Source organism: Lycium barbarum, chromosome 9 (assembly GCF_019175385.1).
Source record: "Lycium barbarum isolate Lr01 chromosome 9, ASM1917538v2, whole genome shotgun sequence".
NCBI classification, from domain to species: Eukaryota; Viridiplantae; Streptophyta; class Magnoliopsida; order Solanales; family Solanaceae; genus Lycium; species Lycium barbarum.
The window spans coordinates 59,107,865-59,179,953 of record NC_083345.1 but is presented as its reverse complement, the minus strand read 5'-3'; positions in this window follow the sequence as shown (position 1 = coordinate 59,179,953).

The window sequence follows — 72,089 nt, the reverse complement described above, 5'->3', positions numbered from 1 at the left end:
AAGATAGACAAAGGTTCGATGAACAAGGATAGAAAGAAAGGTTCGATGAACGTGGACAGGGAGGGTGTAAACTGTAAGAATTCTGTGCTAAGAGCAAAGGTAGTAGGACATTCGAAAAACATGGATGCACAGCTGCAACACACACGCGTAGTTAAGGAGAATCCAGGGGAAGAAGTTTAGGTAAGTTATGAGCAAAGTCAGAAAGAAGGACGAGGAGTAAGGTATAATCGAAGACGTCATAAAAAGGACATATTGAATCTCGACGTCCCCATGAACTAGTGAGTCCAGGGCGCCGTTAGTCACAAAAGACACAGGGATGGAAAGACGAAAAAGAAGGCGTCGAAATTAGATACCCTTATAAGTGTTCAAGTTAAGTACGAGAGTGTAAGTAGCAAGAAGATAGACAGGCCAGACAATATAATGACGGAACCCCGGCCTTAAGAAGAAAGTGAAGGGCGGTAGATAATTATCGTAGACGAGGATACTCGAAGACTATGGGTATATAAGGAGCCCCTTAAAATGGGGGGAAGAACATATTATATTAGGCTTCAAGCTCGAAAAGAGGAGATTTATTAGCTCGGGGCCAGAGTTTAAAACATATTCGCACATCAGAAGGATACCTGAAGGAAGTAGAAATGAATTGACAATAAGTGTACCATGAGGCAGACCTGAGGATAAAGGACTAGCCTATAGCCACACTAGATCGTCAAGTGAAGATTGCGTACCAAAGACGTGGCTTCTGTTAAGGTGTCGTGGTGAAACAATAACAGAGAAGAGATGACCTGCGAAGGACAAGGATAAACATTGAGGAGTTCGATTATAAAGAAAATAGGGTGAAAGATAAGGAATGAGCCTGAAGAAAAGGACAACTATAAGAGGGACCCTCCCGAAGCATGATAACACCCCATTTGGCCAGTTGAACATTCGTGGATGAATGTTCTAAAGGGGGGGAGGATGATATATCCCGTATTTTGTACATTCGGATGTTTCAAGATAGTCGTGGTAAGTTAAGGGCAAGATTATTTTCCGAAATTAGTTTAATACATATGTTGTTTATTAGTATGGAAATGTTGAGAAAGGCTAAGGGTAAAAAGAGAAATTCACAAGGTGGTTCATGGAAATATTGAGGAAGGCTAGGGGCAAAACGGGAATTTCACAAACATTTCAAGAAGGTTCAAGAGAAGGGCCATGTGTGGCCGTGTGGACCCCACCCCATGGCTTGGCCAATTAAGCCAAGCCATGAGGTGAGGCATGTGTCCATTTTGTATAGGCCATGTGTATATATATATATATAGGTAGGTGATGACCAAGCAATATTATTAGTCATCTTTTCTAACTTAAGATGTTTGAGGAAACTTAGAGAAGAAAAAAAAAAGGGGGCACCATTCGGCCATGGTAGCCAAAAATTAAAGCCTTCAAATCTTGATCCAAAAAAATATTTTCTTCTAGTATCCCAACCAATTGGAAGGTCCTTACTAACATGTAGTGGTTGTTGGGGCAAGCAAAGTATTCATTGTGCAAGTTGTAGACTCAAGCCGAGTGGAGGAATCAAGGATAAAGGTAAGGTTTAATCTTCCCTTTCATGTGTTATGGATGATTTGTGAGTGTTGTAGTATGTAGAAGTGGATGAAATTCATAAAATATGTATGTGTAGGTCATGGCCGGATAAAGGTGGTGTTAGTAAGATGAGATGAATTGATTTTATTTAGTAGTTTGATTGTTGTTGTTGTGGATTCCATAATAAAGATGAAGGTTTGATGGCTTGAAATGAAGTTGTAATCGTTGCGGGATTGTTGAAGAAGTTAATGTGACATTAGTATGGTTTCTTATAGTTATGAAAATGAAGTTGTTAATGTGTAGATTGTTGGTGTAGTTCATAAATTTTGAAGAAAGGAATGTGTTGTTGTTGTCCTTATTAAGTTTGGAAGATTTCGGATTGTTGTTGATAATTTGACCGAGTTGAATTCTCGGATTGTTGATTGATAATTTGGCCGAGTTGGATTCTCGGGGATGGTTGTATTTACAGGGGAAATGCTGCCGAAATTTCGGCAGATTATAAGTGTATTTATTTGAAGGACTAAGACAAGCGTATGATGACGAGTCTAATGATTGTGTAAATCTTCTTGAATGTAGACTAGCGATAGCGAGATTCGACAATTAAGCGTAGCTAATAGGACGTGGAACAGGTATGTAAGGCTTACCCATTCTTTCTTTTGGCATGATCCTTGTGAAACAAAAAGACAATGCATATGTATGATTTCAAAGATACTCCTATTCTTAGAGCCACTAGGATGGCTAATGTTCTTGACTTCCGAACACTGTTTTGCTTTGCTTTGATACGTGTGTGTGGTTCCAAAAGTTCTATTTGGATTTGATCCATAGTGATATTTGAAAGGTACTTGATATGACCATTGCTCTGATTTTCCAAAGATAGCTTCTGAAACGTTCGTAGAGGTTTCTGTACGAAAATGTCCATAACTTTCTAATACTAACTCGGATTGACCCGAAACGTGTTTGTGATCCTTCAAGTGCCGTTTGTGTACATATCCATCGAGTCATAAAAACCGATTTATGTGCATATAGTTTCTTACTACTCTGCTCGTGCATGCCTCAATGTATCCTTCACTGTGTCTCGGGCTAGGGCATGTTCTCGGGCGTATTCCACTGCATTGTTCACCGCGTCCCTCACTAGAGGGCCGGGGCACGTTATATATATATATATATATATATATATATATATGTATAAGATGATATGATGATATGGGGGTGGTGGCCAGGATGGCATATAATGATCCTATTCACCGCGTCCCTCACTAGAGGGTCGGGGCACGTTATATGCATACATGATATATGATGTTGACATACATGATATTGATTTCAAAAGACAAGTGCATTGATGTTTTTAAAAGTCATATTTGTTTCTGGTAAATCTCCATTTTAGTTATGATCTCCTTTACTGTATTTCATGCCTTACATGCTCAGTACATATTTCGTACTAACCCCCTTTCTTCGGGGGTCGCGTTTCATGCCACGCAGGTGTTTACAGATGAGTAGAAGCCATTGTACAAGATGTTCCAGCGGAATTGGCGAGCTCCATTTCCTCCTGGAGTGTTTCCTAGTCAGAGTATTCATGCTATGGTATCTTGGTCGATGTTAGAGACTTTGCAGACAGAGTCACGTGTATAGAATGTCAATCTTGTAAGCGGCTCCACCAGCCGATGTGTCATTATGCATCATGTTACAAGTTTCCTATGATTATAGATTTTACTTGATTCGAGAATAACGAAAAGAATGTTTCTGGAAACCTTTACTATGTATTTCATTTTTATTTGATTTATGAGTCCAAAGAGATTATGTGTGTAATAAGAGTCAGCGGGTTCGCTTGGCCATGAATAAGGGTCGGGTGCCCATCACACCCTAGCGAGATTGGGGTGTGACAAAGTGGTATCAGAGCAGTTCGTCCTAGGGGTTGTCTGCAAAGTCGTGTCCAGTAGAGTCCTGTTTATGGGTGTGAAGCCGGCCACACTTATAAGCAGGAGGCTGCAGGGCATCTAGGGATCGTTGACCTTCTTTCTGTCTTAGATCGTCCGATAGAGCCAAGTCGTAGGAGATGAGATCCCTGGCACTAACCTTTGATTTCAGCAGAAGTACAATATCGACGGAAGAAGGTGAGTGATGATATGGAAGGTCACAGAGGTAAGTTTTGATATTTTGTTCTTTTACCTGAAATTGGAAGCTTTGGGTGGCTGGAATATGTCGCATACATATGTATGCCCTGTAAGGCATTGTTGGTATTGCTGCGTGCAGATTTTGAATAGTAAGGATTGTAAAGGAGATTCTGCCAGAATTGTCCAAGATCAGGTCATTTAGTTTGGTATACCTAATGGGAAGAAGCGTGGAAAGGAAATATCGTAAATAGACAATAAGTAGGATGCGTTATTTTAGAGGAGTTGAAAGGAAATATCGTAAATAGACAATTGAAAAGGCTAAAATAGTAATTTTAAAGTAGAAAGACGTGTTGCGCGAATGTCTCGGAATTTGTAAGACTTCGACTTGCTCCAGATCATGTAGTGAAAGTCATCCGGTGAGGTGAGAGAAATATTAGGATGGGTGACCCCCCTGGGAAGTGTGCAAGAAATCCTATAGATTTAGGCATAAGAGGCAAATGGGAAGCTAGAGTAGCCTAAGGGAAACCTTAAGAGGGCGTGTAGGATGAGGCAGACTAGACCGGTGAAGAGAAAGAAAGTGCATCACAGCTCTGGAATTAGGATGAGTTAAGTAGCATTTAGAAATATCTTACAAGCGGGGCGTTAGAAAAGAGACATATATGTATGCATATAATATCCCCTTTATGGCCATATCAGCGGGTATGTGTATCCCGGCAACCAGTGCTACGGTATACTGAAGGCATTGACCGAACGAGGTGATAAAGTTCAAGTGACAAAAGAACGTCATCAGGTAGGCTGATGTTATCATCACTATAGGCGAGGACTGTAAAGCTCTAAGGTAATGACATCTGGAAAGAAAGGGATGAAGTGTGGTAATATGAAGCAAGAAAGAAACGTGTGGGGTTTGAGAACAGATTTCAATAAGTGAGGCTAAAGGAATAGTGACTATGACAAGGAATGTGAAGTAAGGGAAAGAATGGTTAAGCCTTGTGACGATGTTAGGAGATTTCGGCCCTTGAAAGGTATATAAAGGGATATATGTGCAGCCATATTAATATGGTTGTCTTGGACATGGAGGAGCTTTCCAAAAGGGTAACTTAAGAATAGGACGAATTTGCGCGTTTAAAGGAATATTTCACGAACTCCAGAGCCGATACTGCAAATAACGAGTGAATGAAGAAACCCAAGGAGGGTTAAGGATGAAAGTAGGAAAGGTATACTAACGGGTTAGTCGAAGGAAGAGGAGAACATTTGGGAGTAAAACAATTGGAAATCTTTAACCATAACAGAAAGGAGAATACCTTAACAAGTTAGCGGTAAGGACCCGATTACGCATCGAGGAAGAACGAGGATGATGAGTCAACACTGTTGGTTAGGAAATTGATGGTATGGAATGAGAATTCATGTGAGGTCTGAGAGATTTGATCTTAGAGGAAATGGAATGAAATGCAAGGAACGTGCATGGGAGACTGCTCGACCGTAGCATCATAAAGATAGACAAAGGTTCGATGAACAAGGATAGAAAGAAAGGTTCGATGAACGAGGACAGGGAGGGTGTAAACTGTAAGAATTCTGTGCTAAGAGCAAAGGTAGCAGGACATTCGAAAAACATGGATGCACAGCTGCAACACAAACGCGTAGTTAAGGAGAATCCAGGGGAAGAAGTTTAGGTACGTTATGAGCAAAGTCAGAAAGAAGGACGAGGAGTAAGGTATAATCGAAGACTTCATAAAAAGGACATAGTGAATCTCGACGTCCCCATGAACTAGTGAGTCCAGGACGCCGTTAGTAACAAAAGACAGAGGGATGGAAAGACGAAAAAGGACGCGTCGGAATTGGATACCCTTATAAGTGTTCTAATTAAGTACGAGAGTGTAAGTAGCAAGAAGATAGACAGGCCAGACTATATAATGACGGAACCCCGGCCTTAAGAAGAAAGTGAAGGGCGGTAGATAATTATTGTAGACGAGAATACGCGAAGACTGTGGGTATATAAGGAGCCCCTTAAAAAGGGGGGAAGAACATATTATATTAGGCTTCAAGCTCGAAAGGAGGAGATTTATTAGCTCGGGGCCAGAGTTCAAAACATATTGGCACATCAGAAGGATACCTGAAGGAAGTAGAAACGAATTGACAATAAGTGTACCATGAGGCAGACCTGAGGATAAAGGAGTAGCCTATAGCCACATTGGATCGTCAAGTGAAGATTGCATACCAAAGACGTGGCTTCTGTTAAGGTGTCGTGGCGAAACAATAACAAAGAAGAGATGACCTGGGAAGGGCAAGGATAATGAGTTGGCGCAGTGGATTAGAAAACCCATGACATGGAATTAGGACTCATGAAAACATCGAGGAGTTCGATTATAAAGAAAATAGGATGAAAGATAAGGAATGAGCATGAAGAAAAGGAAACCTATAAGAGGGACCCTCCCGAAGCATGATAACACCCCATGAGGCCTGTTGAACATTCGAGGACGAATGTTCTAAAGGGGGGGAGGATGTTATATCCCGTATTTTGTACATTCGGATGTTTCAAGATAGTCGTGGTAAGTTAAGGGCAAGACTATTTTCCGGAATTAGTTTAATACATAAGTTGTTTATTAGTATGGAAATGTTGAGAAAGGCTAAGGGTAAAAAGGGAAATTCACAAGGTGGTTCATGGTAATATTGAGGAAGGCTAGGGGCAAAATGGGAATTTCACAAACAATTCAAGAAGGTTCAAGAGAAGGGCCATGTGTGGCCGTGTGGACCCAACCCCATGGCTTGGCTAATTAACCCAAGCCATGAGGTGAGGCATGTGTCCATTATGTATAGGCCATGTGTATATATATATATAGGTGGGTGATGACCAAGAAAGATTATTAGTCATCTTTTCTAACTTAAGATGTTTGAGGAAACTTGGAGAAGAAAAAAAAAACGGGTGCACCATTCGGCCATGGTAGCCAAAAATTAAAGCCTTCAAATCTTGATCCAAAAAATTATTTTCTTCTAGTATCCCAACCAATTGGAAGGTCCTTATTAACGTGGAGTGGTTGTATTTACAGGGGAAATGCTTCCGAAATTTTGGCAGATTATAAGTGAATTTATTTGAAGGACTAAGACAAGCGTATGATGACAAGTCTAATGATTGTGTAAATCTTCTTGAATGTAGACTAGCGATAGCGAGCTTGGAAAATTAAGCGTAGCTAATAGGACGTGGAACAGGTATGTAAGGCTTACCCTTTCTTTCTTTTGGCATGATCCTTGTCAAACAAAAAGACAATGCATATGTGTGATTTCAAAGAAACTCCTATTCTCAGAGCCACCAGGATGGCTAATGTTCTTGACTTCCGAAAACTGTTTTGCTATGCTTTGATACGTGTGTGTGGTTCCAAAAGTTCTATTTTGATTTGATCCATAGCGATATTTGAAAGGTACTTGATATGACCATTGCTCTGATTTTCCAAAGATAGCTTCTGAAACGTTCGTAGAGGTTTCTGTACTAAAATGTCCATAACTTTCTTATACTATCTCGGATTGACCCGAAATGTGTTTGTGATCCTTCAAGTGTCGTTTGTGTACATATCCATCGAGTCTTAAAAATTGATTTATGTGCATATAGTTTCTCACTACTCTACTCGTGCATGCCTCAATGTATCCTTCACTGCGTCCCGGGCCAGGGCATGTTCTCGTGTCTATTCCACTGCATTGTTCACCGCGTCCCTCACTAGAGGGCCGGGGCACGTTATATATATATATGTATTGTAATATCCCGTATTTTGTACATTCGGATATCTCAAGATAGTCGTGGTAAGTTAAGGGCAAGACTATGTCCCAAAGTATTTTAATATCCAAGTTGTTTATTAGTATGGAAATATTGAGAAAGGCTAAGGGTAAAAAGAGAAATTCACAAGGTGGTTCATGGTAATATTGTTGAAGGCTAGGAGAAAAATGGGAATTTCAGAAAAAATTCAAAAAAGTTCATGGAAGGCCCACTCTTGGCCGTGTGGCTCATGTGTGGTTCCCACCCATGGCTAGCCAATTAACTCATGCCATGAGTGGGGGGCATGCGTCCAATTAATATTAGAGGGAGCTAAGTATATATATAGATAAGTGATGGCCAAAAATAAGACATAATAATCATTATAAGTCAAGAAGCTTGGAGAAGAAGAAAAAGAAAGAAAAAGAGAAAGGGCCATTCGGCCATGGCTCCAAAAATTTATGCCATGGAAAATTGATCAAAAAAAATATATTTTCTTCTAGTAATTCAACCAAATGGAACGTCCCTAACAACATGGAGTGATTGTTGGAGTAAGCAAAGCATTTATTGTGCAAGTTGTAAATCTAGCCGAGTAAGAAGATGAGTGGGAAAAAGGTATGTGTTCAATCATCTTTTACATGTGTTATGGATGATTTGTGAATGTCGTAGTATGTAGAAATGGATGAAATTCATGGAACTATGTATGTTGAAGTGAGGCCGTGTAGGTGTGTGTATTGTGTAGAAGTGATGAACTAATTCCACTTAGTATTTTGATTGTTGTTGTTGTGGATTCCATAATACAAAAAATGAAGGTTTGATGGTTTGAATTGAAGTTGTAATTATTGTGGGATTGTTGAAGAAGTTAATGTAACATTAGTGTGGTTTTCTTATAATTATGAGAATGAAGTTGTTAATAAGTAGATTGTTGGTGTAGTTCATGAATTTGGAAGAAATGAAATGTGTTGTTATTGTTCTTGTTGAATTTGGAAGGTTTCGGGTGAAGTGGTATGTTGGTTAGGTTGTTTTGAATATTGGGTGTGAATTGTTTGAAGTGTTCTTGAGTCATGTTAGAATGATTTCGGGTTATTGTTGATAACTTGGCCGAGTTGAATTCTCGGATTGTTGTTGATAAATTGGCCGAGTTGAATTCTCGGATTGTTGATTGATAATTTGGCCTAGTTAGATTCTCGGGGATGGATGTATTTACAGGGGAAATGCTGCCGAAATTTCGGCAGATTGTAAATGAATTCATTTGAGGGACTAAGACAAGTATATGACAATGAGTCTAATGATTGTGTCAATTCTCTTGAATGTAGACTAGAAAGCTTGGACGACTAAGCGTAGCCAATAGGACGTGGAACAGGTATGTAAGGCTTACCCTTTCTTTCTTTCTTTTGGAATGTCCTAGAGCCAAATAAGGTATGATAGGCACCTTGGGGTTACTCTATTCTGTGATTCCGAGTTTGTTTATGATTCTTATTCCCTTTTTGATATGTTTTTAAAAGACTTCTGTAAGTATTAATGTCCCTAACTTTCGTAGACGGTCTCGGATTGCTTCGGAACGTTCGTAGAGGTTTCTGTACTAAAATGTCCGTAATTTTCTTATACTAACTCGGATTGCCTCGAAATATGTTTATGATCCTCCAAGTGTCGGTTAACGTACTTATTCATCGAGTCTTAAAATTTGATTTGTGTGCATATAGTTTCTCACTACTCTGCTCGTGCATGGCTCAACGTATCTTTCACTGCGTCCCGGGCCAGGATCTGTTATCGTGCGCTTTCCTCTGCATTGTTCACCGCGTCCCTCACTAGAGGGCCGCGATCTGTTATTTGTATATATGTATATGATGATATGATGATATGGGGGTGGCGGCCAGGATGGCATATGATGATTCTGTTCACCGCGTCCCTCACTAGAGGGCCGGGATCTATTATAAGCATATATGATATATGATGTCGGCATACATGAATTGTGTCTGGAAAACAAGCATTTTGATATTCTGGATGATTTACTTACTTTTTGTACTTCTTCTGACATATGACATCGGCATATACGATTTGCGTTTTGAAACATAAGCATTTTGGTATTCCGAATAATGTACTTACTTTTTGTACTGCTTGTTTCGATTATGGTTCTGTTTTCTGTATTCTATGCCTTACATACTCAGTACATATTCTGTACTGACCCCCTTTCTTCGGAGGCTGCGTTTCATGCCACGCAGGTACACCCAGATGAGTAGAAGACATTGCTACAAGATGTTCCAGCGGGATTAGCGAGCTCCATTTCCTTCAGGAGTGTTGCCGAGTCTGAGTATATATGTTATGAATTCTGATTGATGTTAGAGACTTTGCAGACAGAGTCGTGGGTATAGAATGTCAGTCTTCTAAGCGGCTCCACCAGCCGATGTGTCATTTTGCGTTATGTCATAAATTCCATATGATTACAGATTTTGTTTGACTTGAGAACGACAAAAAGAATATTTCTGAAAGCTCTTATTATGTATTTCGTTTTATCTGATTTAGGAGTCCAAGCGAGTATGTATGTAATAAGAGTTAGCGGGTTCGCTCGGCTCCGAATATGGGGTCGGGTGCCCATCACACCCTAGCGAGGTTAGGGTGTGACAAAGTGCTATCAGAGAAGTTCGTCCTAGGGGTTGTCTGCAAAGTCGTGTCCAGTAGAGTCCTGTTTATGGGTGTGAAGCCGGCCACGTTTATAAACAGGAGGCTGCTGGGCATCTAGGAATCGTTGACCTTCTTTCTGTCTTAGATCGTGCAATTGAGCCAAGTCATAGGAAATGAGATTCCTGGCACTAACCTTTGATATTAGCGGAAGTACAGTATCGACGGGAGAAGGTGAGTGAGAATATGGGAAGCCATAGAGGTAAGTTTTGATACTTTTGTTCTTCTATCTGGAATTGGAAGCTCTGGGTGGCTGGAATGTGTTGTATAATTGTATGCTCGTCGGGGCATTGTTGGTATTTGCCGCTGCAGATTTTGAATAGTAAGAATTGTAAAGTAGACCCTGCCAGAAATCTTTCAAAATCAGGTCATTTAGTTAGGTACGCATAACAAGAGGAAACGTGGGAAGGAAATATTGTAAATAGACAACAAGTGAGGTGCGTTGTTTCAGAAGGGTTATGGAATTGGCATGGCATGAAGAACGATTGCGAGAAAGACGATTAGCAGTCTGAAGGATTAAGATGGATAACATTCGAGGTTTAGTAGGAGCAAGATCTGTTGGGGAGATTCTGTTACACCTCGAAAAATTTTCCGTTGGTACGCAAATAAATGAACTAATGATGTGTGCGAGGAGTGCGAGTGTATAATGTTTCATGGGAAATGTATGTGAAGGGATGTGGGTGATTAGAACGAAAAGTCGAGAAATGAGAAAAATTGAAAGTTGGCAAAACTGTCCAGTGGTCGTATATTGCAAAATACGGACCGTAAAGTGCAATACGGTCCGTAAACTGGCAGTCGTAAACTGCCATGCAAAAGCTTCAGCTTTCTGCCAGTGGTCGTAAAGTGCAAATACGGACCGTAAACTGGTATACTGTCCGTAAACTGCCAGGTCGTAAACTGGCATGCCAAACTTCAACTTTCTGCCAGCTGAGGAAGAGGTATAATACGACCTGGTGGACGGATCGTAAAGTGATTTACGGCCCGTAAACCATGGTCGTAAATCACCATGCATGCAGGCCAAAGTCTCTGGTCCTGCTTAAGCTTAAAGACGACCACGAGGGACGGTCCGTAAAGTGGAATACGGACCGTAAACCTCCATGGACGACCACTGTTCACCAAGCACAGATTTTTCAATTCATTAAATATGAGGATCAAGACTTGTCTTATTTCATTTACAACATTACACCACTTCTATCTAGAACTTCTCTCTACATTTATTTTATGAGTTTTCAATGATTATAAGCCATCAATAACATTAAGACAAGTGAATCAAGGATAAGGGAATCATCAAGGATCATCCAAGTCAAGGAATCCAAATGGAGAAAAACTAGGGTTTTTCTCAAAGAAGAGTATTACCAACCAAAGCTTTTTCCTACAACTTCTAAGGTAAGATTCATGATTTTTACAAGATGTTTAAGGTATTGGAGAATTAAAATACATGGATTGTAGAAAATGTGGTCAACTAGGTCATGAATGATGAATAGTGACATTTTGAGAAATAGTTTGAATTGAGATATGAATGTTGTTGTGTTGTGATATGAATGTTATAAATGGTATTAAGATCATGAACTAAACACTTTAGACGAATGGACGAAGTTGGGTGTTATGACCATGAATGTGGGTGAATTAGAGGCAAATTGAGGAATCTAGATAATGTGGATAATGTGAATGACTAATGGCCATTGTTATGATATTAATGAAGGTATAAACGCTAGCATTGGAAGGGAACGTGCAAGTGTAGAACAGTTCGACGGAAAGGTATGTAAGGCTAACCCTTCTTTCATAAGGCATGGTTCTTGGCCAAATTCCTAAATTCCTCTATATGAGTATGTTGTCTTCACATGGTTGACATTCCGAGCTCATAAGCTCATGACCCTTGATATGTACTATGATTATACTACGTTCCTCGTATGACGAGTAAGTCTATAATGTAAATGTAACGATAATGATGAGGATAGTAATGATGATGAGAGTAAAATGAGACTAGAGATGCTTACGAGCTATGATATATGTATATGTGTGCCTATGAAGGGCTATGATAAGACCCCGAGCTTATGATGCCGGGTAAGACTATATGTATATAACTATGTATAAAGTATGTCTGTGATTACGTAACGCGCGCGCACTTCTGCAGAAGGTATGGATAACCCTGATGCCTTGGTAGGGCCAGGTATGTATGATCTTGAGCCTTGGTTGGCTAAGTATGTATGAAACACCGATCCTATGAGGTCGGGTATGCTATGTAAAGGCTATGTATATGAAATGACTATGTATATAATATGAATATGAATGTGAAAAGACTATGTATAGGAATACGAATAAGGACATGTATACGGATATGAGCACAAGTATGGTACGAGTATTATTATGGGATACGAACGACGATGTATGCAAGTAAGCGACATGATGATGATATTACTGTCTCCCCTCCTATGCTATTTTCATATGATATCTATTATGCTTCTATATTGATGTTGATCATGCTTTACATACTCAGTAGATTCTTCGTACTGACGTCCTTTTGTTTGTGGACTGTTATGTCCCGTATTTTCATACGTCGGGACGTTTTAAAATAAGCGCGACAAGTTAAAGGCAAGACTATCTTAAGATATGAAGTAGAGATTTTAACTTCCGGTTTCGTGTTGAGTCACAATTTATTCACAATTCACGTGTGGCATCAAACTAGTAATGGAAAATTGGGATTAAACTAACCATAATTGGATTAATAAATGGGATTGGAAAGACCAAAAATCAGTCCATTTAAATGGACATAGCTAGCCGTGCACTATAGTGCCTTGGTCAAAGAATATTGACCCAAGTTAGTGTGATACACATGTCCAAAGCATTGAGGGAGTGTATATACAAAATAATCTGATTCATATCTCACTACATTACACCATTTCAACACTACAAAGTGAGAGAACACTTAGAGAGAGAGAGGGAAACTCTCGGCCAAGAGCTAGCCGAGAGTGAGGTCCAAATATCTGCCCAGAAATTCCAGTTTTTCTCCATCAAAACTATCCCTCATCTAGTGTGTAAGAAAGTGTATTAGTTGTTGAAGAGAAACAAGAAAGTGAAGCACTCAATAGAGTTGAAAATTCGGCCAAGTGAAGCAGAAGATTGAAAGGTAAGAATGTTTGTTGTTTCTTGTGTTGCATGATGATTTGAATGTATAGTTCATGCATGTTGTTGTTGGATTGTGGTTGTAGTTGAAGTAGAGAGTGAGCCGTGTGTGAGGTGAGTTTATGACTGATTTCATTGTGCATGTATTGTTAGTGAATTGAATATGTATCAACATATGTAAATGAACAAAGATTGTGGGAGTTTGGTTGTGATGTTGCATGTTGGCTATTGGACTGTTTTTGCTCGAATTTAAAATGAATCATGTGTTGAAGATTCTGATGAATTCATGCTTAATCTTGTTGAACATGTATTGGAAATGAATTGAATGCATTGTAGTTGGATAAACGAATGAAAATCATGAAGTTGGAGTAGTTGTGATGAAACCGGGTAGGGGGCTGTTTTGGACGAATTCATGGACTGTTTTGGGCTATAATTTGATTGTTGTTGTTGTGGACATTGTAGTGTATTGTATGCATGTTTAATATGTAAATTAAGGTGTTCAAGAAACGAATTATGTTGAGGGGTAGGGGCAGTCCAAAAACCGTGGACAGTTTTAGGGATTAGAAGTGAAATTGTGTGTGTTGAATGTTGGTTTTTGTTGCAAACGTGTAGTGAATGTAAAATGCCATGATTCAAGTTAAAACTGAACTGATTGTGGGCTGTTGTAAGAGTGAAGATGATGCTAAAACAGTTCCAAGATTTCATGAAAGTAAAGTCATGAAAAGTGTTGTGTTGTTGCAAGTTAAAACTGGAAAATTGCTAAGTAAGAATGGAAATGATGTGTGTGTTGGGTTGCCGTGTGTATGAGACTATTTTGGGTGGTGTAGGGACTGCCCAAGTTCCCTAAGTCATTCTTAAACAAGTTTTGATCAATATATGAAAGAACGACTAGCCATGTTAGCTTGTAACGCTAGTTGGGTTAAATGCGAACGAAACGTCGTTTAATTGTTAGAAAGGAGTTGTGAATGTCACAATACGTGTTGAATGCCCTTGTAGACTAATTGTAGTTCTTCACATCTTGATATAGGATAAGTATTGTTGGGCAGCAAGTACAAGTTAGAATACAACTAAACGCAAAAGGTATGTAAAGCCTATTCCTTATTTCTTTTGGCATGTCCTAGACGTAAGAATGAAACGATATGAATTTTGGGGTAAATTCTATTCTCTAGTTCATGTATGGCTTATGAATCTATATTTCACTAATGTTATTGTCATGTACCTACAGTATGAGTGACTAATGAACGATGCATGAAAGTTCCTATACTTAAAGAATTGCACAACTAAAGACATACTTGACTTCCAAAAGCTATACCATATTAAAGTGACATATGTACATGAAGTCTAAAACGTTTCTTGTAATAGTTTGTTATGAGACTTGAAATGAACTGAAGGTGAACATTATTTTGACACTTAGAGCGGGTTAGTTGCTTATCCCTTGAGTCTAAAAAGATGATTCGCATATATGTGGTTGCTTATTATTCTGCTCGTGCTTACCGCTATATCCTTCACTGAGTCCCGGGCCAGGGTACGTTTTCGTGGGCACATTTATTATATTAATCACCGAGCCCCTCACTAGAGGGTCGGGACACGTTATGTATATATATATGATGATTATATGATGATGTGATGATGTGATGATATGATGATATGATGATATGGAGATGATGGTGGCCAGGAGGGCATATTCCTTATTACCGAGTCCCTCAGGAAAGGGCCGGGACACGTCTATGTTTATATTATGATGCTATGATTTTAAATTACCGAGTCCCTCATAAAAAGGGCCGGGACACGTCATGTATGTTTTATACAGAATGATTATGCAGCTTTGACTACAAAACTCTATAATAGCAATGATATGAGAATGATACAGATGAAATATGTTCAAAGGCAAGTTTTATGAAATTCTGTTGTTGCAATGCATCCTATGTACCGTGTCTCAATATAAGTCTACACTATGTTTCAAGCTTTACATATTCAGTACATATTCCGTACTTACCCCCTTCCTTCGGGGGGCTGCGTTCATGCCCGCAGGTACAGACGCTCGTTTTGGAGATCCGCCAGCTTAGATCATCCTTCAGCTATTTTGGACTGCTCCTTTGTTCCGGAGCTAGCTTGTGGTATAACCTCCTTATGTTGTGTCCGTATGTGTTTATTTCGGTACGGCGGGGCCCTGTCCCGCCACATAATACGGTCGTTACTCTTAGAAGTCTGTGGACATCGGTGTGGGTCTGTTTACAGTTGTTGATGCGTTTTATGTTTTGACTTAAGTTTGGGGCGTACCCAGTCGTAATGGCAGCCTTGTCGGCTTGCATATGTGTGTATGTTTGGTATTTTGTATATCGTGGCAGCCTTGTCGGCTTGCTTAGGAATATATATAAATGTTGTTGTTTGGTAAGTGCAACTCCTTGGGAGATGGATGACTAAGGCATACAGAACTTGACAAATCTAAATAACTCACTATCTTCTTACATACAAATGAGATCATGACATGTGACATGGACGCTGCGTCATGCCCGCAGGTGCACAGGGAGACAGACTTGATCCATTGCTGCTTATTCAGAGATTGCATAGCAGAGCTCCATTTCTTTCGGAGCCGTAGCTTTTGGGTACTTATTCTTTTGTGTATATAATTATGGGCATAGCGGGGTCCTGTCCCGCTCATACGATATGTCATACTCTTAGAGGCTCGTAGTCATGTGTATGTGGGTAGAGATGTTCGGCCATGTCGGCCCATGTTTTGTATATCTTTTGTCAGCCACGACGGCCTTGTAATTATGATGTGGCACAAATGCCTATGATATGTTAAATGATGATGGTCGTCTAATGGGATCAATATGATTAACGATAAGAAAAGCACGAATTGACTTATGGTTCACCTAGATGTTATGTTATGTACGATAAGGGGGTGCTCGGGTGGGGTAGCACCGGGTGCTCGTCGCGGCCCCCTAGCCGGGTCGTGACAGATTCAGGGAAAGTCGACAACCAGTTCTGCTGTAGATTATTATATAAGGGTGGCGAGCGGAGGTCTAAAGAGGTGGATAATCGAATATTCATAAGTAACGGCGAATTTGGAAAGGTAGCCATACACACAAGTGAATATTGGGGATTGAGAAGGCTGAAATAGTAATTGTAAAGGAGAAAGACGTGTTACGAGAATGTCTCGGAATCTGTGAGACTTCGACTTGCTCCAGATCATGTAATGAAGGTCATGCGATGAGGTGGATGCGATTATACTAGCGTTAACACACCAAATTCCATCAGAGTTTCGAGGTTAAGCGTGCTAAGGTGGGAGAAATATTAGGATGGGTGACCCCCTGGGAAGTGTGCAAGAAATCCTATAGATTTAGACATAAGAGACAAATGAGAAGCTAGAGTAGCCTGAGGAAAACTAGAGTATACGGGATGGTTGGAGACCATAAGAGGTCGCGTAGGACGAGGCAGACTAGACCGGTGAAGAGAAAGAAAGTGCATCCCAGCTCTAGAACTAGGATGGGGTTGAACAGCGTTTGGAGATATTTTGTAGGCGAGATAGTAGTAATTGTACATACATATATACGAATGCATATGATATCCCACATGTGATTGTATCGGTGGGCAGGTGAGTCCCAGCAACCGGTGCTACGGTGTGGAAGGCATCAATCGAGTAAGGGTACCGAAGTTCAAGTGACAACAAAAATAAATGGTACCAATGTTACAAGGTAAGCTGGTATTATTTTCACTACAGGTTAAGATTGGAAAGTTCTAATACAACGATATTTGGAAAAGAAAGAGAGTAAGTAAATGGAAGGCAGGGAGATAAAAATGTCGGAAAAAGGTGAAAGGTAAGAAACCTCAGTGAGTGAAGCCCCCGAGAGAAACTACCGGCAAAGCACGAGACTACTTGGGTAAAAATTCAAAGGTAGGTACGTGAAAAGGATAAAGTGCGGTAACATGGAACAAAAGAGAAATGTGTGGGGCTCGAGAACCGATTTATATAAGTGGGGCTAAGAGAATAGAGACCACGACAAAGAACGTGAAGTAAGAGAAAGAATGATTAAGACTTATGACGATGTTAGGAGATTTCGCCCCTTGAAAGGTATATAAAGGGATAAATGTGCAGCCATATTGATGTGGTTGCCTCGGTTATGGAGGGCTTTTCTGAAAAGATGACTTAGAATAGGATGGATTTGCGCGTTTAAAGGAATATTTTATGAATTTCGGAGCTGATGCCACGAATAACAAGAGAAGAAAAGTGCTCGAGGAGGAAGAAACCCAAGGAGGGTTAAGGATTAAAGTAGGGAAGGTATACTAACGGGTTAGTCGAAGGAAGAGGAGAATGTTTGGGAGTAAAGTAATTGGAAACCATTAACCATAAGGTAAGGAGGATACCTTAACGAGTTAGCGGTAGGAACCCGATTACGCATTGAGGAAAGAACAAGGATGATGGGTCGACACTGTTGATTGGGAAATTAATGGTATGGAATGAGAATTCATGTGAGGTCTGAGGGATTTGATCTTAGAGGAAATGGAATAAAATGCAAGAAACGTGCAGGGGAGACCGCTCGGTCATAGCATCGTAAATATAGTTAAAGGATCGATGAGCGAGGATAGAGAGAGTGTAAGTAGCAAGAAGACAGACAGGCCAGACTATACGATGACGGAACCCCGGCCTTAAGAAGAAAGTGAAAGGCGGTAGGTAATTATCGTAGACGAGGGTACTCGAAGACTGTTGGCGTATAAGGAGCCCCTTAAATAGGGGGGGGGGGGGAGCACATATTATATTGGACTTAAAAAGGAATCGCAACACTGTCAGGCTCCAGAGGGGGAAAATTTATTAGCTCGGGGCCAGAGTTCAAAAACATATCGGCACATCAGAAGAATACCTGAAAGAAGTAGAAACGAATTGACAATAAGTAAGGCAGACATGAGGATAAAGGAGTAGCCTATAGCCACACTGGATCGTCAAGTGAAGATTGCGTACCAAAGACGTGGCTTCTGTTAAGGTGTTGTGACGAAACGATAACAGAGAAGAGATGACCTGGGAAGGACAAGGATAATAAGTTGGCGCAGTGGATTAGAAAACCCATGACACAGAATGAGGACTCATGGAATTACCGAGGAGTTCGATTATAAAGGAAATAGGGTGAAAGAGAAGGAATGAGTATGAAGAAAAGGACAACTATAAGAGGGACCCTCCCGAAGTATTATAACACCCCATGAGGCCAGTTGAACATTCGAGGACGAATGTTCTAAAGGGGGGAGGATGTCATATCCCGTATTTTGTACATTTGGAAATCTCAAGGTAGTCGTGGTAAGTTAAGGGCAAGACTATGTCCCAAAGTTATTTTAATATCCAAGTTGTTTATTAGTATGGAAATATTGAGAAAGGCTAAGGGTAAAAAGGGAAATTCACAAGGTGGTTCATGGTAATATTGTGGAAGGCTAGGGGCAAAACGAGAATTTCACAAAAAATTCAAGAATGTTCATGGAAGGACCACTCTTGGCCGTGCGGCTCATGTGTGGTTCCCACCCATGGCTAGCCAATTAACTCATGCCATGAGTGGGGGGCATGCGTCCAATTAATATTAGAGGGAGCTAAGTATATATATAGATAAGTGATGGCCAAAAATAAGACATAATAATCATTATAAGTCAAGAAGCTTGGAGAAGAAGAAAAAGAAAGAAAAAGAGAAAGGGCCATTCGGCCATGGCTCCAAAAATTTATGCCATGGAAAATTGATCAAAAAAAATATATTTTCTTCTAGTAATTCAACCAAATGGAACGTCCCTAACAACATGGAGTGATTGTTGGAGTAAGCAAAGCATTTATTGTGCAAGTTGTAAATCTAGCCGAGTAAGAAGATGAGTGGGAAAAAGGTATGTGTTCAATCTTCTTTTACATGTGTTATGGATGATTTGTGAATGTCGTAGTATGTAGAAATGGATGAAATTCATGGAACTATGTATGTTGAAGTGAGGCCGTGTAGGTGTGTGTATTGTGTAGAAGTGATGAACTAATTCCACTTAGTATTATGATAGTTGTTGTTGTGGATTCCATAATAAAAAAAAAATGAAGGTTTGATGGTTTGAAATGAATTTGTAATTATTGTGGGATTGTTGAAGAAGTTAATGTAACATTAGTGTGGTTTCTTATAATTATGAGAATGAAGTTGTTAATATGTAGATTGTTGGTGTAGTTCATGAATTTGGAAGAAATGAAATGTGTTGTTATTGTTCTTGTTGAATTTGGAAGGTTTCGGGTGAAGTGGTATGTTGGTTGGGTTGTTTTGAATATTGTGTGTGAATTATTTGAAGTGTTCTTGAGTCATGTTAGAATGATTTCGGGTTATTGTTGATAATTTGGTCGAGTTTAATTCTCGGATTGTTGTTGATAAATTGACCGAGTTGAATTCTTGGATTGTTGATTGATAATTTGGCCGAGTTAGATTCTCGGGGAAGGATGTATTTACAGGGGAAATGCTGCCGAAATTTCGGCAGATTGTAAATGAATTCTTTTGAAGGACTAAGACAAGTATATGACAATGAGTCTAATGATTGTGTCAATTCTCTTGAATGTAGACTAGCAAGCTTGGACGAATAAGATTAGCTAATAGGACGTGGAACAGGTATGTAAGGCTTACCCTTTCTTTCTTTCTTTTGGCATGTCCTAAAGCAAAATAAGGTATGATATGCACCTTGGGGTTACTCTATTCTGTGATTCCGAGTTTGTTTATGATTTATATTCACTTTTTGATATGTTTTTAAAAGAGTTCTGTAAGTATTAATGTCCCTAACTTTCGTAGACGGTCTCAGATTGCTTCGGAACGTTCGTAGAGGTTTCTGTACTAAAATGTCCGTAACTTTCTTATACTAACTTGGATTGCCTCGAAACATGTTTATGATCCTCCAAGTGTCGGTTAGCGTACTTATTCATCGAGTCTTTAAATTTGATTTGTGTGCATATAGTTTCTCACTACTCTGGTCGTGCATGCCTCAATGTATCTTTCACTGCGTCCCGGGCCAGGGCATGTTCTCGTGTCTATTCCACTGCATTGTTCACCGCGTCCCTCACTAGAGGGCCGGGGCACGTTATATATATATATGTATTGTAATATCCCGTATTTTGTACATTCGGATATCTCAAGATAGTCGTGGTAAGTTAAGGGCAAGACTATGTCCCAAAGTATTTTAATATCCAAGTTGTTTATTAGTATGGAAATATTGAGAAAGGCTAAGGGTAAAAAGAGAAATTCACAAGGTGGTTCATGGGCAAGACTATGTCGTGGTGTAGTTCATGAATTTGGAAGAAATGAAATGTGTTGTTATTGTTCTTGTTGAATTTGGAAGGTTTCGGGTGAAGTGGTATGTTGGTTGGGTTGTTTTGAATATTGTGTGTGAATTATTTGAAGTGTTCTTGAGTCATGTTAGAATGATTTCGCGTTATTGTTGATAATTTGGTCGAGTTTAATTCTCGGATTGTTGTTGATAAATTGACCGAGTTGAATTCTTGGATTGTTGATTGATAATTTGGCCGAGTTAGATTCTCGGGGAAGGATGTATTTACAGGGGAAATGCTGCCGAAATTTCGGCAGATTGTAAATGAATTCTTTTGAAGGACTAAGACAAGTATATGACAATGAGTCTAATGATTGTGTCAATTCTCTTGAATGTAGACTAGCAAGCTTGGACGAATAAGATTAGCTAATAGGACGTGGAACAGGTATGTAAGGCTTACCCTTTCTTTCTTTCTTTTGGCATGTCCTAAAGCAAAATAAGGTATGATATGCACCTTGGGGTTACTCTATTCTGTGATTCCGAGTTTGTTTATGATTCATATTCACTTTTTGATATGTTTTTAAAAGAGTTCTGTAAGTATTAATGTCCCTAACTTTCGTAGACGGTCTCAGATTGCTTCGGAACGTTCGTAGAGGTTTCTGTACTAAAATGTCCGTAACTTTCTTATACTAACTTGGATTGCCTCGAAACATGTTTATGATCCTCCAAGTGTCGGTTAGCGTACTTATTCATCGAGTCTTTAAAATTGATTTATGTGCATATAGTTTCTCACTTCTCTACTCGTGCATGCCTCAATGTATCCTTCACTGCGTCCCGGGCCAGGGCATGTTCTCGTGTCTATTCCACTGCATTGTTCACCGCGTCCCTCACTAGAGGGCCGGGGCACGTTATATATATATATGTATTGTAATATCCCGTATTTTGTACATTCGGATATCTCAAGATAGTCGTGGTAAGTTAAGGGCAAGACTATATCCCAAAGTATTTTAATATCCAAGTTGTTTATTAGTATGGAAATATTGAGAAAGGCTAAGGGTAAAAAGAGAAATTCACAAGGTGGTTCATGGTAATATTGTTGAAGGCTAGGGGAAAAATGGGAATTTCAGAAAAAATTCAAAAAAGTTCATGGAAGGCCCACTCTTGGCCGTGTGGCTCATGTGTGGTTCCCACCCATGGCTAGCCAATTAACTCATGCCATGAGTGGGGGGCATGCGTCCAATTAATATTAGAGGGAGCTAAGTATATATATAGATAAGTGATGGCCAAAAATAAGACATAATAATCATTATAAGTCAAGAAGCTTGGAGAAGAAGAAAAAGAAAGAAAAAGAGAAAGGGCCATTCGGCCATGGCTCCAAAAATTTATGCCATGGAAAATTGATCAAAAAAAATATATTTTCTTCTAGTAATTCAACCAAATGGAACGTCCCTAACAACATGGAGTGATTGTTGGAGTAAGCAAAGCATTTATTGTGCAAGTTGTAAATCTAGCCGAGTAAGAAGATGAGTGGGAAAAAGGTATGTGTTCAATCTTCTTTTACATGTGTTATGGATGATTTATGAATGTCGTAGTATGTAGAAATGGATGAAATTCATGGAACTATGTATGTTGAAGTGAGGCCGTGTAGGTGTGTGTATTGTGTAGAAGTGATGAACTAATTCCACTTAGTATTATGATAGTTGTTGTTGTGGATTCCATAATAAAAAAAAATGAAGGTTTGATGGTTTGAAATGAATTTGTAATTATTGTGGGATTGTTGAAGAAGTTAATGTAACATTAGTGTGGTTTCTTATAATTATGAGAATGAAGTTGTTAATATGTAGATTGTTGGTGTAGTTCATGAATTTGGAAGAAATGAAATGTGTTGTTATTGTTCTTGTTGAATTTGGAAGGTTTCGGGTGAAGTGGTATGTTGGTTGGGTTGTTTTGAATATTGTGTGTGAATTATTTGAAGTGTTCTTGAGTCATGTTAGAATGATTTCGGGTTATTGTTGATAATTTGGTCGAGTTTAATTCTCGGATTGTTGTTGATAAATTGACCGAGTTGAATTCTTGGATTGTTGATTGATAATTTGGCCGAGTTAGATTCTCGGGGAAGGATGTATTTACAGGGGAAATGCTGCCGAAATTTCGGCAGATTGTAAATGAATTCTTTTGAAGGACTAAGACAAGTATATGACAATGAGTCTAATGATTGTGTCAATTCTCTTGAATGTAGACTAGCAAGCTTGGACGAATAAGATTAGCTAATAGGACGTGGAACAGGTATGTAAGGCTTACCCTTTCTTTCTTTCTTTTGGCATGTCCTAAAGCAAAATAAGGTATGATATGCACCTTGGGGTTACTCTATTCTGTGATTCCGAGTTTGTTTATGATTCATATTCACTTTTTGATATGTTTTTAAAAGAGTTCTGTAAGTATTAATGTCCCTAACTTTCGTAGACGGTCTCAGATTGCTTCGGAACGTTCGTAGAGGTTTCTGTACTAAAATGTCCGTAACTTTCTTATACTAACTTGGATTGCCTCGAAACATGTTTATGATCCTCCAAGTGTCGGTTAGCGTACTTATTCATCGAGTCTTTAAATTTGATTTGTGTGCATATAGTTTCTCACTACTCTGGTCGTGCATGCCTCAATGTATCTTTCACTGCGTCCCGGGCCAGGATCTGTTATCGTGCGCCTTCCTCTGCATTGTTCACCGCGTCCCTCACTAGAGGGCCGCGATCTGTTATATGTATATATGTTTATGATGATATGATGATATGGAGGTGGCGGCCAGGATGGCATATGATGATTCTGTTCACCGCGTCCCTCACTAGAGGGCCGGGATCTGTTATATGCATATATGATATATGATGTCGCCATACATGAATTGTGTCTGGAAAACAAGCATTTTGATATTCTGGATGATTTACTTACTTTCTGTACTTCTTCTGCATATGATATCGGCATATACGATTGTGTTTTGAAAAATAAGCATTTTGGTATTCCGAATAATGTACTTACTTTTTGTACTGCTTGTTTCGATTATGGTTCTTTTTTCTGTATTCTATGCCTTACATACTCTGTACATATTCCGTACTGACCCCCTTTCTTCGGGGGTTGCGTTTCATGCCACGCAGGTATACCCAGATGAGTAGAAGACATTGCTAGCAGATGTTCCAGCGGGATTGGCGAACTCCATTTCCTTCCGGAGTGTTGCCGAGTCTGAGTATATATGTTATGAATTCTGATTGATGTTAGAGACTTTGCAGACAGAGTAGTGGGTATAGAATGTCAGTCTTGTAAGCGGCTCCACCAGCCGATGTGTCATTTTGCGTTATGTCATAAATTCCATATGATTACAGATTTTGTTTGACTTGAGAACGACAAAAAGAATGTTTCTGAAAGCTTTTATTATGTATTTCGTTTTATCTGAGTTAGGAGTCCAAGCGAGTATGTGTGTAATAAGAGTCAGCGGGTTCGCTCGGCTCCGAATATGGGGTCGGGTGCCCATCACACCCTAGCGAGGTTACGGTGTGACATGTATATGATGATATGATGATATGGGGGTGGTGGCCAGGATGACATATGATGATCCTATTCACCGCGTCCCTCACTAGAGGGCCGGGGCATGTTACATGCATACATGATATATGATGTTGACATACATGATTTTCATTTCAAAAGACAAGTGCATTGATTTTTTTAAAAGTCATATTTGTTTCTGGTAAATCTCCATTTTAGTTATGATCCCCTTTACTGTATTTCATGCCTTTCATGCTCAGTACATATTCCGTACTGACCCTCTTCCTTCGGGGGCTGCATTTCATGCCACGCAGGTGTTTACAGATTAGTAGAAGCCATTGTAGAAGATGTTCCAGTGGAATTGGCGAGCTCCATTTCCTCCTGGAGTGTTGCCGAGTCAGAGTATTCATGCTATGCTATCTTGGTCGCTGTTAGAGACTTTGCAGACAGAGTCACGTGTATAGAATGTCAGTCTTGTAAGCGGCTCCACCAGCCGATGTGTCATTATGCATCATGTTACAAGTTTCCTATGATTATAGATTTTACTTGATTTGATAATGACGAAAAAAATGTTTCTGGAAGCCTTTACTATGTATTTCATTTTTATTTGATTTAAGAGTCCAAAGAGATTATGTGTGTAATAAGACTCAGCCGGTTCGCTCGGCCCTAAATAAGGGTTGGGTGCCCATCACACCCTAGCGAGATTGGGGTGTGACAAAAAGGCAAGTATTTTGGTATTCTGGATGTTACATTTGTTTCCTGCACTCCCTATTTCAGTTATGATCCTCTTTACTGTATTTCATGCTTTACATACTCAGTACATATCTCGTACTGACCCCCTTTCTTCGGGGGGCTGCGTTACATGCACGCAGGTACAGACGCTCGATTCGGAGATCCCCTAGCTTAGGATTTCCATTCAGCTGTCTTGGAGAGCTCCGTTGTTCCGGAGCCTAGATTTTTGTACAGACCTTTTGATGTTTATATATATATTTGTCCAGGGGTACGACGGGGCCTTGTCCCGTCATATTTCACCGTTGATACTCTTAGAGGTCTGTAGACATGTATATGGGTTGTATACAGATTTGATCAGTTCTGTCTATATAGTTTTATTGTGGATGTTCTGTCGTTGTAGCAGCCTTGTTGGCTTGCATATACTATCGTTTCGTAGTGGCAGCCTTGTCGGCTTGCCTAATATACTGATATGTAGTGGCAGCCTTATCGGCTTGCGTGATATAATGATATATACAGTGGCAGCCTTGTCGGCTTGCGTATGTTATTACGATGTGATTGATTGAGGAACTATGGTACCAGTCCGATTATGTTTGACAGGTACATATGGGTGTCCAGCTCGGGCACTAGTCATGGCCCACGGGGCTGGGTCGTGACAAAAGTGGTATCAAAGTAGTTCATCCTCGGAATGTCTACAGACCGTGTCTAGTAGAGTCTTATTTATTTGTGTGTTATGCACCACATCTATAAACAGGAAGCTACAGGACATTTAGGATGTCATCTTTTCTTCTTATCCTAGATCGTGCGATAGAGCTATATTATCAGGATAATCCCTTCCTAACAGACTATTATGTTTACAGCTGTGCCTCCAAAGAAAGCGACAGCTTCCCAGAAGGGCAAATCGGTAGCAGGGGATACTAGCCAGACTCGGAGAGTTACTAGGGCTCGTGCCCAGTTTATGCCTGAGATTGTGTTCCAGTCCGCGAGTTCTGGTACACCGCCACTTCCAAAGAAACCTAGGGCAACGACAGCTCCAGGTCAGGGGGCGACTCCACCGCCAGCTCCCGAAGTTCCAGCACCTGAGCCTCCAGCTCCTCAGCCAGGGGCGGAGGATAGAGCCATGCGAGATGCAGTTCAGTTGCTCACCAGATTAGTGGCAGGGCAGGCTTTCAGGCATGGACTAGGGGTCGACTAGACGGATAGATATGACAATTTGAGAGCCCGTGACTTCCTAAGCTGTAATCCTCTAGAGTTTTTCAGGTCGAAGCCTGAGGATGACCCGCAGGAGTTCGTTCGGTAGATGCAGTGTACGTTGCGGATAATTAAGGCTTCTGCGACTAAGTCTGTTGAGTTAGCTTTGTATCGATTGCGAGATGTGGCTGTCAATTGCTATGAGTCGTGGGAGTTGTCTAGGGGCGAGGATGCTCCTCTAGCAATATGGGATGAGTTTGTGGAGGCCTTCCTTGGCCACTTTCTGCCTCCAGAGATGCGGCGAGCTAGAGTTGATAGATTCCTACAGTTGAGGCAGAGGGGCAGGAGTGTTCGAGAGTATAGCCTGGAGTTTGACTCATTGGCTAGATATGCACCCATTATTGTAGCTGATATGGCGGATAGAGTGCATCGGTATGTGATGGGGTTGGATCGTTATTTAGTTGATAGTTGTATGGCAGTGGCTCTTCAGCCAGCTATGGATATTGCTCGGGTATAGGCATATGCATAAGGGGTAGAGGATCGACATAGAGGACGCCAGCCAGATAGAGATTATGATAGAGGCCAGCATAAGAGGGCCAGATCGGCTGGCTATCCTGGCGAGTTTCGAGGCGGGCAGCCTCAGCAGCATATTAGATATCCGTCCCAGCCAGCACAGAGTATTCAGGAAGAAGGTTTGGCAGCACCGGGTTTTTAGGAGCCGGTCAGAGCTCCAAGGCTTCGAGTTCGCAGATGAACAGAGGTTTCAATCAGTCGAGGCCACCTTTGCATCGGTGCTCTCGGTGTGGTAGGCCCCATTCTGGGGAATGCCGTCTCGTTACAGGTGCTTGATTTTCTTGCGGCCATCAAGGCCATATTATGAGAGAGTGTCCGTATGGGGCGGTTCAGGTGGTAGGGTTAAGCCCACTGGGTCGATTGCTGGTTCATCTTCTTCTGTAGCTATGCGCCCTATGGGGCAGGGTGTTCAGGTACCAGTAGGTCGTGGTAGAGGTCGTGGCGGAGCTTCTAGTTCTAGAGGTCCTTCGAAACGCATATATGCTTTGGCTAGTAGAGAGGATCAGGAGGCGTCACCAAATGTGGTTACAGGTATAGTATCGATTTTCTCTCGAGATGTGTATGCATTGATAGACCCAGGCTCCACATTATCGTATATTTCTCCCTTTGTTACTAGTAGAATTGGGATAAAACCTGAATTGATAGAACCATTTGAGGTAGCTACACCGGTAGGAGATTCTGTTATAGCAAGGCATGTATATAGAGATTGTTAGGTGATTATATATAGTCGTTGCACCAGGGCGGATCTAATAGAGCTAGATATGACTGAGTTTGATGTTATTATGGGTATAGATTGGTTAGCTCCTTGTTATGCTAACGTTGATTGTGGAGGCAAGATAGTCCGATTTGAGTTCCCAGGAGAGCCAATTATAGAGTGGATGGGAAATACAACATCGCCGAGGGGTAAGTTTATTTCATACCTCAAGGCAAAGAAGATGGTCAGAAAGGGTTATATTTATCATCTGGTTCGGGTGTATGACCTGAAGGCAGAGGCGCCGACTCTTCAGTCAGTGCCGATAGTTAGCGAGTTTCCAGATGTATTCCCAGATGAACTTCCAGGTCTTCCTCCTGAGCGGGAGATAGAGTTCACTATAGATGTATTGCCAGATACTCAGTCCATATGTATTCCTCCTTACAGAATGGCACCTGCAGAATTGAAAGAATTAAAGGACCAGCTGAGGGACTTGTTAGAAAAAGGCTTCATCAGGCCCAGTATATCGCCTTGGCGAGCACCATTACTATTTGTGAGAAAAAAAGATGGGTCGCTGCGGATGTGTATCGATTATAGGCAGCTGAATAAAGTGACGATAAAGAATAGATATCCCCTCCCCAGAATTAATGATCTATTTGACCAGTTGCAGGGTGCTAAGTGTTTCTCGACGATAGACTTGCGGTCAAGCTATCACCAGGTGCGGGTAAAAGAGGCAGATATTCCAAAGACTGCATTTCGGACCCGATACGAGCATTATGAGTTTAGAGTGATGTCTTTTGGGCTGACCAATTCTCCAACATTATTTATGGATTTGATGAACCGAATATTCAAGCCGTTCTTAGATATGTTTGTGATTGTGTTTATCGATGATATTCTGGTCTACTCACGATCGGAAGGTGAGCATGCAGATCATTTGAGGACGGTACTTAGCGTGCTCCAGCACCAGAAGTTGTATGATAAGTTCTCTAAATGTGAATTCTAGTTTACTTCAGTAGCATTCTTGGGGCATATTATTGGAGCGGATGTCATTCGGGTAGATACACAGAAGATTGAGGTGGTGAAGACTTGGCCTAGACCTATGACGCCAACTGAAGTACGCAGTTTTCTGGGGCTAGCAGGGTATTACAGGAGGTTCGTAGAGAAATTTACCTCAATTTCAGCGCCTTTAACAAGGCTAACACAGAAGGCAGCCAAGTTTCAGTGGACAGATGCTTGTGATTGAAGCTTCCAATTATTGAAGGATAAGTTGACTACTGCTCCAGTTCTAACACTTCCTGAGGGGCCAGATGGCTATGTTATTTATTGTGATGCCTCAGGCGTTGGGCTAGGTTGTGTGTTGATGCAGCATAGCAGAGTTATAGCCTATGCCTCCCGACAGCTCAGAAAGCACGAAAGAAATTATCCCACTCATGATCTGGAGTTAGCAGCGGTGATTCATGCCTTGAAGATATGGAGACATTATTTATATGGCCTGCATGTGGATATTTATATAGATCATAAGAGCCTCCAATACATCTTTAGGCAGAAGGAGCTGAATTTGCGGCAGAGGCGATGGCTAGAGTTGCTGAAGGACTATGATGTTGACATTCTATACCACCTAGAGAAAGAAAATATTGTAGCAGATGCACTCAGCCGTAAATCTATGGGCAGCTTAGCAGATGTACAACCAGAACGGAAGGAGATAATTCATGAGATTTGCCAGTTAGCTAATCTTGGAGTCCGTTTGGCTGATTCTGATGATGGCGTAGTTTCTATTCGAGGGGTTGCTGAATCCTCTATCATTGAAGAGGTAAAGAGAGGCCAGTACGAGGACCCAGTTCTTATACATTATAGAGATGCAGCTCATCAATAGGAGGAGACTCCATTCAAAGTTGCACCTGACGGAGTGCTACGATATAGAGGCAGATAATGTGTACCTGAGGTTGCAGGGTTAAGGCGACAGGTTTTGGGGAAGGCACACTATGCCCGTTATTCTATTCATCCAAGGTCAACGAAGATGTATCATGACCTCAGATATTTGTATTGGTGGGATGGCATGAAAAAGGATATAGCGGAGTTTGTTGCTCAGTGCCCGAATTGTCAACAGGTTAAGGTCGAGCATCAGAAGCCCAGTGGATTATTACAGGAGATGGAGATTCCAACCTGGAAATGGGAGGTAACTAATATGGACTTCGTCACAGGTTTACCTCGCACTCCGCGAAGTTATAACTCTATTTGGGTTATCGTTGATAGGTTGACAAAATCAACCCATTTTCCTCCAGTCAAGACTACTTATTCAGCTGAGGACTATGTTAAGTTATACCTTAAGGAGATAGTGAGACTTCACGGGGTTCCCATAGCTATCATCTCCGATAGAGGAGCCTAGTTTACAGCTAACTTCTGGAGATCCTTCCAGGAGGGATTGGGGACACAAGTGAGTCTTAGCACAGCATTCCATCCTCAGACTGACGGACAGGCCGAGCGTACCATTCAGACACTACAAGATATTTTACGGGCCTGTATTATTGATTTCAGGGGTAGCTGGGATGATCATTTGCCACTTATTAAGTTTGGTTATAATAACAGCTACCATTCGAGTATTCAGATGGCACCGTATGAGGCCTTGTATGGGAGGAAGTGCAGGTCACTTATTGGCTGGTTTGATGTTGGTGAGACTAAATTAATAGGCCCAGACATGGTTCAGCAGGCCGTTGATAAGGTGAAGCTTATTCAGGAAAGGTTGCTGGCAGCCCAGAGCCGACAGAAATCATATGCAGATAATTGACGTCGACACTTAGAATTTCAGGTTGGTGATTGGGTGTTCTTGAAGGTGTCACCCTTAAAGGGTGTCATGATATTCGGCAAGAAAGGGAAGCTAAGCTAGAGGTATATTGGGCCTTATCAGATCATTCGTAGGGTAGGGCGGGTTTCCTACGAGTTGGACCTACCGTCTGATTTGGAAGCAGTGCATCCAGACTTTCACGTGTCAATGCTTCGCAAATGTATAGGCGATCCTTCCAGAGTATTTCCCGTAGATGATGTCCAGGTGACAGAGGGTTATCCTATGAGGAGCAGCCTATAGCCATACTTGATCGGTAGATTAGAAGGTTGCGAACTAAGGACGTGGCTTCCGTCAAAGTATTATGGCGAAACAACAATAGAGAAGAGATGACCTGGGAAGCCGAGGAGGAGATGAATAATAAGTACCCTTATTTGTTCCCTATGCCTATAGCTAACTTGAACTCCTCATTTGATTATATTGATTGCCGATGAAACTATATGTTACAACGATAAGGAGGACTTCCCCAAAATTCTTATAAAACCTTACGGGACCAATTCAACATTCGAGGACGAATGTTCTAAAGGAGGGAAGGATGTTATATCCCGTATTTTTATACGTCGAGTTATGCACAAAAGAATCGACTCAAATTAAAGACGGGATCATTTTCGGATACGAAATAGGAACCCTTAATTTTCAATTTTATTTAGAACCTAAATTTTTTACAAATTTTATTTAGTGTAAAAATATTATTGGAGATTAGGGATTAATTAATTGTGATTAGATTATTAAGTAAGAATTAGTGATTAATTAAATTAATTGAAGCTTAATTACTAAAGTGGGCCTCACCCGAAATAATAATAATAAAAAAAATATCTAATAAATAAAATCCAAGGAGTGGATTAGTGAATCACAAGAAAGGGGGCACGTGTCCCCCTAGAGGCAACCATATATATAGAATGTTGATGAACAAATTTCTTTACTTTTCATTCTTTTTCAAAAAAAATCAAAGAAAAAAAAAAGAGATCATCCATGGCTGCTCTCGGCCAGCCATGGTATTGAGGAAAAAAATTGATCCTTTGATGTGTTAATAAAGTTACAAGTGCAATACAAGTTCAAGGAGGTGATAGCAACATTGGATATTTAGTTGGAGAAGAAGAAATTGAAAAATTGGAGCAATTGAGCGTAGAAATTCCTCCGAGAAAACTTTGGTAATATTTCCTTATTTTATGGTGTAATTGTGTTAAAAATGTGGTAATGGAATTATTAAAATTGGATTGGATGAAATTGGAAGTAAGAAAATGCACAAAATTGATGTTATAGGAAATCGTGGGTTGAAATGGATTTAGAAAAGTTGTTGGGTTGTTAGAATTGTTATGGGCTGGATGGTGAGAATTTTATATGTATATCTCTGTTGTTGGAATTTCTGTGTTAACAGGAGAATAATTGGAAAATTCGGGTTAGGGGGATATATAGGGGAAATGCTGCCCGATTTTCGTTAAGTCCTTAAATAATGAAAAACCCTTAACGAGAAAGTATAAGCCAAAGAATAAATTCTACAAGCGATGGGCTACGGATTTATGGAGTATAAAGTATAGTTACTAACGATAGCGTCACTCTTATATTAAATAGGCTAAAAGAGCGACAAGGCGAACGGGTTTGCGAATAGTCGCTAACCGGTATGGAAAGCTGTCCCTTCTTTCTTTTGGAATGTCTTAGATTTAAGTGATGAATGATATGAGCTTTGAGGTAATCCTATTCATAAGTCTTGAGTGTGATTCATGATTCTTATTCACTTCTTGATGTTAGAACTCTTAAGTGATTGAGCATCCCTCTTCAGTTTCCTATACGCTGCATAATAGTCGATATATATATAAGTTCCTATTCCTAGAAACTCTACGATAACTGAAGTCCTTGACTTCTATAAGCTATTTCATTCTATATTGACATATGTCTATGGTTCCTAAGGCTCTTTTGATATTGGTTATGATGACGTTCGAGGGATATTTTATTGCACCTCGGAAATTTCTCTGTACTTGTATGATGAGTGGAATGATGAAAAGTTGAGTGAATGATGTTTTATTAAGTCGGGAATGACTAATTAAGAATTTTTGGAAATACGAAAGTCGCGGAAAATTTTTCAGCCCAGTGGTCGTATATGGTACTGTACGGCCCGTAAAGTGGTTTACGGACCGTATAGTGCAATCGTCCTCCAGCTTGTCAAAAATCCCAACTTTCTGTAAATGTTGAATATGGTTAAATACGACCCAGTTTACGGCCCGTAAACTGGTTTACGGACCGTAAACCAGGTCGTAAACTACCATGTCCATCAGCCAAAACTTTCTGTCTTTGAAATGGTTAAATACGACCACAGTGGACGGACCGTAAATCAAAATACGGTCCGTATATGGTGGTTTACGACCACTGTTCACCCCGACAAGACTTCATTAAAGATCAGATTTTGTGATTTTAAAAAGGGACTTAGGCTTCATATTATTTCATTATTCATCCAACAACTCAAGAGACCTCTAGAACATTCCAAATAATTCTTCCACAAGAATTCAAGAGAATTAAAGGGAATATCAAGACCAACAACACTAATTTCATGGAATCAAGTGTAAGAACACATCAAAGGATCTTCTAAGTCAAGAAATTCCCAAGAAGGTGGAACTAAGGTTTTGGCTAATTGAAGTATTTCAACTTCAGGACTGCTCAACCATCATCCAAGGTAAGTTTCATGATTATTCCATGTTGTTTGAAGTATTGGAAAGCTTAGAAACTTGAAATGTAGAAGAACATAGAAATGGGTCATTATTGAGTGAATAGTGACATAAATGAATGATAGTGGAATTGAACTATGAATATTGAAGTGTTGTGAGTACAAATACGTGATAAATGATGTTTATATCATGAAACAAGCATTAAATGCATGAAAATGCAAGGATGAGCTAGAAGTAGAAATAAGGGAAAAATTCGAGGAAATGGTGGATTTTGCCAAATGTACGTAAATGACTATTGTCGATTGTGATATTATGAGTAATGTTATGAATGTTTGGAGTTGAGATAAAGCATGAGAAAAGTAGTATAAACGAAGGAAGCGTTGTCCGACTTTTCCTAGAATTAGCGATGCGTTCTTGTAGTTAGTTACTAACGTTGATCCAAATTCTCTTATGAAGGTAACGACGCGATATTGAAGGAGAGCAAGTGAGCGATATCATAGATAAACTACCAAGGTATGTGAGGCTAGTCCTTCTTTCTAATGGCATGAATCTTTTAACTTGAATCCCTATTCCTTTTATGAGTTCTTACATTCTAAGAAGTTAAAAGCTCATACTTATGGATGTCTATATGAGATAAGTTATACGATATGATGACACTAGAATGATGATGATGTTATTCCTTGCCTACACTCACCTTATGTACTAGTCCTTTCAAGGTGAGGCAGAATGTCCATAATGGTTCCATAATGTAATCGGGGGATCACGACCTTACGTCACCCCGATAGAGTAAATTTGATCATGAGTCTTATATACGCATTATGATAAGATAAGTATTTTATGATAAGTATATTACTATGAGTATTTACATTAAGCATGTCATGATTGCATTCACACCGGGCCTAGTTGGCCGGGCAGACACCGCTTCGGCGGGCGGCGATACGGATACACCACGACCTACGGGCGTGGGCAGACACCACTAGTGGGCAGCATGAGATGGTACCCCGGACGCGGGAGGCCTGGACGCGGGCTAATATTATGTCACACCCCAAAACCCACCCTAGACGTGACCGGCATCCGACGTCATGAACAACATCAGAAGTACCTAAACGACATAATAATAATACTTGAACCCGCCAGGTTCAATATTCGCCTCCAACAATTTATAAATTAAATGTAACACATCATGAACACATGAATTAAATCAGCGGAAGTCTTTATAAGTAATATCCATCAACGTGGAAAACGCCCATTAAGTCGTACGAGACTTTTTGACAATCTACCCACAATTCTGACAACTATCTATGGAGCTTCTAAGAGACATAACAATCGTCAAACTTCGGGACGTAGCTCGGAAATCCAAAATAATAAACGAAACAGGAAGTGTCCCACGAACAAAGATGTGGGCTCACCAAATCCACAACAGTAGCAAGTCCTTTTAAGTGTCGAAAGTATCACGAACCTGCTCTTCTTCGTTACCTAACATACTATCAAAAACAACAATGGTATGTCTGAGTACTTTCATACTCAGTGAGTGCCTCGGGGACAACAAGTATTATGAAAATAAAATATAATAATACATAAAGAAATCAGTTCTGAAAAGATGGCATAAAAGCAGTCATTCCACTTTGTGATTCTCAATATCATTTGTTAAATGGTTTACAAAGCCATTAATCAATATACAAACAAGTATTCAGTATGTGTATATCCATAAGAATTATCAAAACCGATTATAAAGTCTTTGTGAGGCTACCCCCTTAGGGCCCTATTCACATACTCAGTATTGTCCATGTGCAGGCGCAAATCTAGCTCGACGTGTGACTTACACCATGCTGCAGCATGTCCCCCAGCCTCACTGAATGGGAATCGAACCCGCAGGCGCAAATCTAGCTCGACGTGTGACTTACACCATGCCGCAGCATGTCCCCCAGCCTCACTGAATGGGAATCGAACCCGCAGGCGCAAATCTAGCTCGACATGTGACTTACACCATGCCGCAGCATGTCCCCCAGCCTCACTGAATGGGAATCGAACCCACAGGTGCAAATCTAGCTCGACGTGTGACTTACACCATGCCGCAGCATGTCCCCCAGCCTCACTGAATGGGAATCGAACCCACGACCATGCACTTCTTTACACCCCAAAGGTGTCGCCTCTTATGAAATCCCCGGTGACCACTCATCCTCCCGAATGGCTAGGCGTAAACACATCAACAGAGTTCATAGCGTAAAAGCCGAATTACAATTCATCTTAAAGCAGTCATATCCATTTACCATTAAGGTTCGTTATGCCATATCGTAAAGATAAATCATTCCAATCAATGTTTTGAAAACATACAACTTCTTTAAAAAGATTTCCATGTCTTAAATCATCAATGGGAATATCATTACCAACCCTTAACCATCATTATTAACCATATTTTATAGAGGATAACATTCATAATATCACATACATATATATGGCTTGTTACAATCTAGGTTTAATGTGGGTTTGTCCCCTCACACACATTAACCACCATTTAAACATGAATTAGAGTTCAAGGACATGAAAAGATTGCTTTTCCTTTCATTCATTAAAGGATCTTGAAATTAAATCCATCCTTAAATTACTTCCAAACAGCCCAATATACACTCGGATGCCAATGCTTGTATACACTTCTTTATTTCCGTATATCCATAGTATAACAACAACAACAACAACTACAGCCAATGCCACGATATTCCAACCCACAAAACAGTTCATAACAACCACCTAACAGTTCCCAAAATATCATCACAAAACAGCCCGGTATACGCTTTGTATACAATATCTTCATACACTTTATTCTCCCAATTTCAAGAACAACTTATTAACAACATCAACAACAATATCAACAATTATTTTATATCAATATCCAACTAATTCTATCCATTTAATCATACCAAAACAGCCGCCAAATCATTGGATATCCAAAAATTATAACCGAACTTTCAATGTCATTTTCTCTATTCTAACTCGTCAAATCTATCAATGATAAGGATAAAAACATCATCAAAATCTTAGACATACCTTATATGAGCAGCCACCACGAAAACAACCTCCCCCAAGTTCAATTTTTAGCTTAGAACGACGGCAACAACTTGTTCTACACTTTATCTTTCACGAGCCTCGGGATTCGGGGCCTTGAACTTGATCGATTCTCCACTTTCTCTCTCTAAATCTCCTCTCTCTCTCTCTATCTATAAAATTCTGAATGTTTGGTAGGGTAAATGTGGCTGCTAGGGCTGAACATTTCCCTTAAATACCAAGGGAAATGGGCCTGACCCGGTTTTGAATTGGGTTGGGCCAACAGCTTGACCTTTCTGTCTTAAAACGTCCATATCTCCTTATCCCGATATCACATGGAGGCCCACGACCTATGGTTGGAAAGGTATTTCAATTATCTACAACTTTAGTGCTTTGAGTTTTCCCAAATGCCCAATAAATAATGGGGTTATGGCCTCCCGAAGTCAGAATCGTCTGAAAACGTACTGTTTTCACTGTGTTACGGCCCGTAACTTGGAGCGTAACACTGGCCAAATTTCCAGTAAGGTTCTGGAAATTTTTGGCACGTTACGGCCCCAAGTTACGGCCCGTAACTCGTGTTACGGCCCGTAACGTGGGCGTAACGCATGCCAAATTTCCAGTGCGGACAGGCTTCAGTAAAACGGTCATAACCTTTTGTACATAGCTCCGTGCAAGGCCCATACTATACCGTTGGAAAAGTATTTCAAAGGGATACAACTTTCATCAAGGAAGTTTTTCCAAATTCTTAACCTATTTTCACGAAAATCGCCCAGAAGACAGACCTACCAAAACTTAGGCGAATTTAAGAGCCCTTAAGAACTTCGATTGTTGGTTTGACTTCAAAACAAATATTTTCCACCCGAATTCATCAAGAATGGATTCATATAGATAAAATATCATATTGACACTAGATATTTACATACTCACACCTAGTTTAAGTTTACGGGGTGTTACATATTATTGATTATCACACCATTCCGACATGGACGGGAAGCTTGCATATGATGCATACATGTCATGATGATGAGTATGAGTAAGATAGCATGCATTACTTCATATATGATTATCAGTCAGATCCAGATGTCTCATGTTGATGTTATCCTCATATTATTGATGTTTCCTTTCATTATGTATGCCTCTCATACTCGGTAGAATATTCGTACTGACGTCCTTTCTTCGGACGCTGTGTTCATGCCCACAGGTAGACAGAGAGGAGAGCTTGGCCCAGGTCCTCAGTAGCTGTCAGCTGATAGATAGCACTCCATCGTTCGGAGGTGCTTATGGATATTCTTTTGATGTACATTCATATATGCATATTTTGGGCATGACGGAGTCTTGTTCCGTCTATGTATTCATTATGTTAGTAGAGGCTCGTAGATACGCAGTGTGGGTTAGATGGTCTCACAAGATGTTTTCATATGTATGTATATTATTTTGATGGCCAAGGGGCAAATGTATATAAAGTATTTATATTTTGATTAAATTTGATTTTCCTACAATTGGTATGTAAAATTTATAAAAGAGTATTAAATGCGTGAGACAAGCAGTAGAGTAAGCGGTGCTCGGTAATTGCTCCGGGTACCCGTCGCGGCCCCTAGCTGGGTCATGACATATTTGGTATGATTGTCGCTATTGATACTCAGGTGTAAATCCCTTCTTCTTATTCTGTTTGAGTCTTGATAATGTTTTAAATTGCATATGGTTGCTCACTACTCTGATCGTGCATGCCTCAATATGTCTTTCACCGAGTCCCGGGCCGGGTATGTTATCGTGCACAGTTTCACTGCATTGTTCACCGAGTCCCTCACTAGAGGGTCGGGTACGGTATATATATATATATATATATATGATATGTTATGGCGGCCAGGAGGGCATGTGATGACTTTATTCACCGAGTCCCATAATGGGCCGGGTATGATATATGATATTGACATGCATGATTATGTTTCAAAAGGCAAGTGTTTTGGTATTCTGGATGTTATATTTGTCTCCTGCACTCCCTATTTCATTTATGATCCTCTTTACTGTATTTCATGCTTTACATACTCAGTACATGTCTCGTACTGACCCCCTTTCTTCGGGGGACTACGTTACATGCCCGCAGGTACAGACGCTCGATTCGGAGATCCCCCAGCTTAGGATTTCCATTCAGCTGTCTTGGAGAGCTCCGTTGTTCCGGAGCCTAGATTTTGGTACAGACCTTCTGATGTTTATATATATGTTTGTCTAGGGGTACGACGAGGCCCTGTCCCGTCATATTTAACCGTTGATACTCTTAGAGGTCTGTAGACATGTATGTGGGTTGTATACAGATTTGATCAGTTGTGTCTATATAGTTTTATTGTGGATGTTCTGTCGTTGTAGCAGCCTTGTCGGCTTGCATATACTATCGTTTCGTAGTGGCAGCCTTGTCGGCTTGCGTAATATACTGATATGTAGTGGCAACCTTGTCGGCTTGCGTGATATAATGATATATACAGTGGCAGCCACGTCGGCTTGCGTATGTTATTACGATGTGATTGATTGAGGAACTATGGTACCAGTCCTATTATGTTTGACAGGTACATTTGGGTGTCCAGCTCGGGCACTAGTCGGCCCACGGGCTGGGTCGTGACAGTACTGACCCCCCTTTCTTCTAGGGGCTGCGTTTCATGCCCGCAGGTACTGACACTCGATTCGGTGATTCCCCAGCTTAGGATTTCCAGTCAGCCATCTGGGAGAGCTCCATTGTCCCGGAGCTCACACTTTTGGTACAGATCTTCTGATGTATATATATATATGTTTGTCCAGGGGTACGGCGGGGCCCTGTCCCGTCATATTTCACTGTTGATACTCTTAGAGGTCTGTAGACATGTGTGTGTGGGTTGTATATAGGTTATGATCAGCTGTGTCTATATAGTTTGTTGTGAACATTTCCGGTTGTTATGGCAGCCTTGCCGGCTTGCATATGTTATCGATTTGTAGTGGCAGCCTCGTCGGCTTGCGTAGCATATTGACATATAGTGGCAGCCTTGTCGGCTTGCGTAAAATAATGATATATAGTGACAGCCTTGTCGGCTTGCTTATTTTATTACATTGTGATTGGTTGTGACTCCTCAGGAGACGGATTATCATGATATGTGACGTTGAGACCCTTTGAGTCTTTGTCAATTCCCATGTTGTCTGTAGTGTCAGTCTGACTATGTCTAACAGGTACACATATAGGTGTCCAGCTCGGGCACTAGCCATGGCCCAGGGGGCTGGGTTGTGACAAATGTGAATCCACCTAGGAGGGATGATGGAAACAAAGAAGTTAAGGTATCAAACAAATTTGAGATATTGAACCAAGGAGTACAGGATGTTGATGTTAGTAGGCTCAGTGATAGTCAGGACGAGCATGTCTGTCACGACCCAGCCCCGTGGGCCGCGACTGGCACCCTACCTGGGTGCCCAGACCGAATCACACATTCATTATAAGGTCCAAACTTATTTCCGAATTTTTACGAAATCATATCAAACATAATTATATCAAAATATGTCTTAAGCGGTCACGCCAGATCAAAATACCATATTAAATACAAACTGAGCGGCGGAATAAACATCGCCGGTCAAAAGTGTAAACATAAGCATAAGGGCCGTTTGGGGCCATCATAACAAACAGACCGCTTTTAGACCAGAAAACGAAATCAAACCAACATATACAGGACCCTTACCCCACATATATGACTACAGGCCTCTACGAATTCAAAACAAAGAAATATGGCGAGACAGGGCCCCACCGTACCCAAATAGTCAAATGTACAGAATATATACAAAGCAAAAGGAGTCTGTACCAGAAGTGGACTCCGGATCAAAGAGGAGTACTCCGGAATAGCAAAGAGCGAAGCCTACTACGGAGGATCACCAATGTATGCACCTGCGGGCATAAAACACAGCCCCCGAAGAAAGGGGGTCAGTACGAAATATGTACTGAGTATGTAAAGCACGGAGTACAGAAATATGGATCAAAACCGAAAGCAAGTCAGATGTCAAAGTGGAGCACAAATTGGTATGTCAAAATCTATATCGAAATCATATACGTATACATAATGCAAACGAAATCATGCAAACGCTTAGGAACGTGGTCGCCACTCCGACGCTGGCGCCACACACAGCATAACACCAGAAGGTTTCAAATCTCCATACATCCCCGAACACAAACATAATCATAGGTGAGCGTATCGCATCACGAGCCATATCACAGCATAACTCCAAACGGAACCCGGCCCTATGGCGAAGCCTCGGGAACCGTAACACAGCATACATCCGAATTATCACAAGGCGCACGAATCAAAACCGGCCCGGGAACCGGTGAACGAAGTCATAATAAGGCACGAGCGGAGTCGTGAGCAAACAAATGCAAATCATACTTCAAAATAGTCTTTCAAAACAGAGTAATCCCATAAGTCATTTCATAATACAAAGTAATCGAATACTTAGTCGATATAAGGTTTCATTTCACAAAACGTTTCCAAAATAGTACGTATAGCTCAAAACGTAACTTAGCGCATCGTAATATCCAAAACATATCCCGTAGGAGGAAGTTCCAAAATCGAAAGTAGCATGTCAAGCTTTATTCACAAAGATAGCCCAATAAGACAAATAGGGCGTTTCGGGGTAGCGGGCCCACCTCGAGTCGAATTGAGGTGGCGAACATATTTATCGAACGTTTATAGGCCGAAGGGTCATACATAATCATTTCTAAGTTACCCGACCAAATTTCGATAGGTTTCGGACGAGTGGTGGCATTCTAGCCAAAATAGAGCCCTTAGGCTTCAATTGAATTGAATGAATAGTAACTTTTCTGTGGATCGGGTTTCGAGGAGCAGAAATGCTCCGGAAGTTCTCATATTCGCCTATCATACTAAGATATGCCAAACGAAGGAGTGGGAAGCTTTACATACCTTACAGACGTCGGATGCTCTCCCAAAAGTCAAGTCCCGTTTCGTCTGAAATCTGCAAATGGTCAAAGTTACCAATTGAGATTCTTAGGCTTAAAAATGCCTTTAACTTCATTTTTGCCTACCGAAATTTCGGCAGCATTTCCCCTATAAATCTAACATCCCCAAGACTTAGCTCGGCTCAAAATACATCAATACAACAGCCCACACATCATCAAACAATACAAGTAATAATCAAACCACTCTAGTTTCAAAGTTCTACTTTGTTACCTAAGTTGGCAACTTTCATTCAAACTTCCAAAACTCCAACTCTATATCTACATAATTGTATTCATTTCCTCATTCAAACTTATACAATCACATCCCAAATACAATCCAAGCCATACACGAAATTGCCCCAAAATCCATTACTTTCCATAATTCTTCAAAACATCGAAAATTCACGACGAACATTCTAACTTGCGTCGTTTCATTCCGAATTCATTAATATCAACTATAACTCATATTTAAAGTATTTAGCACCCTAAATATACAATGATATACACAATTATACCAAAGGTATACACTTTCCGATAATGTCCGAAATCATTTTCCAACGCCAATTTAATTCACTAACCAATCATTTACGTCCTAAATGTTATAACGACGCCACAAACCAACTAAACAAGATAAAATTCCCATACCTTTGCACTACATATAACTCACGGCCAACATACCATATACACACACACCCACGGCTTTCTATATACATCAAAGTTACGGGATTCTCGTCTATTCTCAATCCTTAACATATTCATATCAATTCTATAACATTAAAGGGGCAAAATTATTACCTTTTCTTGAAAACCCGACTTGTCGTAAACGTAGTTCTTGTGCCAAACTAATTATACCCCGTTGAAGAGGGTCTTGAGCACTTCACAACTATGTAGAGATTAGGATCTTTGGACTACAAACAAGGCTTGGAGAATTTTTTTCTTTCTCTTCCCTTTTTTCTTCGGCCGAACCCTCTTTTGTGGTGTTCTTTGATTTTTTTGAGCTTTGTTTCTTGATAAGTCTAAGTGTGGATCATATATATCCACTTATAAGTGTCATGTGCTTAACACATGACATGAAAATGGGTTTGGGCCATGCCAAAGTGGCCGGCCACCCCCATAGACTTGGGCTTCATTCATTTTTTTTTGTTGTCCATTTCTTGGCCCAATTCGTAAAAGTCCCGTTTTGTAATTCCCGAAACTAATTTTCAAAATTCCAAATTTACCCTCAGCCTTCCCCGATGTCTTAACATTAATGATTCCATAACCAACATAGTCACATTCACTAAAATCAAATTATTTCCTTATAACACCCAAATCGTAATTATTTCTCGATTTCCAATTATACGAAAACACGGGACATAACAATGTCACTGAGAAAGGTGTGTTTATAGAAGAAGGGGATGTAGCTGAATGTATAGATGGCAAGAATAAGCATAATCAGGTGCATGCTGGTGTGGATGCCACAAGCTTGTTCCTGGATAAACATCAGGCTCCATATGGAGTCCAGTCTCTGGAAGTGGGTGAAGTTTATGAGAATGAAACTACTAAGGTGCATAATAGTGAAGCTGATAATCATACTGTAGTTGCTAATGCCAAAATACAGCTGCCTAATGATGATCCTGGTCAAAAAGCCATTAATAGTCGACAGCTGGATATCAAAGCAGACTTTCTGGAGGTTAATGAGGCTTATGGTTCAGAGAAGTCTCATGACTATCAAGAACATGAGAATACTGAATTATATGCAGATGATCAAAACTCTGAAATGGTGCAAAGAAGAGTTGATGAAGATGATCAGCATCTAGGAGTTGAATATAGGGGTAGTAGGGATGCAGATAAAGTTGCTCATCAAAATACTGATAGCAACAGGAGTCATTATGGAAATATGGCCTCTGAAGTAAATCAGATGTCTGAATGTACTCAAGCAGGTGATCTGTATTTGAATGATGGTTGTGTTGAGAAGATGCAAGATATGACTGGTTCCATGGATGAGGAAGAGTCTGTTCAGGCACTAATGCTGAAGATTATTGCTGATGAGGAGGTACATAGCTCTAACTGTAACTTGCAATTGGTTAGCTATTATCCAGACAAAGTTGCTGATGCAGAACAAAGGAATTTAGCTTTGGCCATTATTCCTGATATTAGAGATATGCGGCCTCTGAATGTTGCTGTAAGGGTATCACCTAACAAATCTTTACATGATGTAGTCTTTCACAAGTTACAGAAGGAACCTGATTATTTGAATTCGATCAATAATCAGAAGGAAGATGCTGATGGTGCTGCTATTGATCTGAAACTACAGTAGATGTGTGTAGAGGCAAGAGTATCTCCAAAATCACAAAGCAAAGGGCCAAGAAAAGGAAGAAAGCTAAATTCTGAGGTTCCACAAACTGTGAGGTATTCAACAAGGAGTAACCTTAAGAAATCTGTTAAATAATTGTTAAAACTTTATTCTGGAACATAAGATCAGTGAAGTCCCAACAAGCATTTCATAGAGTTCAGATGTTAAATAAGCACAACAAGTTCTTTTTGATAGCTTTGATGGAACCTTTTCAGCATTAGAGATAAATTCAACAATATAGAAGGAAACTTGGAATGCCTTATGCTAATTCCAACTGTAATGGAAAAATCTGGTTTTTTGTGCAACACAATGTTGATGTTGAGGTTCTATTGGATACTGAGCAATCTATTACTTTAAAGCTGAAGTTTCAAGATTTCAATAAAGATATGGTAGTTACAATGGTGTATGCTAAATGTTCAGAAGTGGAGAGACTGCAGTTGTGAGACAGTTTATACCTCTTGACTAGTAATATGACATCTCCTTGGCTGGTTGGTGGAGATTTTAATGTTATAATGAATGAAGAAGAAAAAATAGGAGGTTTACCAGTTTTTCCACACGAATATGAGCATTTTGCTTTTTGTCTAAATTCCTGTGAGTTGCATGAGATGCCTTTCAAAGGGAGTCCTTTCATCTGGTGGAATGGTAGGGCTGCTAATGACTGCATTTTTAAGAGATTGGACAGGATTTTACATAATGATACATTTCAGAATTGGTTTGGACACTTAGAGGTGGAACATTTGTTAAGGACTGGTTCTGATCATGCACCATTACTGGTATCATGTGGAGCTCAAGTGCAAAAGTTTGTAAAACCATTCAGATTTCTCAAATTCTAGGTGGAACATGATACTTTTCTTGATTTGGTTAAGCAGTAATGGGAAACAGTCTTAACTGATGATGTATTTCTGTCATTTAAGCTCAAGATGAAGAAACTGAAAACTGCTTTAAGTACATGGAGTAAGACTACTTTTGATGACATTTTTAAACAACTTGTTATCAGAGAGGAAATAGTTAAGATTAAGGAGTAGTTGTTTGAGGCAAATCCATCTGAATAAAATAGAATGGTAATGCAGAGGGCACAAGCAGAACTTAAGTTGTATCTTCATTATGAGGAGGAATTCTGGAGGCAAAAAGCCAGGATGGACTATTTTTCTGAAGGTGATAAGAATACTAGATACTTCCATAGTTTGGTAAAAGGAAGAAGAAAAAGAATCCAGATTAGGAGGATTAAAGATGATGCTGGTAAGTGGCTTGAGGATGTTGATACTGTTGCTGCTCAAGCTGTCAACCTTTTCCAAAAACAATTTACTCATGAAGAGGTTAGTGAAGATTCTCCAATTTTTAATCATATTCAAGAGCTGATCAGAGAAGAGGATAATATACTAATTGCTGAACAACCTACTATGGAGGAAGTAAAGAAGGTAGTGTTTGCATTAAATGGGGATAGTGCGTGTGGCCCTAATGGATTTTCCGGTATATTTTATCAGAAGTGTTGGGAGGTGATAAAGGCTGATGTATATGGGGTTGTTAAAGCTTTCTTTGAAGGACATACTCTTCCCAAGTCAATCACTCACACAAATATGGTTTTACTACCAAAGAAGACTGTTATTGAGGCATTTTTTGATATGAGACCTATAAGTCTTAGTAACTTTATTAATAAGGTCATATCAAGAGTAGTTCATGACAGACTTGATAGGCTGCTTACAAGGGTGTTCTCTCCAAATCAATTTGGTTTTGTTAAGGGTAGGAATATCATTGAGAATGTGTTGTTGACACAAGAAATTGTAACTGATATAAGGAAGAGAGGAAAACCAGCAAATGTTGTGATTAAATTGGATATGGAAAAAGCATATGATAGGGTCTCATAGTTGTACCTATGTAAAGTGATGGGAAAGATAGGATTTTCTCCATTTTTCATTGACCTGATTTGGAGGCTGTTGGTAAATAATTGGTATTCTGTTCTCCTAAATGGCCAGGCTCATGGTTTCTTTCATTCTACAAGGGGTGTCAAGCAAGGGGATCCACTCTCTCCTGCTCTTTTCATTATTGTTGCAGAAGTCTTTTCAAGGGCATTAAATTCTTTATTTGATCAGCCTGGTTTTGTTGGTTATGGGATGCCAAAGTGGAGTGTTGATTTGAATCATCTGGCATATGCGGATGATACAATCATTTTTTCTGCAGCAGATAAACAATCTTTACAGATGATCATGGATACTCTTCAGGAATATGAGAAAGTATCTGGACAGCTGATAAACAAGAGGAAAAGTTCTTTTTATATGTTCAGCAAAGTATCACAGGAGTCAGCAGGTTGAAACAATAACAGGATTTGTGAGAGGTCATTTTCTTTTTTCATATCTTGGAGCACCAATTACTCATGCCAGGAAAAGGAAAGTGGACTATACTGCATTATTGAAGAAAGTTAAAGACATATTAAAAACCTGGAAAGGCAAGTTGCTGTCTTATGGAGGAAAAGCAGTGTTGATTGCAAGTGTCCTTCAAAGTATTCCAATTCATGTTTTATCTGCTATAAGGCCTCCTAAATGTGTTATAAAGGAACTACACTGGATCTTTGCCAGATTCTTTTGGAATAATAAGGAGGAAGGAAGATGCAGACACTGGGCAGCTTGGCTTAACATGTGCATTCCCAAACATGAAGGAGGTTTGGTTTCAGGTCTGTCTGTGACACATCCAATGCTTTATGTGCTAAACTTTGGTGGAAGTTTAGAACCACTAGTTCTCTCTTGGCTAATTTTATGCGGAATAAATATTGTAAAAAACAAATTCCTCAGGTGGTTCAATGGAAGAGAGGGTCACAAGTCTGGAAAATGATGTTGGAAGCAAGGGAAAATATAGAACAGGAAATTTGGTGGAAGCCAAAAAGTTCAAACATTTGGTTTGACAATTGGACTAAGCTAGGTGCTCTTAGTTATGTGGCTCCCCAGTCCTGGCAAATCAATGAGCATGCTGAAGATGTTTCTGAACTTATGACAGATGGAGGATGGAATATCAGCAAACTCATGCAGCTGTTTCCTGTAGATATTGTGCAGCATATAATACAGGAAATTGACATTAAATATGCATCAAATGAATGGGATAGACCTTGGTGGATGATGACAAGTTCAGGCAAGTTTACAGTAAGTAGTGCATGGCAGTTACTGAGGCAAAAAGCTAATGTAACAGTGCCATTTCAGAATATGTGGATCAAAGGTCTGCCTTTTAAAATTTCATTCTTCCTGTGGAGATTGTGGAAGTTTAAAGTCCCAATTGATGAACTGGTGTCAAGTATTGGCATTCCATTAGCTTCAAAGTGTTGTTGTTGTCATAATGGTCAGATGGAGACAATAAACCATATGTTTCTGTGTGGAGATTTGGCTACAAAGGTATGGAGATACTTCAATATGGGGACTGGATTGAGCATGAATTGTGTTCACGTCAAACATGCTATAAGATGTTGGTGGGAAGCAAAATGCCATTTCAAAATGAAGACCATATATAAAGCAGTGCCTGCTTTTATTGTGTGGCAAATATGGAAGTGTAGAAATAATAGGCTTCATGGTGGTACAATGAATCTGAATAGAGTGCTATATGACATAAATATGAACATTCATATGTTATGTAAAGTTCAGTTTCCTGGGTTGAATATTCCAACTATATGGCATCAGATTGTTTAGTTCTTTGAAGGATATAAGCCTACTGTTATATATAGAATTATTAAATGGAGGAGACCTGCATCTGGAGTTTACAAGTGTAATACTGATGAAGCTGCTAAAGGAAATCCAGGTCCAAGTTCTGCTGCTTTTTGTATAAGAAATAATGAGGGAGATTTGGTGTATGCAGCTGCTAAAAATTTGACAGATGGAACAAATATTGTGGCTGAGGCTGAGCCTGAGGCTACTAGGATGGGAATGAGGTACTGTGTGGAAAAGCAGCTTTTTCCATTGATCTTAGAGAATGATTCCATGACCATGAAGATGATTTTAAAGGCTGAATGGAAGGTCCCTTGGAGCATTTCAATGATGGTGGATGATATCAAGAGAATGATGGATGATCAAACAGCATCTGTGGAGCATATACATAGAAAAGGCAATGGCCTTGCAGATTTTTTAACTAACTTGGTTTTTGATTTTGGAGAAGAGAGGAATTCCAAACTTGAGAATAAGAACCATTGAAGACAAAGCACCAGACTGACATCAGAATTGCCACTATTACTGAGTATTGTTTGCCAACTGATGGTGAGTATTTGCAGCATCTGTATTAGGGTGGTATCAGTGTGCTAGGCATGCTTATTCCTTAGTATAAATGGTGTGATGCTCATGATCTAGATAGCAGACTGTACTAACCAAGGATCAAGTATCATACAGACCTGGTTTCATGCAAAGGATTAAGCTAGGGACAGGTTGAACATTGAAAGAATATTACAGCTTTTGAAGGATCACCAGGCTGATAAGCAAGATATGTACAAGAATCATATTCAAATGCTGCATGAAATAGTATGGACAGTTACAGTAGTTATATGCTACATATGTCCAGGCTAGGATTCTTGCTCTTTGGAAAATGGTACAATGTTTGAAAGTGGTTTTGCTTCCATACAGATGATGGTTTGTTCAGAAGATCATAACTATATTTAAGTGTCCGGAAGAATGATTCAACTGATTTGAAACATGCCACCTGCGAGACTTTGAAGGTGTGATAGATATTTTCAAGTCAAGGCCATTGGATTAATAGTTGTTACTAGTTTGTCTTAAACCAAAATCTGTATTTCCATTTTCCACTTGTTCATTTTTCTTTCTGTTGTTGTTTTTGTTATTTGATCAATCACTTTTGGATTGATATGTACATATTTTCTTTATCAATAAATTACCACCTTCCTGGTGGCTTTGCTTAAAAAAAAAAAAAACTCTAGGGGTATCTTTAACTCTTAGGAAACTCAGCCTATCCTGTGAATAAGTCTATACGTGGGCTAAGCTTTCCATTCTTCCCTAACCGCATAATTCCTTTCATAGGAAAAATTCTAATTCTCGGCGTCGCACATCATAATGGGAATTCCGATGACTCTAAGATATCGCCAATCCCTCTTATATCAATTTTACCTTCTCTGCAACCTAATAGACTATGTCAAGCACAAGCAATTATGCTTCACCAACCTCAGACCATCAGATAGGAAATCTGTATTTATGTCCATGTAATATCTTATATGAAGCCATTCTTATGCTGAATGATAACTTTTATTATACGCAAACTCGATACGAACAAAGGATCATCCCAGTTTCTTTCTAGCACACATGCTCGTAACCTATTTTCGAGCGTCTGAATAGTACAATCCAGCAGCTTGTCAATCTAAGGAAGGAATATTGTAATAAAATTTACCTGAGTGCCCAAACCTCTCGGGAAAGACCTCCAGAAATTTGCAATAAACTGAGCATCTTTGTCAGATATAATAAAGATTGGAATTCTATGAAGTTGAACCATCTCTTTTTTATAAAGCTTTGCAAGAACCTCATTTATATCGATGGTCTTAACCAGCAAAAAATGAGCCGATTTTGTGAGCCTATCAACTATCACCAAAATAGAATCAAAATTATGGAATGAATGAGGAAAACCTGTAATGTAATCCAACTTGATCATCTGCCACTTTCACATAGGGATTTCTATATTCCATGTTAACCTGTTGTGCCTCTGTTTCTTTGCTTTGAGCTGCTGGCAATTAGGGCATTGTGCTACAAAATCAACAACATCCAATTTCATATCGTTCCACCAATATACTTCTTTGAGATCATGATATATCTTTGCCAAGTTTGGATGAATATAATATCGTGAACAATGAATTTCTACAATTTTTATTTCCCAAAACCTATGCACGTTTGGATTACATAGTCGGCCCTGGTATCTCAAAGTTCATTCTTCGCCATCTCAAAAGTTGATGTCTTGTCCTATTGAATCCCTTCTCTTAGCTAAAATTACAAGGGATTTTCATGCTATCATTATTTTACCTCAGCAACTAGAGACGATTCTGCTATATTCTGAATGACAACACCCCAATCAAATGTGTTCATATGTCGGGCCCCCAAACATGCTAATTGATAAAGTTCTTTGTCCATCTCTCTCTTCTCTGCATCTCTATGCCCCAAACTACCTATGAATTGGTGACCGAGGACAGCCTTGCCCGAATGATTTAAAATGTCAACATCATAATCTTTTAGCAACTCGAGCCATCTATTTTTGCCTCAAGTTCAACTCATCTTTCTTGAAGTTGTACTGGAGGATCTTGTAATCAGTAAATATATCCACATGGATCCCATACAAATAATGCCTCCAAATCTTTAACGCGTACACAACCGCTGTCCATATAAATCATGTGGTAATTCTTCTCATGCTTTTTCAGCTGCCTTGAAGCATATGCGATCATCTTCCCATACTGCATTATAACACAACCCAAACAAGTACCTAAAGCGTCACAGTAGACAACATAACCCTTTGTACCTTATGGAAGTGTCAAGACGGGTGCCAATATCAATTTGTTTTTTATATTCTGAAAACTCTGCTCACAAGCATCCAACCATTGAAACTTCGTTGCTTCTATGTTAACTTAGGTAACGGTGTTGAAATAAAGGAAAATCCCTCTATAAATCTTCTATAATATGCTCCTAATCTCAAGAAACTCCAAACCTCTTTAGGAGTCTTGGGTCTAGTCCAACCTTCATGGCCTCGATCTTCTGTGTATCAACTCTGATGCCCTTGTCAGATACTATATGCCAAAGAAATGCCACTGAATTTAACTAGAATTCATATTTAGAAAACTTTGCATACATCCTATGATCCTAGAGCGTCTGTAACACCGCTCCTGGATGATTAGAATGATCTTCTTCTGATCGCAAGTACCCCATAATATCATCAATAAATACAATCACTAATATATCCAGAAATGGCTAGAGTAGACATTCAGATCCGTTAAAACTGATGACATGTTACTCAATCTGAATGCCTTAACGAGGAACTCAAAGTGGCCATATCGAGTTTTGAAGGTTGTCTTTCAAATATCCTTATCTCAGATCAATCTTGGAGAAATATTTTGCACCTGGTAGCTTATCAAATAGATCAATTATCATGGAAAGTGGATGCTTATTCTTTATAGTTACCTTATTCAGCTACCAATAATCAATAAAACATCCTCAGAGATGTATCTTTCTTCTAAACAAATAATACTGTCACCCCCTAAAGCTAGATGCTAGCCTTGATGAAGCCTTCCCGAGAAAAACTCTTAACAATTCCTTCAACTACCTTCGCTTTTGTCACCCTCGAAACCCATCCTCGCACAATAGGCATCTGATGCTAAGGAACTAAATCGGAAGCACCTTATAACGTTAAATAATTGAAAATCTCATTAAGTTATTTAGCGCTATATGAAAACATGCCCATAATTATAAGAATAACCAGCGGAAGTCGAATATAAATAACTAGTCATAAAATGTGGGAAACACCACCATGAGTCAAATTATGACTTCAACAACTACTCATAATAATAACATCCATATATGGGACATAACTTGAAAACTAAAAGTAATGAAATCTAAGATAGATGGTGTTATGTCCCGTGTTTTCGTGTAATTGGAAATCGAGAAATAATTACGACTTGGGTATTAGAAGGACATAATTTGATTTTAGTAAATGTGACTATGTTGGTTATGGAATTCTTAATGTCAAGACATCGGGAAAGGCCGAGGGTAAATTTGGAATGTCGGAAATTAGTTTCGAGAGTTACAAAACGAGACTTTAACTAATTGGGCCAAGGAAAATTATGACCCAAAGTTGAAGCCCAACAATTGAAGGGGGCCGGCCATGTCTATTGGCCCAAGCCACTTTAAAAGGGTCATGTGCTATGCACATGACCCCTAAAAGGATATATACTATGTATGCTTAGCCATTATCAAGAAAACTAGATCAAAAATTTCAAGAACCACCCCACAAAGGGCTTCGGCCGAACCCAAAAAAGAAAAGAAAAAGAAATTCCCAAGTTCTATTGTTGATCCAAAAATCCAAAGTTTTCACATATTTGTGAAGTACTCAAGGCCCTCTTCAACGGGGTATAATTAGTTTGGCGCAAGAACGACGTTTACGACAAGTCGGGTTTTCAAGAAAAGGTGAGACTTCTTACCCTTTAATGTTATAGAATTGATGTGAATATGTTAAGGATTGGAAATAGAGGGAGAATCCCGTAACTTTGATGTAAATAGAAAGTCATGGGTGTGTGTGTATATTGTGTGTTGGCCGTGAGCCATAGGGAGAAGAAAGTGAGGTGAATTGATCTTGTTTAGTTGGTATAATGTGTTGTTGTGATCCTTGTGTCGTAAATGATTGATTGATGAATTAAATTGGCGTTGGAAAATGATTTCGGATATTATCGGAAAGCGTATACCTTCGGTATCATTATGTATATCATTGTATATTTAGGGTGCTAGAGACTTTAGATATGAACTTATAATGATGTTAATGAATTCGGAATGAAACGACGTGAGTTAGAATGTTCGTCGTGAATTTTTGATTGTTTTGAATAATTATGGAAAATAATGGATTTTGGTGCAATTTCGGGTATGGCTTGGATTGTAGTTAGGTTGTGATTGTATAAGTTTGAATGTGGAAATGAATACAATTATGTAGATGTAGAATTGGAGTTTTGAAAGTTTGAATGGAAGTTGCCAACTTAGGTAATAAAGTAGATCTTTGAAGCTAGAATGGTTTGATTGTTGCTTGTGTTGTTTGTTGATGTGTGGGTTGTTGTTGCTGTTGTAATTTGAGCCGAGCTAAGTCTCGGGGATGTTAGATTTATAGGGGAAGTGCTTCCGAAATTTCGGTAGGCAAAAAATTGAAGTTAAAGGCATTTTTAAGCCTAAGAATCTCAATTGGTAACTTTGACCATTTGCAGATTTTTGACGAAACGGAATTGGACTTTCGGGAGAGCTTACGACGTCTGTGAGGTATGTAAAGCTTCCTACTCCTTCATTTGGCATATCCTAGTATGTTAGTCGAATATGAGACCTTCCGGAGCATTTCTGTTCCTCGAAACCCGATCCACAGAAAAGTTACTATTCATTCAATTCAATTGAAGCCTAAGGGCTCTATTTTGGCTAGAATGCCACCATTCGTCCGAAACCTATCGAAATGTGGTCGGGTAACCTAGAAATGATTATGTATGACCCCTGGCATATAAATGTTCGAAAAAAATATGTTCTCCACCTCACTTTGACTCGAGGTGGGCCCGCTAACCCCGAGACGCCCTATTTGTCTTATTGGGCTGTCCTTTTGAATAACGTTTGGAATGGCACCTTCGATGTTGGAATTCCCGTCTATGGGATATGTTTCGACAATTTCGATATGTTAAGCTACGTTCTGAGCTACACATATTATTTTGGAAAAGTTTTGATAAATGAAACTTTATATCGGCTAAGTATCCGACTATTTTGCATTATGATATGACCTATGGGTTTACTTCGTTTTGGGAAACTATTTTGAAGTACGAATTGCATTGGTTTTCTCACGACTCCGCTCGTGCCTTATTATGACTTCGTTCACCGGTTCCCGGGCCGGTTTTGATTCGTGCGCCTTATGATAATTCGGCCGTATGCTGTGTTACGGTTCCCGAGGCTTCGCCATAGGGCCGGGTTCCGTTTGGAGTTATGCTGTGATATGGCTCGTGATGCGATACGCTCACCTATGATTATGTTTGTGTTCGGGGATGTACGGAGATTTGAAACCTTCTGGTGTTATGCTGTGTGTGGCGCCAGCGTCGGAGTGGCGACCACGTTCCTAAGCGTTTGCATGATTTCATTTGCATTATGTATACGTATATGATTTCGATATAGATTTTGACCTACCCATTTGTACTACACTTTGACATTTGATTTGCTATCGGTTTTGATCCATATTTCTGTACTCCGTGCTTTACATACTCAGTACATATTTCGTACTGACCCCCTTTCTTCGGGGGCTGCGTTTTATGCCCGCAGGTGCAGATATCGGTGATCCTCCGCAGTAGGCTTCACTTCTTGCTATTCCGGAGTACTCCTATTTGATCCGGAGTCCACTTTTGGTACAGACTCCTTTTGCTTTGTATCTGTTTTGTATATTTGACTATTTGGGCACGGCGGGGTCCTGTCTCGCCATATGTTTTTGTTTCGAACTCATAGAGGCCTGTAGTCATATATGTGGGGTGAGGGTCCTGTATATGTTGGTCTGATTTTGTTTTCTGGTCTTAAAGTGGTCCGTTTGTCATGATGGCCCCAAATGGCCCCTATGCTTATATTTGCACTTTTGACCGGCGATGTCCATTCCGCCGCTCAGTTTGTATTTGATATGATATTTTGATTTGGCACGACCGCTTAAGACATATTCGATATCAATTATGTTCGATATGATTTCGAAAAATTATGAAATAAGTTTGGATTTGAAAATGAATGTGTGATTCGGTCTAGGTACCCAGGTAGGGTGCCAGTCGCGGCCCACGGGGCTGGGTCGTGACAAAAGTGGTATCAGAGCCGTTTGTCATCGGAATGTCTACAGGCCGTGTCTCGTAGAGTCTTGTTTATCGATGTGTTGTGCACCACATCCATAAACGGGAAGCTACAGGGCATTTAGGATGCTACTTTCTTTGGAATCTTAGATCGTGCGATAGAGCTGTGCTATTAGGATGATTTTGATCTGACTCGCCTTTGTGTTTGCAGTGATGCCTCCGAAGAAGGCAACGGCGGCCCAGAAGGGAAAGGCGAGGATTGGAGAGACTAGTCAGGCACAGCGAGCTACCCGGGCTCGTGTTTATGATTTGCCTGAGGATGTGCCTCATTTTGAGGGGTCTGCTACACCCCCACTAGTACAGCCTGGAGCAGGACCTTCAGCAGCTCCAGAGGTTCGTGTACCCGCACCCGAGACTCCAGCTCCTCAGCCAGGGGCGGATGATAGGACCTTGAGAGAGGCTGTAATGTTGTTGACTACCTTGGTGGCAGGGCAGGCTCGCAGACGCGGGCGGAGGGATGATGATGACGATGACAGGCGGGACAGCCTGAGAGTTCGGGAGTTTCTGTTATGTAGCCCTCCAGAGTTCTTCGGGTCTAAGCCCGATGAGGACCCCCATGACTTTATTTGGGGGATGCGACGCTCACTGGACTTGGTCAGGGCTTCAGAGACCGAGTCAGTTGAGCTGGCTTCGCACCGGCTTCGAGATGTGGCTACCCACTGGTACGAGACTTGGGAACTGTCTAGGGGAGAGGGTGCCCCTCCAGCCACTTGGGATCAGTTTGTGACAGCATTCACCCGCCACTTTTTGCCACCAGAGTTACGGCGGGCACGGGCTGATCGATTCTTACGTCTGTAGCAGAGGGGTCGGAGTGTTCGCGAGTATAACCTTGAGTTTGATTCTCTGGCCCGATATGCACCGGCCGTGGTAGCAGATATGTCCGATCGGATGCACAGATATGTTATGGGATTGGACCGGTATCTGGTTGATAGCTGTATGGCAGTGTCATTGCAGGCAGACATGGACATTTCCCGACTTCAGGCCTATGCGATGGGTATGGAGGACCGTCGCAGGTCTGATCCTGCTGGCAAAGATCGAGATAGGAGGCCGCCCAAGAGGGCTAGGTCCGCAGGTTATTCTGGAGATTCTCTAGGCGGACAGCCTCAGCAGCAGCAGTCAGATAGGCATTTTCCTTCGTCCGGCCGGAGTACTCAGTCAGGCAGCCGGAGATTCGATAGTACTGGACCGTCTGGGGTCGGTCAGAGCTCCAGAGTGGCTGGTTCGCAGGTATCCAGGGGCCCCAGCCAGGCCAGACCACCCAGGCCCCATTGTCCTCATTGCGGGAAGTCTCATCCCGGGGAGTGTTACCGAGCGACTGGAGCTTGGTTTTCGTGTGGTAGTCAGGGCCACTTTATGAGAGACTGTCCATTGGCTAGCGGTTCTGGTAGTGCTGCTCAGCAGACAGGGTCAGCCGCCGGTTCTTCTTCTGCTCCATCAGTTGCACGCCCTGGAGGGCGAGGTATTTCAGCACCGGTAGGACGCGGTCGAGGCTGCGGTGGCGCTTCAGGTTCTAGCGGTCCCTCGAACCGCATATATGCTTTGGCCAGCCGCCAGGATCAGGAGGCTTCGCCAAACGTCGTCACAGGTACATTGCTGGTTTTCTCCAGATCTGTATATGCATTGATTGACCCTGGCTCTACTTTATCATATATCTCCCCGCTTGTTGCTAGTAAAATTGGGATAGTGTCTGAGCCTATAGAGCCGTTTGAGGTAGCTACGCCAGTTGGGGATTTTGTTATAGCAAGACAGATCTATAGAGATTGTTCTGTGACCATTTATGATCGTAGCACTAAGGCTGATCTGATAGAGTTAGATATGCTTGAGTTTGACGTCATTATGGGCATGGACTGGTTGTCTTCCTGTTATGCTAATGTCGACTGCCAGAAAAAGGTAGTCCGTTTTCAGTTTCCAGGGGAACTAGTATTAGAGTGGTTCGGATCTACAGCATCGCCGAGGGGTAAGTTTATTTCATACCTCAAGGCTAAGAAGATGATCCAGAAGAGGTATATCTATCATTTGGTTCGTGTGCACGATACTGCCGCGGAGGTACCTACCCTTCAGTCCGTTCCGGTCGTCAGTGAGTTTCCAGATGTTTTTCCTGACGAGCTTCCTGGCCTTCCGCCTGAGCGAGAGATTGATTTTACTATTGAGTTGATGCCGGATACGCAGCCTATATCTATTCCTCCGTACAGGATGGCACCTGCTGAGTTGAAGGAGTTGAAGGAGCAGCTGAAAGATTTGCTGGATAAGGGTTTTATCAGACCCAGCACATCACCCTGGGGAGCGCCGGTATTGTTTGTCAGAAAGAAAGATGGGTCATTGCGGATGTGTATCAATTACCGACAGCTTAATAAGGTGACTATAAAGAATAAATATCCCCTCCCCCGGATTGATGATTTGTTTGACCAGCTGCAGGGTGCTAGACATTTTTCAAACATAGATCTGCGTTCTAGTTATCATCAGGTGCGAGTACGGGAGTCAGATATCCCGAAGACTGCTTTCAGGACCCGGTACGGGCATTATGAGTTCAGAGTTATGTCTTTCGGGCTGACTAATGCTCCAGCAGTCTTTATGGATCTGATGAACCGGGTATTTCGGCCTTTTCTGGATATGTTTGTTATTGTGTTTATCGATGATATTCTGATTTACTCGCGATCAGCCGAGGAGCATTCAGATCATTTGAGGACAGTACTTGGCATCCTCCGTCAGCAGAAGTTATATGCTAAATTTTCTAAGTGTGAGTTCTGGTTGACTTCTGTGGCATTCTTGGGCCATATTGTCGGCGCAGATGGTATTCGGGTCGACACGCAGAAGATTGAGGCTGTGCAGAATTGGCCCAGGCCTACTACACCGACAGAGGTGCGCAGTTTTCTGGGATTGGCTGGGTATTATCGTAGGTTTGTGGAGGATTTTTCTTCTATTGCAGCACCACTGACGAGGCTTACCCAGAAAGCCACAAAATTCCAGTGGACAGATGCCTGCGAGCGCAGCTTTCAGATGCTGAAGGAGAGATTGATTACAACACCAGTTTTGGCTCTTCCAGAGGGATCTGACGGGTATGTCGTCTATTGTGACGCCGCTGGTATTGGGATAGGATGTGTATTGATGCAGCACGGTCGAGTCATAGCCTATGCTTCCTGGCAGCTCAGACCGCACGAGAAGAACTATCCCACTCATGATCTTGAGTTGGCCGCGGTGATTCATGCTTTGATGATTTGGCGGCATTATTTATATGGGGTCCATGTTGATATCTATACGGACCATAAGAGTCTCCAGTATATTTTTAGGCAGAAGGAACTAAATTTGCGGCAGCGGAGATGGCTTGAGCTACTAAAGGACTACGACGTTGATATTCTGTACCATCCGGGGAAAGCCAATGTGGTAGCTGACGCGCTTAGCCGCAAGTCCGTGGGTAGTCTGGCTGATGTTCCATCTGATAAGAGAGATTTGGTTCGTGATATTCATCAGCTGGCCAGCCTCAGAGTCCGTTTGGTGGATTCTGGAGATTCTGGGATTTCTGTTCGTCCAGTTGCTGAGTCATCTATTATTCAGGAGGTAAAGCAGCGCCAGTTTGAGGATCCTCTTTTGATTCAGTACAGAGATGTGGCCCTTAATAAATCAAAGACTCCGTTTGAGATCTCGCCTGACGGAGTATTATTATATGACGGCAGATTCTGTGTACCGGACGTTGCGGGCTTACGGCGGCAGATTATGGGCGAGGCCCATAATGCACGGTATTCTGTTCATCCTGGTTCCACTAAAATGTATCGGGACCTCAGGTGTTTGTATTGGTGGGACGACATGAAGAAAGATATTGCTGAGTTTGTTAGTCAGTGCCTGAACTGCTAGCAAGTTAAGATCGAGCATCAGAAGCCCGGTGGATTATTACAGGAGATGGAAATTCCAGCCTGGAAATGGGAGATGATTAATATGGATTTTGTTGTTGGATTACCGCGCACTCCACGCAGGTACGACTCTATCTGGGTTGTTGTTGACAGGCTGACGAAATCAGCCCATTTCCTTCCGGTTCGGACTACTTATTCGGCTGAGGACTATGCCAGATTGTATATCAGAGAGATAGTCAGACTTCACGGAGTCCCTATATCTATTATTACTGACCGAGGAACCCAGTTTACAGCAAATTTCTGGAGGTCATTTCAGGAGGGATTAGGGACTCAGGTGAGTCTCAGTACAGCTTTTCACCCTCAGTCCGACGGGCAGGCCGAGCGCACTATTCAGACGCTCGAGGATATGTTGCGGGCCTGCGTTATTGATTTCAGGGGCAGCTGGGATGATCATTTGCCGCTTATAGAGTTTGCTTACAATAACAGTTATCACTCCAGCATTCAGATGGCCCCGTACGAGGCCCTTTATGGCAGGAGATGCAGGTCTCCTATTGGCTGGTTTGACGTGGGCGAGACTAAGTTGATTGGGCCGGATGTGATCCAGGAAGCTGTAGATAAGGTGATGCTTATTCAGGGACGACTGTTAGCTGCTCAGAGTCGACAGAAAGCTTATGGTGATAGACGACGTCGACCGTTAGAGTTCCGGATTGGCGACTGGGTATTCCTGAAGGTGTCGCCCATGAAGGGTGTCATGAGATTCGGTAGAAAGGGTAAGTTGAGCCCCCGGTACATTGGGTCGTATCAGATCGTTCGAAAGATAGGCGAGGTCGCCTATGAGCTAGACTTACCATCCGACTTGGAGGCCGTACACCCGGTGTTTCATGTGTCTATGTTGCGGAAATGTATTGGTGATCCTTCCAGGATATTCCCAGTAGATGATCTTCAGGTGACGGAGCAGTTGTCTTATGACGAGCAGCCTGTATCTATTCTGGATCGTCAGGTGAGGAGGTTGCGCACTAAGGAGGTGCCTTCTGTCAAACTCCTGTGGCGCAATAATAACCGAGAAGAGATGACTTGGGAGGCGGAGGATGAGATGAAGAAGAGATACCCCCATTTATTCCCTACGCCTCTTGTAATCTAGACTTTTGTATTTGTTGTACCAGTGAACGGATGGACCATGTGTGCTATATATAAAATGGTTTTCCCGTTATGTTTGTGAGCCTTCATAAGATTTATTTAACATTCGGGGACGAATGTTCTTAAGGGGGGGAGAATGTTATGTCCCGTGTTTTCGTGTAATTGGAAATCGAGAAATAATTACGATTTGGGTGTTAGAAGGACATAATTTGATTTCCGTAAATGTGACTATGTTGGTTATGGAATTCTTAATGTCAAGACATCGGGAAAGGCCGAGTGTAAATTTGGAATGTCAGAAATTAGTTTCGGGAGTTACAAAACGAGACTTTAACTAATTGGGCCAAGGAAAATTATGACCCAAAGTTGAAGCCCAACAATTGAAGGGGGCCGGCCATGTCTATTGGCCCAAGCCACTTTAAAAGGGTCATGTGCTATGCACATGACCCCTAAAAGGATATATACTATGTATGCTTAGCCATTATCAAGAAAACTAGATCAAAAATTTCAAGAACCACCCCACAAAGGGCTTCGGCCGAACCCAAAAAAGAAAAGAAAAAGAAATTCCCAAGTTCTATTGTTGATCCAAAAATCCAAAGTTTTCACATATTTGTGAAGTACTCAAGGCCCTCTTCAACGGGGTATAATTAGTTTGGCGCAAGAACGACGTTTACGACAAGTCGGGTTTTCAAAAAAAGGTGAGAATTCTTACCCTTTAATGTTATAGAATTGATGTGAATATGTTAAGGATTGGAAATAGAGGGAGAATCCCGTAACTTTGATGTAAATAGAAAGTCGTGGGTGTGTGTGTATATTGTGTGTTGGCCGTGAGCCATAGGGAGAAGAAAGTGAGGTGAATTGATCTTGTTTAGTTGGTATAATGTGTTGTTGTGATCCTTGTGTCGTAAATGATTGATTGATGAATTAAATTGGCGTTGGAAAATGATTTCGGATATTATCGGAAAGCGTATACCTTCAGTATCATTATGTATATCATTGTATATTTAGGGTGCTAGAGACTTTAGATATGAACTTATAATGATGTTAATGAATTCGGAATGAAACGACGTGAGTTAGAATGTTCGTCGTGAATTTTTGATTGTTTTGAAGAATTATGGAAAATAATGGATTTTGGTGCAATTTCGGGTATGGCTTGGATTGTAGTTAGGTTGTGATTGTATAAGTTTGAATGTGGAAATGAATACAATTATGTAGATGTAGAATTGGAGTTTTGAAAGTTTGAATGGAAGTTGCCAACTTAGGTAATAAAGTAGATCTTTGAAGCTAGAATGGTTTGATTGTTGCTTGTGTTGTTTGTTGATGTGTGGGCTGTTGTTGCTATTGTATTTTGAGCCGAGCTAAGTCTCGGGGATGTTAGATTTATAGGGGAAGTGCTGCCAAAATTTCGGTAGGCAAAAAATTGAAGTTAAAGGCATTTTTAAGCCTAAGAATCTCAATTGGTAACTTTGACCATTTGCAGATTTTTGACGAAACGGAACTGGACTTTCGGGAGAGCTTACGACGTCTGTGAGGTATGTAAAGCTTCCCACTCCTTCATTTGGCATATCCTAGTATGTTAGTCGAATATGAGACCTTCCGGAGCATTTCTGTTCCTCGAAACCCGATCCACAAAAAAGTTACTATTCATTCAATTCAATTGAAGCCTAAGGGCTCTATTTTGGCTAGAATGCCACCATTCGTCCGAAACCTATCGAAATGTGGTCGGGTAACCTAGAAATGATTATGTATGACCCCTGGCATATAAATGTTCGAAAAAAATATGTTCTCCACCTCACTTTGACTCGAGGTGGGCCCGCTAACCCCGAGACGCCCTATTTGTCTTATTGGGCTGTCCTTTTGAATAACGTTTGGAATGGCACCTTCGATGTTGGAATTCCCGTCTATGGGATATGTTTCGACAATTTCGATATGTTAAGCTACGTTCTGAGCTACACATATTATTTTGGAAAAGTTTTGATAAATGAAACTTTATATCGGCTAAGTATCCGACTATTTTGCATTATGATATGACCTATGGGTTTACTTCGTTTTGGGAAACTATTTTGAAGTACGAATTGCATTGGTTTGCTCACGACTCCGCTCGTGCCTTATTATGACTTCGTTCACCGGTTCCCGGGCCGGTTTTGATTCGTGCGCCTTATGATAATTCGGCCGTATATTGTGTTACGGTTCCCGAGGCTTCGCCATAGGGCCGGGTTCCGTTTGGAGTTATGCTGTGATATGGCTCGTGATGCGATACGCTCACCTATGATTATGTTTGTGTTCGGGGATGTACGGAGATTTGAAACCTTCTGGTGTTATGCTGTGTGTGGCGCCAGCGTCGGAGTGGCGACCACGTTCCTAAGCGTTTGCATTATGTATACGTATATGATTTCAATATAGATTTTGACCTACCCATTTGTACTCCACTTTGACATTTGATTTGCTATCGGTTTTGATCCATATTTCTGTACTCCGTGCTTTACATACTCAGTACATATTTCGTACTGACCCCCTTTCTTCGGGGGCTGCGTTTTATGCCCGTAGGTGCAGATATCGGTGATCCTCCGCAGTAGGCTTCACTTCTTGCTATTCCGGAGTACTCCTATTTGATCCGGAGTCCACTTTTGGTACAGACTCCTTTTGCTTTGTATCTGTTTTGTATATTTGACTATTTGGGTACGGCGGGGCCCTGTCTCGCCATATGTTTTTGTTTCGAACTCATAGCGGCCTGTAGTCATATATGTGGGGTGAGGGTCCTGTATATGTTGGTCTGATTTTGTTTTCTGGTCTTAAAGCGGTCCGTTTGTCATGATGGCCCCAAATGGACCCTATGCTTATATTTGCACTTTTGACCGGCGATGTCCATTTCGCCGCTCAGTTTGTATTTGATATGATATTTTGATTTGGCACGACCGCTTAAGACATATTTGATATCAATTATGTTCGATATGATTTCGAAAAATTATGAAATAAGTTTGGATTTGAAAATGAATGTGTGATTCGGTCTGGGTACCCAGGTAGGGTGCCAGTCGCGACCCACGGGGCTGGGTCGTGACAGATGGGGTCCTATGAAAAAGCATGTAGGTGTACCAATAGTCTAGGAATCTTCTCTTTTACGTTACCTAACATACAATCAAAAACAATAATTGTATGCTTGAGTACTCGGTACTCAGTGAATGTCTACGGGATAATAGTTATATACGAAATATACTAGTCATAAATGTAATTAAAAAGACTAATATGAATAGAACAAAACAATTGATAACATATCATGAATATCCATTAAGTCAATAAGGGAGAAACAACCACTTTGAATTATTAAGACATTCTTATTACCTTAAGTTCTTTCATTTGAAATCTAGTTCATCACGTGCCAACTCATTGCAAACCACAACCATGTCATTACAAGCCCAAATAGATAGTAGCAAAGGAGTGACAACTTAAGGTTCCCTAAAGTGCTAAGAAACACCACATCCAGGCTATAAACCTACAATGGCTACCCTTCCTCCTGAGTAGGCAAAGACCATACAGGCTTACCAACCTATCTTGATTCCTCTAATTCTCTTGCTGCTCAGCAAATCACCCAAGGATGCAAAGGTAGCAGCAGCAGCACATGCAAATTTAATATATAGCCCTAAACCATATACGAGCCCACTAGACTTATGCTTTTCTGTCGGAATCATGTACATTACATACTTTGCTAACCGAGTGAATTTTAGACTATGTTCACGAACAAATAAGATGTCCTGCTCGATTTTCTCGAGCTTAGTGGCAATAGCAAACACTTCTCATCAGACAAAATCTTCTCCATAAGACTCCTTGAATTTTTCCCAACGGGGAGCAAAAATTTTGGTACCTCTCTTACTCACTCACAACTCGAAACAAGCATGTGCAACATCTCTCTACTAATATATTGTGAATCAACTTTAGAATAATGGGAATTCATTTCCTCTAGAGCCTTGAAAGTCTCATCCATAAAGTATTGGGATCATCTTATGTACGCGAACCAAAAAATTTAGACGGATTCAGTCCCAAAAAGTATATAAGTCTTCCTCCACCCACAAGTGCCAGATTCGCACACCCATGATATTGGGATGCCAGAAGAGTGGTATGCATTTGGATCGCATTATGCATCGACCCAAGGTAATCCATGCTGGCAATAAGAACAACTGGAATTGGTGGAACTGGTGGTGGTGCTTGGTTTCCATTACTATTCCCAACCCCAGCATTGGCCATAGTAGCAACATAATTATTGACTCGATTACTCTGTCTGCCTGAAGATGCACCAGAAGCATCATTATTTCCTTGATTAGTAGCTCCTGCACGAGTTAAAGCCATTTCAGTGAGGCATGAATTAGCAACATGTCTGAGCGATCCTAGGGGAAGTTTATGCTCTATTGCACAATGTAGAATTAAGAAGAATGAGATACACCTCTAAATATCATGGTAGTCTTTCGATCATGTAGGTGATTAGGTTGCACAAGGAAGACTCCACTAGACACAGCTCCAAAGACAAACAAATCCTCGGACACCTTTAAACCTAGGGTTTGATACCAAGCTTGTTATGCACCGAATCCTACCATAGCGTAACAGGCATCTGATGCTAAAGAACCATATCGTAAGCACCTTAAAACATTAAATAATGGACAATCACATTTAAGTCTTTCAACATTTATTTAAACCAGTCATTTTGTGGATAAATGAAAACATGCACATACTTACAAAAGTAACCAGGGGAAGTGTAATATAAATAAATAGTAATAAAATGTGGCAAATGCCCGAATGAGTAGAACTATGACTTCAACAACTACTCACAGTAATAACATCTATCTATGAAACTTAAAAGAGAAATAAATGAATAGTATAAATTTGGGCCGCAACCTAAAAACTACAAGCAATGAATCTAAGATGGAAGGGGTCCCACAAATAAGCATGTGGGCTCATCAATAGTAAAATAAAGCAACAAGTTCACCTACTACGCACGATCGTCATTAACCTGCTTTTCTGTGTTACCTAACATACCATTAAAAACCATAATGGTATGCCTGAGTACTTGGTACTTGGTGAATATGTCCAGGACAATAGTTATATAGCGAAATATACAAGTCATAAGTGTAATTGAAAAGAGTAATAAGAAATAGAACAAAACAATGACCACATATCAGGAATATCAATTCAACGATGGAGAAATAGTCACTTTGAACCAGTAAGACATTCTCATTACATTAAGTTCATTCATTTAAAATCGAGCTCATCATGTGCAAACTCATGGGCAACCACAATCATGCCAATACATGCCCAAATAAATAGTAACAAAAGGGTGACCACTTAAGGTTCCCTAAATTGCATAGAAGCACTAAAACGGAGCTATCAACCTTTTACACCCCAGAAAATTTTGTGTTACTAAGGCTACAGACGGCTTAATGTGAGCTTGAGGAGGAGCAGATATCACAAGTATAAAGAATGAAATTCTACTGTAGTAGCATGAGTATGATATTTGGAATTCGTACACTATGATTGGAATGATACGTTAAAAGATATATAGCCCTAGTAACCGTAACCTGAGGTGGAGCCCACATGATGGGAATTTTATAAAGGACATATGATAAGTTACATGAACTATATATGTGAATTTAAACACAACTCAAGAAGGACCCTTGAGCCAAATCCAAGTGTAAGCCCTCCAAAAAGATGTTTTTAAGTTACGTTTTCGGGTTATCTGACTTCGGGAGACCATAACCCCATCATTATTTCGGCATTTGGGAAAACTCCTAAACGGAAAGTTGTAGATAATTGAATTAGCTTGTCAACCATAGGTCGTGGGAATTTATTCGATGTCGGAATCAAGAGATATGACTATTTTACTTAACAAAGGCGCTGGCCGCAAGTAGAGAGCCTGACACGTGGCAGGACCATTCCACCGCCCTTTGTCACTATAAATAGGCTCCAAACAAGTCATAAACAGAATTTTAATGTGATATAAAGTTCAGCAAGCTTATGGAAGGTTAGAGAGAGAGGGAGGAGAGATTAGAGAGAGAAAGTGAGACTTTGATCAAGTTCGAGGCCCCAAATCCCGAGGCCGGTGAAGAGTGAAGTGAAGAACCAGTTATTATAGTCGTTTTGAACCAAAAATTAGATTTGTACGGTGTTGATTTCTTGGTTATGGACTACATAAGGTATGTTTAAGTTGTTCGTGATGTTATTTACATGTTTATTGATAGATTTGGCGGATTAGAATGTTGGAAATGTTAATGTAATTGTCGTATATGTTGTATTAAGTAGTTGGGGATTAGGTGTTGATTTGGATGGATTCTTTGGTGGATTTAGTTAGATTATTGTGGATAAATGTTGGGTATTTTTGTTAATGTTGATATTAATGGTTTGTTAGCTGAATTGAGGTATTGGGATTGTTCAGAATAGAAAGGAAATGCTGTCAAAATTCCGTTGGAGATAAAGATAAGTTTAAGGGATTTATTTTAAGGATATATATTGGATGGATTGTTGCAATAAATTAAGTATATTGTTGTGTTTTTGAGATTTATTTGTTGTTGGGCTGTTGTGGTGATATACCGAATCGGGAGATACTAATGATATAGGGGAGATGCTGCCCGTTTCGTTTTAGAATTAAGTTGTTTATTAATATATATGATATACGAAAGCCTTGTTAAGTCACGTGCATATTCTTACGATTATAGGTTTGGCATACTAATTGTGAAAAGTTCGTGATTAAGTTGAGTTCATTGGACGACGTAAGGTATGTAAAAGCTAACCCTTCCTTCTTTTTGGAATAATCTTTATGAAACAAATAGATGACATATATATGACTTCAAAAAAAGGCTCCTATTCTTAGAGACACTAGGATGGCTAATGTCCTTGATTTCCAGAACTTACTTTATTATGTCTTGATACGAATCTATGATTCCCAAAGTTCTATTTGATATGTTCCGTAGTGACATTCGAAGGATACTTGATGTGACTATTGTCTTGATTTCCAAATGATAGTTCGTATGAATATTCTATTGAGTATCAGATATAATTTAGTTTGCATATGGTTGCTCACTACTCTGCTCGTGTATGCCTCAATGTATATTTCTCCGAGTCCCGGGCTGGGTATGTTTTCATGCACAATTTCACTGCATTGTTCACTGAGTCCCTCACTAGAGGGCAATGTACGGTATATATATATATGATGATGTGATGATATGATGATGTGACTATGGCGCCAAGGATGGCAGGTGATGACTATATTCACCGAGTCTCATAATGAGCCGGGTATGATATATGATATTGATATACATGATTTACATTTCATAAGACAAGTGTATTAGTATTTTGATTGTCATAGCTATCTCATGTGATCCCTACTTCAGTCATGATCTTCTTTTTTGTATTTTATGCTTTATATACTCAGTATATATCTCGTACTGACCCCCTTTCTTCGGGGGGCTGCGTTTCATGCCCGTAGGTATAGATACTCGATTTGGCGATCCTCCAGCTTAGGATTTCCACTCAACTACCTCGGAGAGCTCCATTGTCCCGGAGCCTAGACTTTTGGTACAGATCTTTTGACGTATATATATGTTTATCCAGGGGTACGGCGGGGTCCTGTCCCGTCATATTTGACTATCGATACTCTTAGAGGTCTGTAGACATATGTGTGGGTTGTGTATAAGTTTTGTTCAGCTATGTCTATATGGCTTACGTATGGTATTGACATTTTGTGACATCCTTGTCGGCTTGCGTATGGTAATGATATGTTGTGGCAGCCTTGTCGGCTTGCGTATCATATTGACATATAGTGGCAGCCTTGACGGCTTGCGTATCATATTATATTTTGATTAGTTGTGACTCCTCAGGAGACAGGTTATCTGGATACCTATCTATGATGACATTATGAACCTTTGAGGTTCTTTTGCAAGTTTCCATATTGTTCTTAAGAATCAGTTTGTCTATATTTAATAGGTACGTATACGAGTGTCCAGCTCGGGCACTAGTCATGGCCCACGGGGTTGGGTCGTGACAAAAGTGATATCAGAGCAGTTCATCCTCGGAGTGTTTACAGACCGTGTCTAGTAGAGTCTTGTTTATCGGTGTGTTGTGCACCACATCTATAAACAGGAAGCTACAAGACATTTAGGATGTTACCTTTCCTTCTTACTCTAGATCGTGAGATAGTGCAAAGATATAGGAAATGATATCCCTTATATACTGACCTTTGATTTCAGCAGGAGAATGGTGTCGACAAGAGAAGGTAAATAATGCTACTGGGAGTTACAGAGGTAAGATATTTCATCGAGGTTATGTTATCAAAAATTATATATACAGAATGGCAAACTGGCCATCATCAAGGTAAGTTATTGAAGTATAGTAAGAAAATGGATTGAATGTATATATATTGTTGATAAGTTCAGTTATAAGGTGTGAACAGAAGAAGCTGAACGAATCAGTAAAAAGATAGGTAAGCAGGGTACATGTCAGATACGGTATGAATGTTACAGGTATGACTGAAACCTGCATTTAAAGATTGAGAGGGAAAGTAAACAGGAAAGTGTAACAGGTACAGTTCGACTTGGACATACGAGGTAAGTTCACCATTTTCATACTGTTATTGATATGGGAAGCCCTGTGCAGCTATGATACGATATAATATATATGTATATGTTGGCCCTGTGAGGCATTGTTGGTATTTCCTGCGTGCAGGTTTTGGGATAGTAAGAAATACAGAGGAAACTTTGCCAAAAGTTTCCTAGAAATAAAAAGAGAATGAGATATAAGTTCGTAAAAAGTCTTGAAAGGTCATGTCAACAGTAATGATAAGATTTGACTAAGTTGCAAGTACGTCTGACTTCCAGAAATAAAGTTAACGGTGAATTGATAGTAATAGTAATTATGAGGTCGATATCGATATGGTAAATTTATCAGGTTGGATTAATGTTTTAAGAGATACCCTCCATGTCATCTGTAAGAGGTATCATTCTTATTTGGGAAATTTTATTTCGAAGAAGCAAATATGAGCAGCAAGTTTGGAATTCATTTGAACGGACCAGAATACTTTCCAGCCACATTTTACCTTAGAAATAGCTCATGTTGAAGAGCAAAAACATCCACAATTAAGTTTCACTTTTATTTGAAGAGTACAAAGCATGCAGCAAGTAGTTCATGAATTAAATAGTTCGTTCATGGCCCAAGAACAAATCTGAAGGTAAACTATGTGAATCAAGCATTAGAAGTCCCGTGGTGCTTGTCGGATTCTAGTTCTTCTTCTTGTGGTGGTTTTGGAGGATGCTTCATGGTGACGTAATCTTGGAGTTGGAGCCTTCTTGTGTTCTTGAGGTAACATTTCATCATATCTTAACGTCCTTGTGTTTATTAGTTCTTAATCAACTAATTGGAGATGGAATTTGTAGAAGGAAAACTCAAACTTGTGGGCTGTCTTAGATCATGTGTTGTTGATGAAGTGCTAGGATAATTTGGAAGGGCTTGTGACACTAAGGGATGATTTAGAAAAAGGTGGCAAATCTTAACAGAACGTTTTATTGAGGTATCGAGTGAACTGATAAGTAGGGATAAATTACGACGAGTTTATAGTTAGAAGAAGTAATAGTATGATTGAGACAAGAGTACAGAGGAAGAAGAATTGTGACGAATATGAATGTATTGATAAGCCAGCTTGTGAGGTATTAAGGATAAGATTGACCAAAAAAAGGTAAAAGTTTAAGAAGTGTTACGCTATAGGATTGATTACGAACAGGATGTAATGTGAATATCATAAAGGTTGTTATGAAAATGAGTAAAACCTAGCAAGGAAGTGACTAAAAGATATGACGTGATCTATGTGATTAAAGTATTAAGGAGAGCTGTAGAACGAATAAGAAAGACTTATGAAGTTCTTCTATAGGTACGCGATAACGGAAATGATAGCGAGCACAAGTGAACAAGGAGTTAATCGAAAGAAGGAAATAAGAAGAAAGTGAGATAACAGTGCAGTAATAGGTTATGACATGTATAGCCGAGAACACGAGTAATATTAGTGACGGAACTGTAAAAGGCCAAACTATAGAAAGATGAGGAACGAGGTAGAATGAGTGCCAGAAAATGACTGGGCTAATAAGAATGAGAGGGGATGATCAGAATGAACAACATAAGTTTTGGAAGCGCAGAAAGGACTGTATAGAAGTAATATATCCTATAGGAAAAGGCGCTATTGAGATTAAGAATAGGGTTCCTCATGCGAGGACTGGAGGATTGATTATAACGGGAGGTAATAAGGTAAATTGAGAAGGAATGAATAAAAAGGAATTATCAAGACAGAAACAATAAAGTCAACACCAAGGATAAGGTTTGAAATTGACTATAAGAAAAGGATGAGAGTAGAAACACTTGGTCTAAGTTAAGCTCATATGACTAAAGTACTTTTATACCCTGGGTAAATCTGCGATGGACCATGATAGACGGGCATTGTAACACAAAGACTAAAGCCCAAAAGCGGTGTCCAGGAGTTCACGTACCCTGTACATCTTCATGACTAGCTTCATAACTGGATGGTTAAGAGGGGTATACGAATTAAGCGATTAAAGAAGGTGGCTATTCCTAGTAAGGGGGTTCTAAGCTTTACAAGGAGAGGAAAGAGTCCACTACCATCTAATGACTTGTGGCATAATAACTATTCAGGAGGACATAAAATCATGGGACAGTATGGAGTGGAAGGAAATGTATCGAGGGACATGGAAAAGCTACCTCTATATTGTGCTTTCTGATTATGTATAGGTTGGGGTAAATATAATGTTACAAGAAAAATTTGGACACTTATCATCAGAATATAAGTGTTACCTAATTGAGAATTTGGAACGACTATAATTACTGATTGGAGTAAGCGGAATGAGGCCTTGGATGAGATTTTGTACTATATATAGAAAGTTTCTCATCGCTTCATGATTTTGTTAAGGTTTCGTACGTGGGTAATAAAAGTTATAAATTATAAAAAAAAGACATGGATATGGTACAGTATACCAAATGAGTTAAAAGGGTTCAGGAGAATTTGAGATTGGAAATAAGGACATAGAGCAGAATATAAACAGATAACAGTATAAGTACACCCTTAAGGGGGGAAGCGGGTGAGAGAAATGCAGGTGTAAGATGGAAACAATTGACACTACAATATATTCGATATGGATACTTAAACTTCAAGTGAGATCCCTTGCTGAAACAAGTTAGTAAGATTTGAAAGCTAGCAATAAACGAATAGAAGTCAGGAGGGTATTAGAGACAGTGCCGAGAATTATTTGTAAAGATCTTGAATGATATGACATTAAAAGGTGGGTGCTTATAAAAAGAAGGAGTACGACAGGAGAATAGTAACGAGTAACTTGACAGATATTAGAGGCTAAGATGTCGGCAATAGAGTTGTGCGCTAATGATATTGCGACTTATAAGTAGTGAAGGGAAGGGATAGAAAATCTCCTATAGTAGAATATGAGAAAAATCAAAGGGGTGAATAAAGGAAGGGAAAGGAGTATGACAAGATAGGCTACGAGCAAGTTTTAGTACGGATGAGATATGTGAAGCAGAATGAACCAGGAGAAGGAAAGAGTATGACTAAGGTTGGATACATTTTATACAAGTTATACAAAAATAATTATACACTAAGGGGAAATAGGACATGGCCATGGCTAAGCTGAAGACTTATCCCGATACCGATTGTAAGATAAGAGAAGAGAAGGCAAGGTAAAGCATGAAGACTAGTAAGACGACGCTAAGGAATTTCTTGGGCTAATTTGAGAACCCACGTCAACTCTTGAAAAGATCGCCACATAATGTGTGACAGAAAAGCTAAGAGAAAAATAAAATAAAGAAACGACACGGGATAATATGCCTAAAGTGTTACAAGTTGGAGTAACGGAAATGGTGAAACAGTTCAAGCGAGACGATCGGAACAAACTGGTTACTAGATGACATTGAATTTATATGTCGAAATCAAAAATTCTTTCAGAATTGTACCAGTTAATAATAGACGGATCACAGAGCAGCTAGATAAGGTTATCACATGAGGGAACTCCAGATCGAGATTAAGAACTAAAAGAAAAGTGACAGTTAAAATCGTTTAATAAGAAAGTCGAGAAGTGATACATGATACTGAAGATTCCAGAGTATGGACTGTAACAACAGAGCAATGTAAGGTTATTGAAGCAAAATGATGTTACTCCAAGGGAAATTTCATCTTATTCGTAGAGTCTGCGAAGGGTCTACAGGTTACCGGAGGCATGAAAGACTCCAGGGATTGTAAAGTCTAATAAATCGACGAGGGACGTCTATGCGTGAGAGGTAAGATGAAGTGAACGATTCGTCTTAAAGGAGTAACTATAGAAGATGAAAGAGTCTAGTTAAGACTACGTGCACCGGGAGAGTGTAAGATTTCAGCGGAAGAGCTCGCAATACTACCGTCAATCAACTGCGAAATGAAAAGGAGAGAAAAGACAACAGCGTGGAATTATCACCTCGAGAGGCAAGAGCAAGAACAAATATTATGAGAATGGTTACTTAGAGATCTGGAATGCGTTATAATAAACTGAAGGGATCGACCAATGAAGGAGGCATGTGAAGGGCATAATTCAGTAAAAGAACGTTTAAGGAAGTATTGGAAGTGCAGGATTAGTTTAACATTCGAGGACGAATGTTCCAAAGGGGGAAAGGATGTTACACCCCAGAATATTTTGTGTTACTAAGGCTACAGACGGCTTAATGTGAGCTCGAGAAGGAGCAAATATCACAAGTATAAATAATGAAATTCTACTATAGTAGCATTAGTATGATATTTAGAATTCGTACAATATGATTGGAATGATACTTTGAAAGATATATAGCCCTCGTAACCGTAAGCTGAGGTGGGGCCCAAATGATGGGATTTTTATAAAGGATATATGATAAGTTATATGGACTACATATGTGAAGTTAAACACAACTCAAGAAGGACCCTTGAGCCAAATCCAAGTGTAAGCCCTCCAAAAAGATGTTTTTAAGTTACGTTTTCGGGTGATCTGTCTTCGGGAGACCACAACCCCATCATTATTAGGGAATTTGGGAAACATTCTAAATTTAAAGTTGTATATAATTGAATTATCTTTCCAACCATAGGTTGTGGGAATTTATTCAATATCGGAATCAAGAGATATGACTGTTTTACTGAACAAAGGCGTTGCCCGCAAGTAGAGAGCCTGACACGTGATGGACACGTGGCAGGACCACTCCACCGCCCTTTGTCACTATAAATATGCTCCAAAAAAGTCATAAACAACATTTTAATGTGATAAAAAGTTCAGCAATGTCACGACCAACCTAGGGGCCGCGACGGGTACCCGGAACTAGATACCGAGCACCGCTCACTCTACTACTCATTTTACTCATTCAATGATCTTTTGCCTGTTTTACGCATGAAAGTATAGGAAACATAATTTGTATCAAAACATAAGTACTTTATATACATATGTCTCTCGGCCATCAAAATAATATATACATAATAATAGCATCTTTTGAGACCACCT